We start from the raw sequence: 72,089 nt of genomic DNA, 5'->3' as shown, positions 1-72,089 counted from the left end.
AAGGGAATTAAAAGCAAAAATGAACTACTGGGACCTTATGAAGATAAAAATCTTCTGCACAGCAAAGGAAACAACCAACAAAACTAAAAGGCAACCAACGGAATGGGAAAAGATATTTGCAAATGACGTATCGGACAAAGGGCTGGTATCCAAAATCTATAAAGAGCTCACCAAACTCCACACCTGAAAAACAAATAACCTGGTGAAGAAATGGGCAGAAAACATGAATAGACACTTCTCTAAAGAAGACATCCAGATGGCCAACAGGCACATGAAAAGATGCTCAATGTCGCTCCTCATCAGGGAAATACAAATCAAAACCACACTCAGATATCACCTCATGCCAGTCAGAGTGGCCAAAATGAACAAATCAGGAGACTATAGATGCTGGAGAGGATGTGGAGAAACGGGAACCCTCTTGCACTGTTGGCGGGAATGCAAATTGGTGCAGCCACTCTGGAAAACAGTGTGGAGGTTCCTCAGAAAATTAAAAATAGACCTACCCTATGACCCAGCAATAGCACTGCTAGGAATTTACCCAAGGGATACAGGAGTACTGATGCATAGGGGCACTTGTACCCCAATGTTTATAGCAGCACTCTCAACAATAGCCAAATTATAGAAAGAGCCTAAATGTCCATCAACTGATGAATGGATAAAGAAATTGTGGTTTATATACACAATGGAGTACTACGTGGCAATGAGAAAGAATGAAATATGGCCCTTTGTAGCAACGTGGATGGAACTGGAGAGTGTTATGCTAAGTGAAATAAGCCATACAGAGAAAGAAAGATACCATATGGTTTCACTCTTATGTGGATCCTGAGAAACTTAACAGAAACCCATGGGGGAGGGGAAGGAAAAAAAAAGAGGTTAGAGTGGGAGAGAGCCAAAGCATAAGAGACTCTTAAAAACTGAGAACAAACTGAGGGTTGATGGGGGGTGGGAGGGAGGGGAGGGTGGGTGATGGGTATTGAGGAGGGCACCTTTTGGGATAAGCATTGGGTGTTATATGGAAACCAATTTGACAATAAATTTCATATATTGAAAAAAAGCAAAAATTAACTATTAGTACCTCATCAAAATAAAAAGCTTCTGCACAGCAAAGGAAACAACCAGCAAAACTAAAAGGCAACTCACGGAATAGGAGAAGATATTTGCAAATGACATATCAGATAAAGGGTTAGTATCCAAAATCTATAAAGAACTTATCAAACTCAACACCCAAAAAAACAAATAATCCAGTGAAGAAATGGGCACAAGACATGAATGGACACTTCTCCAAAGAAAACAGATGGACAATTGACACATGAAAAAATGCTCAACATCACTCATCATCAGGGAAATACACATCAAAACCACAATGAGATACCACCTCATACCTGTCAGAATGGCTAACATTAACAACTCAGGCAACAACAGATGTTGGTGAGCATGTGGAGAAAGAGGATCTCTTTTGCATTGTTGGTAGGAATGCAAGCTGGTGCAGCCACTCTGGGAAAGAGTATGGAGGTTTCTCAAAAAACTAAAAATAGAGCTACCCTACAACCCAGCAATTACACTACTAGGTATTTTTCTAAGGGATACAGGTATGCTGTTTCAAAGGGGCACATGCACCCCAATGTTTATAGCAGCACTATCAACAATAGCCAAAGTATGGGAAGAGCCCAAATGTCCATCGACAGATGAATGGATAAAGAAGATGTGGTATATGTATACAATGGAGTATTACTCGGCAATCAAAAAGAATGAAACCTTGCCATTTGCAACTATGTGGATGAAACTAGAGGGTATTATGCTAAGTGAAATTAGAGAAAGACAAATATCATATGACTTCACTCATATGAGGACTTTAAGAGACAAAATAGATGAACATAAGGGAAGGGAAGCAAAAAGAATATAAAAATAGGGAGGGGGGAAAGAACATAAGAGGCTCTTAAATATGAAGAACAAACAGAGAGTTACTGGAAGGGTTGTGCGAAGGGGGATGGGCTAAATGGGTAAGGGGCATTAAGGAATCTACTCCTGAAATCATTGTTGCACTATATGTTAACTAACTTGGATGTAAATTAAAAATTAAGTTAAAAAAAAAAAGGAAATTGAATCAGTAATCAAAAATGTACCAATAAACAAGAGTCCAGGGTCAGAAGGCTTCCTGGGGGATTTCTATCAAACATTTAAAGAAGTTATTACCTATTCTTTTGGAAGTGTTCCTAAAGAATTGAAAATGAAGGAAAACTTCCAAACTCATTCTATGAGCCCAGCATTACCTCAAATCCAAAACCAAAGACCTCACTAAAAAAGAGAACAGACCAATTTCCCTAATGAACGTGGATGCAAAAATTCTGAACAAGATACTAGAAAATCAAATAAGATACTAACAATGATATATTAAAGGAATTATTCACTGCAATCAAGTGGGATTTATTCCTGGGATGCAGGGGTGGTTCAATATCCTCAAATCAATCAACATGATATACCACATTAATAAAAGAAAGGATAAGAACCACATGATCCTCTCAACAAATGCAGAAAAAGAATTTGACAAAATAGAGCATCCATTCTTGATAAAAACCCCCAAGAAAGTAGGGATAGAATGATCATACCTCAACATCATTAAGGCCATATACAAGAGACCCACAACTAATATCATCCTCAATGTAGAAAAACTGAAGGCTTTCCCCCTAAGGTAAGGAACACACAGGGATGTCCATTCTCACCACTGTTGTTCAAGATAGTACTGGAAGCCCTAACCTTAGCAATCAGACAACAAAAAAGAAATAAAAGGCATACAAATTAGCAAGGAAGAAGTCAAACTTTCACTCTCCACAGACGACATGACACTCTACATGGAAAACCTGACAGACTCCACCAAAAAACTGCTAGAATTGATACATGCATTCAGCAAAGATACAGGATATAAAATCAATATACAGAAATCAGTAGCATGTCTATACACCAATAATAAAGCAGCAGAAAGAGAAATCAAGGAATCAATCCCATTTACAGTTGCACCAAAAACATTAAGATATTTAGGAATAAACTAACCAAAGAGGTAAAAGATCTGTATGCTGAAAACTATAGAATGCTTATCAAAGGAATTGAAGAAAACACACGTGGAAAAACATTCCATGTTCTTCCATGGATTGGAAGAACAAATATTGTTAAAATGTCAATACTATCCACCAAAGTAGTATTCAATGCAATCCCTTTCAAAATAACACCAACATTCTTCACAGAGCTAGAACAATTCTAAAATTTGTATGGAAAAAGAAAAGACCCTGAAGAGCCAAAGTAATATTGAAAAAAGAAAACCAAAACTGGAGGCATCCACAATTCCAGACTTCAAACTGTATTACAAAGCTTTAATCATCAAGACAGTATGGTACTGACACAAAAACAGACACATAGATCAATGGAACAGAACAGAAAACCCAGAAATGCATCCACAAACATATGGCCAACTGATCTTTGACAAAGCAGGAAAGAATATCCAAAATCTATAAAGAACTTATCAAACTCAACACCCAAAAAAACAAATAATCCAGCAAAGAAATGGGCAAAAGACATGAATAGACATTTTTCCAAAGAAGACATCCAGATGGCTAACAGACACATGAAAGGATGCTCAATATCACTTGTCATCAGGGAAATACACATCAAAACCACAATGAGAGGGGCGCCTGGGTGGCTCAGTCGGTTGGGCAGCTGACTTCGGCTCAGGTCATGATCTTACGGTTTGTGAGTTTGAGCCCCACATCAGGCTCTGTGCTGACAGCTCAGAGCCTGGAGCCTGCTTTGGATTCTGTGTCTTCCCCTCTCTCTGCCTCTCCCCTGCTCATGCTCAGTCTCTATCTCTCAGTAATGAATAAATGTTAAAAATAGAAATTTTTTAAAAATTTTAAAAAATTAAAAAAAAACACAATGAGATACCATCCCACACCTGTCAGAATGGCTAAAATTAACAACTCAGGAAACAACAAATATTGGTGAGGATGCGAATAAAGGGAAACTTTTTTACACTGTTGCTGGGAATGCAAACTGGTGCATTCAGTATGGAGGTTCCTGAAAAAATTACAAATATAACTACCCTATGGCCCAGCAATTGCACTACTAGGTATTTATCCAAAGGACATAAAAATTCTGATTCCAAAGGGCAATGTTTACAGCAGTGCTATCAACAATAGCCAAATTACGCAAAGAGCCCAAATATCCATTGACTGATGAATGGATAAAGATGTATATATACACAATGGAATATTAAGCAGTGATCAAAAAGAATAAAATCTTGCCCTTTGCAACAATGTGGGTGAAACTAGAGTATATTATGCTAAGTGAAATAAGTCAGAGAAAGACAAATATCATAGGATTTCACTCATAAGTGGAATTTAAGAAACAAAACAGATGAACATAGGGGAAGGGAAGGAAAAATAAAATAACATAAAAACAGAGAGGAAGGCAGATCATAAGAGACTCTTAAATACAGAGAACAAACTGAGGGTTGCTGGAAGGGGAGATGGATGAGGGTGGGCTAAATGTGTGATAGGCATTAAGGAGGGCACTTGTTGGGATGAGCACTGGGTGTTATATGTAAGAGATGAATCACTAAATTCTACTCCTGAGACATAACTACATTATATGTTAACTAACTTGAATTTAAATTTAAAGAAAAGAAAGAGAGAGCATCGGAGAATAAATAAAAATTTTAAAGAAAAGAAAGAGAAAAATATTAGCAAACCAAATCCATCCATATAAAAGAATTATGCACAATGAAGAAGGGAGATTTATCCCAGGAATGCAAAGTTGTTTTAACATTTAAAAATTGTTCATCTTAGTACATGATATTAATAGAGTGAAGGATAAAAACCACAAGATCATGTCAATGGATGTGGGAAAAGTATTTGAAAAAGTCCAACATCCATTTTCTTATAATTTTTTACTGTTTATTTATTTTTGAGAGAGAGAGAGAGAGTGTGTGTGTGTGAGTGTGAGCCGGGGAGGGGCAGAGAGGAAGGGAGACACAGAATCCTAAGCAGGCTCCAGAATCTGAGCTGTCAGCACAGAGCCTGATGCATGGCTCAAACCCATGAACTGTGAGATCATGACCTGAGCTGAAGTTGGATGCTTGACTGACTGAGCCACCTAGGCACCCCTCTAACATCCATTTATGATAAAACTTTCAACAAACTAGGAATAGAAGAGAACCTCCTCAACCTGATGAAGATCCAACAGTTAACATCATACTTAATGGTGAAAGAATGAATAGTTTCTCTATAAGACCTAGAACAAGTCAAAGATGTTGTCACCACTTCTGGTCAACGTGGAGGGTCTAGCCAGTTCAATGAAGAAGGAAAAAGAAATTAAAGGCATCCAGGTTGGAAATAAAGAGTAGAACTGCCTTTATTCACAGATGACATAATCCAGTATGTAGTAAATACCAAAGAATATAAAGAACCCTTTATGTCACTCTCAATCGTTCTCTCCCTCTCCTAACAAATCAGTTTACAAAGATCATAGGATGCAAGGTCAATATTTAAAAATCGCCTGTATTTTTATATATTAGCAATAAGCAATCTAGAATAAAATTAAGAGAATCATTCCAGTCATAATAGCATCAAAAAAAATACTTAGGAAATTAAGAAGTGCAAGTCGTGTATACTGAAAATTACAAAATACTGCTGATAGAAATTAAAGAAGATCTAAGTAAATGGAAAGATGTTCCATATTCATGGATTTGAAAACAATATTGTCAAGGCTGCAATTCTCTCCAAATTATCTATAAATTCAATATTGTATCTATCAAAATCCTTTCAGGCTTTTTTTAATTGACAGACTAATCCTAAAATGTATATGGAAATGCAAAGGACCTAAAATAGCCAGGGGAGCCTGGGTGGCTCATTCGGTTGAGTGCCCAAGTTTGGCTCAGGTCATGATCTTGCAGTTCGTGAGTTCCAGCCCCATGTTGGGCTGTGTGCTGGCAGGTTGGAGCCTAGAGCCTGCTTCAGATTCCATGTCTCCCTCTCTGCCCATTCCCCACTTGTGCTCCCCCCACCTCAAAAATAAATAAACACTTAAAATAGCCACACAAAAAAAGTACATTATCCAATTTCAAAACTTCCTATAAAGCTACAGTGATGAAGACTGTGTGGTTATGTAGATCAATAGAAAATAATTGAGAATTCACAACTAAATCCTTATTTGTATGCCAAATTGATTTTCAACAAAGCTACAAAGATAATTCAGTGGGGGAAAGGATAGTCTTTGAATAAATGATGCTGTGACAAACGAATATCCACATGCCACAAAAAAGTAGACATTTACCTCACACCATACACAGAAATTAACCCAAAATAGATCATAGACCTAAATGTAAGAGCTAAAACTATAAAACTTCTGAAGAAAATATAGCAGAAAACTCTCTGTGGCTGAGGAGAGTTCTTAGATACAATTTAAAACATGATTTATAAAAGAAAAATTGATAAATTATAATTCATTTTTTTAAGTTTTGTCTTTGAAACATACCATTAAGAGAGAAAAAAAGCAACAGACTAAGAGAAAATACTTGCAAATTATATATCTGATAGAAGCATTGGATCCAGAATACATGAAAAATTTTTACAGCTCAATAAGAAGACAAAATGACACAATTGAAAAAGTAGACATGTTTGAATCGACATATTACTACAAAAGATACATGAATGGCTAACACACACATGAAAAGATGCTTAACATTACTGGTCATATGAAAATTAAAACCCCAAAGGAATACCACTTCACACTTACCAAAAACGCTGTAATAAAAAAAGATATTAAGTGTTGGTGAAGATTAGAACCTTTTCTAATAAGACTTTGTCTCTTAAGCACTATGAGATTAAGGGAGATTCCCCTCTTTTAAGTCTTCATTCTAACTCCCCAGGCTCTCATACATAGCCCCAGAACTCAGCAAGTATCATTTAGTATAGTGGACACTGTGGCTGCACCACCCAGGTCCCTCCGCAGGTCTGAAACACTCATTCCCCAAGCTGCCACAAGTATTATCAGCTGAAGGTTCACAGCTGTATTCCCCTTCTGGGGATTGCACTTGACTAAAGAAAGGTTAAGCCTCATCCTCAGGGACAACCTGCATCCAATGACTCGTTAATTTAAATCCAAAGATTCAACTCTTTCACCTCAACTGGGGACATCTTTAAATAGCTATTACAGCTTCAGAGCTCCCTGCAAGATTGGCTAAGGCCAGTTTTGCAACTGTATGTATCACCATTCAACAAGTTCTACCATTCCCTCGTTCTTTTGCTCCCTCAAAGGTGTTGAGACGACTCCCCAATAAATCTCCAAATGCAAACCTCAGATTTAGTATATGTTTTCTGAGGACAACAACTTGCAACATGGGTAGAGACTCACCTCATGGACCACACCTGATTCTTAGACCACGTCCAGAGCCTGTAAATGCTACCATTGGGGAAGGGGGGGGCGGGGGAGGAGATGGCCACTCACCTCAGGAGAGCTCCTCCCTCTCTGGAATTCCTATTCACCTAGTTCTTGTTGCTTTCACAGTTCTCATATGTCTTCAAACATACTACTTTTTAAATTTTTCCATATTTTTCTGGTTGTTGCAGGGTGGGTGGTGGAATGCCACAACCTACCACACCCCATCCAGAAGTAGAAAGCTCTAGACACAGATTCTCAAAACTCCAAATGTATGGATATTGAACTGTAGTCCAAGAAGTTATTTATCTTATTTATATTACTTATATATTGTTAAATTTGCTGAAATTTTTATTGTCAAATGTAATGAAATATTTCATGTACTCTTAAAAATAATACAGATTCTTACTGTTCAATGTAATGCCCCTTATATTGTCATGGGACCAAGCCTGTTAATTGTTTTGTTCAAATCTTTATCCTTACTGATTTTTTTCTACTTGAACTGTTTCTGAAAAATAGTAAAATTTCCCATCACTATCATAAACTTGTCAATTTTCCTTGTAGTTCTCTCCATATTTGCTTTATACATTTTGGACCAATGTTATTTGATGCATTAAGTTTATAATTGTTCTGACTTCCTGGTGAAATGAAACTTGAGACTTTAATGATTTTTGTTATCTCTAGTAATGCCTTTGCTTCTACTTTTACTAATATCAACACAGCTCTACCATCTTGCCTCTTTCTTCTGCAATTCATTATTTATTCAGATGGTTAAGCTCTTCTACTGGCTGGTGAATGGTGAACACTGAAATTATTTCTCCTCCAGAACTATATTCCCAGATGGTATGAATATATGGTTAAACTAGCATTAATACATGTCATCATTTTATCAATCACATAATAGAACAAAGTATCCAGGTATCCAAATACGAATTTACTGAGTTCAAAAAGCATATAAAATATTAGATGCTTGATCACTTCATTATTGGAAACTCACTTCTTTTTTGATTGGAAGACAAGAAAAAATATGCTTCAAAGAAAAATAGTTAATAAACAACTTCCAATAGATATGAATTACAAGATTTCAGAAATATTATAAATAAGAAATATTTTAGCTACAAAGCATCTCAGCCTTAATTTTTAACTAAATAAAAGACCTATTCTATACATCCTGCACAAGACAAAGGCAACACTTTACTGGAGATATTTCATAGCCTCCTCCCACTCTGTCTTCAGGCCCTCTTCCTCTAAGTTGTACCCCAACTGTAAACATAAAGTAACTGTAAGACTTTTTTGTCTGAAGACATTACACACATGTGCTTCTGTACAACGTATATTTTATATGAACTTTTAACCACACATTTGTGATTTTTCAAAATGGAGGCATTCATAACAGCACAAAATGAGCTTTATAGAAAGACATTAAATAATCCCCATAAGCCTTGGTAAGAATCCAATAAAATGAATTTTTGCTAAAACCTGATGTATATCGGTACGCTTGTAGGGTGGCAAACATGAATAACCACATAGGTCCTATTGGCAATATTTGAAATGACTAAAGGAATAAACCACATATGGTTTCCAGTGCTATTCATAATCTAGGATTTTAATTCTGCATGATACTAAAAATACACAAGTATTGTGCTGGATATTTTGGCACCTAATCTCTCAATTTCTTACACATTATTTCTGGCATGGGAATAGTAGTAAGCCAAACATAGAGGCTGCAATTCTGTCAAGCTTGCTCCTTTTTCAATATTCCTATGGAAGCTTCATTAGACTTGTCATTCATTAAGCCTACATGTTGGCTAATATGTACGATAATTAAGTCCTGTCTCAAGTTCCATTTCCAAGGCAACAGCATCAGGCAGCCAAGTTTTATTGAATGTAACAATTGTTTCTATGACCACTGGAGGCTTTGTAGCACAGCCGCATTTTAGAACAGTATTTCTCCAAATACAGAAGTTGCTTAGTGTTAAAAGCTCCATGCCATTTTTGTCTTATAAACTGTACTGCATGTTCATTTTTCATTCCACCTTCAATTAGTGCTAGGGCAACAAGCACTGGAGTTCTCCCAAGACCTGCAACACAGTGAACATCAATACAACAACCAGGTTCTTCATGAAATTTAATGTTGACAAGACTTAACCAGTCCTCAACAATCTGGTTAGATGGTGATGAACCATCATCAAAAGGCTAATCCAGCACCTGGATGCCTTCTTTCTCCACAAGAGCAGTGTTGTAGGTTGCTTCACATACTCTTACTATTGTAGTAACTCCATATTCCTTAAGTTCTTCTATAAATTTGTTGAAGGTTGCACTGGTTGGACTGTGTGTAATAAGAAATTTCATGTTCCTGTATGTGACTTCCACCGGGGCTGGCCGGTTCATTGGAGCCATGTTAATTTAGTTAAAATATTCAATACGGTTACGAAAAAATGTTTTAAAGTTTTGAATACAGAAATTATGTAAAGCAAAGTATCCTCTAATATATTCCACTGGAAATTCTCAATGATTTAAATATGTAATAGAGAGTAACAGGAAATGAAATGAACCTAACAGGAAATAATCCCTCAGTTCGGTATACTGAGTCCATGGAAAGGATGTGCACCCAGGTTTACCCCATCCAGGTCAAAATTCTTGTAAAATGCTCCGATGATGTCAACTGTGCACTTCTGTGCCCAGGATAAGGGCTCTTATGGAGGCTTCTTGGTGCAGTAGTATGAATCTCTCCAGTTCACTTGTCCTCATAAAGGTTGTGCTGTGCCTGGCAGTAATCTCTGGGGCCCTTCAGAAACTCCATAAATGTGTGACCAAGAATACCACAGAAAGGCACCCGTTTACTCATTAAAGACTGTGGCTTAATTATACAACTGTTCCCGTGGAGGCGACACAGGGGGCAGCGGTGGCCTTGACTGCAGGGCAGGAAGCTGCAGTGGTTGTCCTGGGGCAGTAGCGACTGGACACCTGGCTCTACTATGCGCCAGCCTCCAAGAAGCCAATCCGCAGGCATTCAGGTGTTCTTGCATTGCAAGAGCTCACTTTCACAGCTGGTGTGACGTGTGCTCCTCTCCACCAATCACAGGAGTAGGGAGGGGCACAAGAAGCTGCCACAAGAAGCTTTGAGCGTGAGGCCTTCCTCACAGCGGACCTCACTACCAGTGCTGGTTGAGGAAGAGAGGCATGGGGGACCCTGAGCTTCCTTCCTCTCCCTATGAAGGAGGTGGGAGGGACACGGGAGGGTGTGAGGGGATGGGTGGGGGTGGGCGTGAAACAAATCCTGAAAGAAGCTGAAAAGAGACACAGAAGTGGACTATGATGGGCAGGAAAGGGAAGGTACTGGAGGAGAATCCCATCCATTCCATTGACTTTGACTGATAAACCTTTTATCATTTGTTTCATGTTTTAGCTGTCTTTTGGGAACACATTGCTAGATTTTTTCTTTAATCCAGTCTGACAATATTAGTTTTTTAACTGAAGAAAATTAATTTATGTTGTTGTATTATTTTACATTGTTAATTATTGCTATATTTGCTGTTTTTGCTCTCGTTTTGTGCTATTTGACATATTTATCTCTTTTTTATCCTTCTTGATTTCTTTTGGATTAAGGTTTTTCTCTTCTAAATCCATATGCTAATTCCTCTACTGTGTTGGAATGTTGTGATTGTGGTTCAAACTTCTCAGCAATTATTATAGTTTAGACACTCTTCTAAATCTAAATGGCTTTATGTAAATTCAAGTGGTACAACAACCGTATAAATTACATATTCTTTATTTCCATATCTCTGATTTAAAAAACAAATAAAACCTAGGCGCAGAAAAGTTTTTTCCCCTAAGTTACATAGTAGTAAATGTCAGGGCTGATATTTGAATCCTGAAATTCTGGCTCTAGAGTCTAACTCTCTAATATATATGTGTCCTATCATATATTTTATTTTTATTCTTTTATTACTTAAATAGCTTAGAAGAAGTCAAACATTCAAAATCCTTTCTCATGTCTTGAAGGAATTCAACATGATATATATATATATATATATATATATATATACATATATATATATATATATACACACATACATACATACACATACATATATTGGTTTTTTCTTTGGCAGAGAAAGAGTGCACATGCATGTGAGTAGGGGAGGGGTAGAGGGAGGTGGAAAGGGAGAGAATCCTAAGCAGGCTCCAAGCTGTCAGCTCAGAGCCCAATTCAGGGCTCAATCTCATGAGCCATGAGATCATGACCTGGGCCAAAATCAAGAGTTGGATGCTTAACCTAGTGAGCCACCCAGGCACCCCTCAACAGCTTTAAATATTAATATTGTCAAGCATTTTTGTAACCCCACAAATTACAATGTTTACAAAAAGTCTTTGCTTAAATTTGCCCAATATAAGTGATCAGTTTCTACGTTCACTATTCCTTCCTTGCATCTCTACTCTCTCTTATAAGGTTATTTTTTTTATCCAAGAGCATCTTTTATCCAGGAGCATTTCCAAAAGCTTTAATAAGTTTTTTTTTTCTAAAATTCTCTTATTTGGGTTTCATTCTTAATAGTTTTGATAGGTATTTAATTTTACATTGACATGTATTTTCTTAGCCCTTTGAAGACATTCCTTGTTTTCAGTTTTCCTCTGTAATAGCCATAGAATTCTCTAAAATGTCTAGTGTTTGATGGGGTACTTGGGTGGCTCAGTCAGTTAAGCATCTGATGTTTGATTTCAGCTCAGGTCATCATCTCATGAGATCAAGCCCCACATTGGACTCTGTAGGAAATAAGCTTGGGAATTCCCCAGGCTTACACCAATGGGTTAACAAGGCATAAAGAAGTACAAAACCCTAAGATGCTCTCACCCAAGTTTGGGTAAACAAGATTAGCACCCCAGAATAGGGAGGTGCAAAGGCTCTGCACCCCCCAGAATAGAGAGGGAGGAGCAAAGACTCCAGAATAGAGAGGGGCACAAAGGCACCCAATACAAAGGTATATGAGGTAAGCAAGATTAGGCATTCAGGGTGGAAGTGCCCCCCAATTTAGTACTTTAGCAGAAAGCTGCTTTCACAGAAGAGAAAGACCAAGTCAGGCAAACAGATAAATTGGACTATAGACCACTGCACTGCAGGTGAAGTAGCCCAGAATGGAGATGGTTAACAAAAGAAAAGGTGACTTGTTAACCCTGAGATTATTTCCCCTATCTGTCTTATCCCCTCAGCTAGCTAAGATAAACAGACATGGCACCTCCTATCTGCTGTTAACAACCATCTGCCCATCTGCTCGGCGCCAGGATTTTGTTTTATATTGACCCAAACCCAAACCCCTTATATCTTCAAAACCCCCTTTTCCCTCACATCCGCAAGTTAATGTTCCCAGTTTCTTTGTCTCTTTGTACATGCCCATCACGTTTGTAATCCTTCTGATCTTAATAAACAGGGCAAGGACCCTTATTCGGGGCTCTTGTCTTTTCCTGGACATTAGCCATCTCTTGTTTTTCATCCTCTATCCCACTCTTTTGCTGGCCCAAAGAGAACTTTAGAGTTAGAGTTCTACAACAGGGCTCTAAGCTGACAGCGCAGAGCCTGCTTGGGATTTTCTCTCTCTCTCTCTCTCTCTCTCTCTCTGCCCCTCCACCATTCATGCTCTGTCTCTCAAAAATAAACATTTAAAAATAAACAAACAAATAAATAAATATCTACTTTTTGAGCATAACATGATACCAAAAACAGACAGTACAAAAAAGAAAACTATAGGCCAATATCCCTGATGAACATATATGTAAAAATCTTCAACAAAGTAATTAGCAAACCACTTTCAATAATACATTAAAAAGCTCGTTCACTATGATAAAGTAGAATTTATTCAGGGGATGCAAGAATGGTTCAATACTTGCAAATCAATCAACACGATACACTACATTAATAAAGATAAAGGATAAAAATCATATGATCATCTCAATATATGCAGAAAGAGCACTTGTCAAAATTCAACATCTGTTCATGATAAAAACTCTTAAAGTGGATTTAGAGGGAATATACTCAACATAATAAAGACCATTTATGGCAAATCCACAGGTAACATCATCCTTAATGCTGAAAAATGGAGAACTTTTCCTTTAAGATCAGGAATAAGACAAGAATGTCCACTCTCACCACTTTTATTCAACATAGTACTGGAAGTCTTAGCCACAGTAATAAGACAAGAAAAAGAAAGAAAAGACATTCAGACTAGTAAGGAAGAAGTTAATCTGTCACTTTTTGCCAATGACATATCATACATGGAAAATCCCGAAGATTCCACCAAAATCTGTTAGAATAAGTGAACTTAGTAAAGTTGTAGGATACAAAATTAACACAGAAATCTGTTGCATTTCTATATACCAATAAAAGAATAGCAGAAAGTGAAATTCAGAAAACAATTCCATTTAAAATTGCACCAAATAGAAGGAAATACCTGGGAATAAATTTGACCAAAGAGGCAAAAGATCTATACTCTGAAAACCCTAAGACACTGAAAAAGAAAACTGAAGATGATACAAACAAATGGAAAGACATTCCATACTCATGGATTGGAAGAACAAACATTGTTAAAATATCCATACTACTGAAAGCAATTACATTCAATGTAATTCTTATCAATATCAACAGCATTTTTCACTAAACCAGAACAAATACTAAAATTTGTATGGAACAACAGAAGACCACAAATAGCCAAAGCAATCTTGAGAAAGAACAAAAAAACTACAGATATCAAAATCCCACATTTCAAGGTATACTACAGACCTGTTACAATCAAAATAGACACCTAGATCAATGGAACAAAACAGAGTCCAGAAATAACACCACACATATATGGTCATGTAATTTATGACAAAAGAGGCAAGAACACACAATGGGGAAAAGATAGTCTCTTCAATAAATGGTGCTGGGAAAACTGGACTGCTACATGCAAAAGAATGAAACTAGACCACTTTCTTACACTTTACACAAATATTAACTCAAAATAGATTAAATGCCTAAATGTGAGGCCTGAAACCTATAAGTACTAGAAGAAAACATAGGTAAGTAGTCTCTTTGACATCAATCTTAGAAACATGTTTCTAGATATGTCTTCTTAAGCAAGGGAAACAAAAGCAGAAATAAACTATTGGGAGAATACAGAAATAAAATGCTTTTGGGTGCCTGGGTTGCTCAGTTGGTTAAGCATCCAACTCTTGATTTCGGTTCAAGTAATGATCACACAGTTCATGAGATCAAGCCCCACATCAGGCTCTATTCTGATAGCACAGGGCCTGCTTGGGATGTTCACTCTCTCTCTCTCTCTCTCAAAATAAATAAACATTTTTTTAAAACAGCTTTTGCACAGTGAAGAAAACCATCAACAGAATTAAAAGACAACCTACTGAATGGGAGAAGATATTTGCAAATGATATATCCTATAAGGAGTTAATATCCAAAATATATATTAAAAAAAAGTTCTACAACACACACACACACACACACACACACACACACACACAACACACACACACCAAATAATCCAATTTTAAAATGGGCAGAGGACCTGAACAGGTGTTTTTCCAAAAAAGACATACAGATGGCCAACAGACACCTGAAAGCATGCTCAAATCACTAATCATCAGGGAAATGCAAATCAAACCCACAATGAGATATCACCTTACACCTGTCAGAATGGCTAGTATCAAAAAGACAAAACATAACAAGTCTGGCAAGAATGTGGAGGAAAATAAACCCTCGAACACTGTTGGTGGGGATGTAAACTGGTGCAGCCACTATGGAAAACATTATGGACATTCCTCAAAAAATTAAAAATAAGAATATCATATGATCTAATAATTCTTCCTTTGGGTATTTATCCAAAGAAAATGCAAACATTAATTCAAAAACATATATGTGGTCCTATGCTTATTGCAGCATTATGTACAAGAGCCAAGATATGGAAGCAATCTAAGTGTCCAATGATAGATGAATGGATAAAGAAGAAGTGGTATATATATGCAATGGAATATTACTCAGCCATAAAAAAGAATGAGATCTTGCCATTTGTAACAACATGGATGGACCTAGAGGGTATTATACTAAGTGAAATAAGTCAGACGGAGAAAGGCAACTACCATGTAATTTCACTTACGTGTGGAATCTAAAAAACAAAACAAACAAAGAAAGACTTAAATACAAAGAACAAACCAGTGGTTTCTAGAGAGGATATGGGAAAGGAATGGGTAAAACAAATAAAGGGGATTAAGAGGTACAAATTTCCAGTTATGGAATAAATTAAGTCATGAAGATGCAAAGTACAGCATAGGGAATATAGTCAATAATATCATAATAACATTGTATGGTAACAGATAGTGCCAACACTGTTTTGTGAGTCATGTATAGAAATGTTGAATCAATATGTTGTACATCTGAAGCTAATATAACAATGTATGCAACAATATAACAATATATGTTAATTAAACTCAAAAATTTTTAAAGCAGAAACAGACCCATAAATACAGAGAACAAACTGGTGGTTTTCAGAGGGGAAGGGAGTGGGGGCATGGGCAAAATGGGTGAAGGGGATTGAGAGGTATAGACTCCCATTCATTCCAATTATCGAATGAGTACATCATGGGGATGAAATGTTCGGCAGAGGGAATATAGTGAATGGTATTGTAATAGCATTGTATACTGACAGATGGTAGCTACAATTTGTGGTGAACTATATAACATACAGTTGTCAAATCACTATGTTGTACACCTGAAACCAATATAGCATTGTGTGTCAACCAAACTTCAAGAAAAATAAAATGTCTAGGATTTGTTTCCTGGCCTATTGCATGGCCTACAATAATAAAGCTCAATTTCTTCCTTCTTTCCTCTTCCTTCCCTCTTCTCTCTTTTCTTCCTTTTTCCTTTCTTAATTTCTTCTATAATAACTCAGTTCACTAGATGGAGTGGAGCAAGGCAGTTGTCTGTACAGGGGTGCAGAGGATACTAGAGTCTGGGGTTGGGGGAGAAGGGTTTTCAAGCAACAGTAGGGGTGGTAGTAGCAGCCTCATACAAAGCCCAAGCAGAGTGGAGAGGACATATACATAAGTATTTATCCAATAATAATACATTGGGGATAATGGGGATCAATTCTCACTGTCAGATAGGAGTTACAAATACAGAAAGGGAGAAAAGTAGAAATAACTCTAGGATTTTGAATTGGAATTGGTTGTATCTGTGTGAACTCTTAACACAGAGGAAAGAGTTATGGTGATACAGATGTGTGTGTGTGTGTGTGTGTGTGTGTGTGTGTGTGTGTGAATTCCCCAGCTTCATCCACAGAGAGCAAAGAGAGCCTGAAACAATGACATCCCACTAGCAATGAGAACAACTAGCACTCATATCATGGTTTCTTAATACCATTCTCCATTAAAAGGAACCAAGTCTCCTTAAAGAAATGGCTGGTTTCAGAGCTAAGGCAGGAAAAAATACAAGAGCTGCCTGGAACATACCTTGTTATGACAGCAAGAAAGTTTTCAAAGAATGATAGGAATATGCCAAAAGGACAGAGAAAACAAACCAAGGGAGTTTAAAGAGACCTAAATGTTACATGGATGGGATCACAACTAAATGTAATGTGGATGGGATCTTGGAAGAGAAAAAGGACGTTAGGGTTAAACCAGTGCAATGTGAGTAAAGTATGAAGTTTAGTTAATGGTAAAGTACCAATGTTGGTTCCTTAGTTATGACTAAAGTATCATAGAAATAGAAGATGTTAACAATGGGGGAACTAGGTTAGGAATATGCAAGGAACTCTATAGAACCATTCTAAGATCTGTAAAAGCATAGAAGCCAGTTTTAAGGGCTCCCATTGGTCATGATTTTTTTATCAATGCACTGAATAAAATAGATACCCTTAAGTCTATGCTGATACACTAAATAGAAGCAAACACTTTGCCTTACAGTAGAATGCCAACTAATAATGTAACAGGAATGGTAGAATTTAAAAAGCCCTGTATTTAGCAATCATTATCATAATTATTCATTTAGCAAAGAAATATCAATAGATGCTAGAACTAGTGGGTGAAAGTTGATAAGGAATGGGATACTTATTTACATTCCAAATTACCTACCACAAAAAAACCAATTTGTTAAAAAAGAGAGTGCTAAACTTGGCAGGCATCCCTTAATCAAATGAACAAAATTAACATGACTAGTAATGGAACAAATTGAATTGTGTACCACCTGATAGGAGGATTGCAAGGAACATAGCATCCCACCTGTGATATTCCTGACAAAAAATATGTTAATGGAATTTTATGATGAGGAAAAATCTGACAAATCCAAATGGAAGGACTGAAATCAAGGGTGTCAGCCATGGAAATCAAGTAAATGCTGAAGACTGTTCCAGGTTGAAGGATATTAAAGGGATAATGGCAACTAAATGTAACACATTATTATAGATTTGGATCCTTTTGTTTAGAAGGACATCATTGGGACAACTGGAAAAATCTGAATTGAGTCTTTTAATTATATAATAACAATGAATCAATATTAATTTTCTGATTTTGGTGATTATATTGTGGTTTTATGGGAGAATATCCTTATTCATAAGGTATCATATCCTAAAATATTCAGAATTGATAAGGCATATGTCCGCAACTTGCTTCCTTTTAGTTCTGGCTGGGGGTAAGGAGGACAGGAGGATATATATTTTTTAATTTTTTAATGTTTATTTATTTTTGAGAGAGAGAGAGTGAGAGTGCAAGCAGGGGAGGGGAAGAGAGAGAGGGAGACACAAAATCTGAAACACGTTCCAGGCTATGACCTGTTAGCACACAGCCAGACATGGGGCTCAAACTCACAAACTGTGAGATGACCTGAGCTAAAATCAGACACGTAACCAATTGAGCCACCCAGACACCCCAGGATATTTTTTAACATTCTTGAATCTTCTCTGCAAGTTTGAAATAATTTCACATAAAAAAAATATCTTAAGTATTATTTTAAAAGACTCAGATCACAGATCCTTGCTGCTTAGATTCTTGCTCTTTGTGTTTGCCTCTGGGGACTTATTTTACAGCTTTACATTTTTATTTTTTTATTTTTTTTATTTTTTTACCATTAATACTTTAATATGCTTGCTTTGTTATGTATCTACCCCTCTATCCATTCACAGCTTTACATTTTTAAAAGGTTTTTAAAATATTTTTGCTAGCGTTGTCATTTATTTTGTAGCTCCCTCCCCCCAAAATTTCAGGTTATGGCAGACTGGCAGTGTCCCCTGTGTTCCATTTTCCCCATATTTAGTACTAGCATTCCCTTAGTATTTCACTAGACATCACCACCAAGTTAGAGACTTCATTTCCCAAGTTCCCTTACAGCACAGTGGGGCCATGTGATTAAATTCTGGTCAATGGACCATGGACAGAAATAATGGTGCCACTTCCAATTTATACTCCTTTAAAAAATGCACACTTGTTCCCCTGCCCCTTTCTTCCTACTTGCTAATTGGGAAATGTTAAGAAATGGAGCAGTTGCCTTGACCCAGTGGTGGAAACCACAGGAGAACCTAGTAGAGACACCTACTATCTTAAGACTACTTATCTCTAGACTGTTCCTTGAGAGAAAAATACACTTCTGTCTTGGTTAAGCCACTGTTATTTGATCTCTGCTAAAGCACTATCCTAACAAAATTTAAGTACAACCTGACTTGGTGGAAAGGCAAAAGAAGGAAGAATAAAGACTCAAAATCACAATAAAACACCTTCTGATGCTGGCCAAGATAGAGTAAGCTCACCACAGGATTTCTCTCTGATCCTAGCTGAAGAGAATACCAATATCAACTATCTGAAGACACTGAAAAGTAAGCAATAGCAGAGAGATTGTGTAAGGAAGCCAAAACTTGAAGAATGACTGGCATAGTGATGAATTTACTGGTGAATTTATTCCTCCTCTTGCTTTGACCTAAGGGCAAATCTTTCTATCCAGAGAACCAGGAAAAAGGTCCCTTGTGAGCTGGACAATATGAAGAGAATCCCCTTTGTTCCTTTTTTTGTGCCTCCCTGGCGTGCCCCAAGGCCAGCAGTCATGAAGCTGTGCAGGGGTGGCAGCAGCAGCAGTAGTGGTGGTGACATTGTAAACACCTAAGACCTGGAGAGACCCTGTCCTCGTGGCCAGAGAAACCAGGAAAACAGACCCCTGTGGTCAGAAGAATGGGAATAATATGTTATTTTATTCTGTCTTGTCCCTCACTGCTTTGCTCCAAGTTCAGCCCAACATGTGGAACTTTGGGACATCACAATGAGCCAAAACTCTGGAAAAAAAAAAATCATGGCTTTATAGCTAGAGGACTGGGAATAGGGGACTAAAGAATGAGGGAGAAATTCTAGTAAGAGAGCTGGAGAAAGTAATCTAATTCTATGTATGAGTCAATACAAATCTCAAGTTTACTCCCCAATTGCACATGTGAAAACACAACCTTTGAGAATTGAATTGATATCATAGCTATTATCTACAGAAAGAAAGAACTTATATTCTTGGGACACCTGGGTGGTTCAGTCAGTTAAATGTCCAACTCTTTATTTCAGCTCAGGTCATGATCTCACAGTTTATGAGATCAAGCTCTTCATTGGGCTCTGTGGTGACAGCATAGAGTCTGCTTGCAAACTCTCTCTCCTTCTTTCTGCCCCTCCCCTGCTCATGCTTGCTCTCTTTCTCAAAATAAATAAACTTAAAAAAAATTTTTTAATGTTTATTTATTTTGAGAGAGAGAGAGAGAGACAGAGCATGAGCAGGGGAGGGGCAGAGAGAGAAGGAGACACAGAATCGAAGCTGGCTCCAGGCTCTAAGCTGTCACTACAGAGCCTGACGCGGGTCTCAAACTCACAGACCAGGAGATCATGACCTGAGCCGAAGTCAGATGCTCAACCAACTGAGCCACCCAGGCACCCCTAAATAAACTAACTTAAAAACAAAAAAGGAACTTGTATTCTGAACATCAAGATCTAGCTTGCTTTAAAAAAAAAAAAATCAACATTTTCCAGATGATTTTAACAGGACCCAGAGTTTCACAATATTCAAAATGCCCAAGGGAGAGGGGCCAACTTGGCGGAGAAGTAAGGGGATCCATACTTCCCGTGTCTCTCAAAGAAGGGCTGAAGCCAAAGGACTTTGAACCCCAAGAGTCTGGGAGGAAAAGAGACTGAGTCTACCAGGGAGAAACTGGGACAACCTGATGGGCTATAGGTGGGTGAATGCAAAGTGGGGGAGATAAAACGGGAAGTATAGGCACAGAGGGGAGGGATCCACTTCTGTGCAGAGACAAAGAAGAGAAAGCGCCGCTGGGGAAGCATAGGACTGTATCTGGACTAGAGAAAAAACCTCAGACCGGAACGGAGAGAGATCCCATCTCTAACTCCAGGTTAGAGGATCTCTAACTGCAGATCCCATCTTCCGACTGGGGCTGGCTGCCCAGTTGGTGCATCCAGGGAGGAGGGGAGCCACCTTCAGTTCGGTGGTAGATCAGGGGCACAGTCTGAAGCAGCAGAAACAGGTCCCCTCCCCTGAAGTCCTGCAGCACAGGGCACAACCAGCCAGGACCGCATATTGGGAGGTGCTTCCCCAGTACCGGGGAGCATGAAGTGGGAGTTTAATTCCCAGCCACGCACCGGGGCAAAGGAGTTGTCTGACCAAGACAGATAGCCTCCTCTGCATCCACGGCACAGTGAGGATGGCTCCAAAGGAGTGATTTGGGACACCCGGTTGTGGAGGAAAGAGTGGGGTGTCACATTTTTCTTGCCGCCACCACCAAGGCAGGGCCTTAGGGATTGGTAAACAAGGCCCACAGTGGAGGCTGGACCAGCCTACACCCCTCTGCACTGGGTAACTGCATAATCTACTGGAGCGGGATAGACACTATGGACCCAGACGCCCCCCCCCCGGCCGGACCCCCCCCCCCGCCCCCCCCCCCCCCCCCCCCCCCCCCGCACCAGACCAGTGCTGCTGCATTGCCTGGATTAATTCTAGGACAATTCTTGCTATATAGATATATTCTCCCTTCCATTTCTCTTTCCTATCTCTTCCCTCCTGTAGGCTGGTTACTCTGGTTATTGGTTTGTTTAAACAGACATATTTAATCCATTCTCTTGATACATGTTCTACACCTCCTTCTTTACATTCCTTTCTCTCTCTCTGGAATAATCAAGCCGTATAGTTTCACTGTCTGGGCAACTTTATCTTCATTTCCTTTTCCCCTTTCTCTCTCTCTGGATTAAGCCTTTTAGCCTCTCTGCCTGGTCAATGTTTATTTTTTCTTTTTCCCCACCCCTGTCATTTCTCTGTTTATATGTGCTCTTCCATCAGCACTGCCTCCACCCTGTTCTTTACTTGTAGCTGGTGTTTCTGGGTTTTTTGCTTTTGGATTGTTTTTAGTTTTTCTGTTTTTGTCTGTTTGTTTGTTTTATTTGTTTGTGTGTTGGCATGTTTTTATTTCCTATTTGTCTGTCTGCTTCTTTTCTTTTCCAGGGCTACTTCAAGGAACAAATCAAAGCAAACCTGGTGGAGTGTCCAAAAAATTACTATGAGTAGGGAAATAAAATAACCAAAGTCACAACAACAGAGAGCAAGTAACACTCTCCAAAACACACCTCCTGAAGGGCCAGGCCCTGGACAGTGTATTTTTTAATTTTTTTAAAATGTTTTTATTTATTTTTGAGACAGAGAGAGACAGAGGATGAGCAGAGGAGGGGCAGAGAGAGAGGGAGACACAGAATCTGAAGGAGGCTCCAGGCTCTGAGCTGTCAGCACAGAGCCTGACACAGGGCTCGAACTCACAGACCATGAGATCATAACCTGAGCCAAAGTCAGAAGCTCAACCGACTGAGCCACCCAGGCACCTTGACCCCTGTTTAATATAGCAATGCTCGCAGGTGCAGAGCACATAACAAGCTTTTAAAACTCATAAGGGACAGAAAACTAGCCAAAATGATGAAACAGCAGAATTCTCCTAATAGAATTCCAGGAAAAAGTCACAACCAAAGAATTGATAAAAACAGATATAAGCAACATAAATGAACAAGAATTTAGAATAATAGTCATAAAATTAATTATTTGGCTTGAAAAAAGCATAGAAGACAGCAGAGAATCTACTGCTACAGAGATCAAGGGACTAAAAAATAGTCATGATGAATTAAAAAAATGCTATAAATGAGGTACAAAATAAAATAGAGGTGGCCATAGTGCGGATGGGAGAGGCAGAGGGAAGAATAGGTGAATTAGAGGATAAAATTATGGAAAAAGAGGAAGTTGAGAAAAAGAGATTTTAAAAAATCCAAGATCATGAGGGGAGAATTAGAGAACTAAGTGATTCAATCAAATGGAACAATATCCATATCACAGGAATTCCAGAAGAAGAAAAGAGAGAGAAAGGGGCTGAAGATGTACTTGAACTAATCATGGCTGAGAACTTCCCTGATCTGGGAAACAGGCATTGAAATCCAAGAGGCACAGAGAACTCCCTTCAGACATAACTTGAATCGATCTTCTGCATGAGATATCATAGTGAAACTGGCAAACTACAAGGATAAAAAGAGAATTCTGAAAGCAGCTAGGGATAAACGGGACTTAACATGCAAAGGTAGACACATAAGGGTAGTAGCAGGCCTATCTACTGAAACTTGGCAGGCCAGAAAGGAATGGCAGGAAATCTTCAATGTGATTAACAGGAAAAATATGCAGCAAAGAATCCTTTATCCAGCAAGTCTGTCATTCAGAATAGAAGGAGAGATAAAGCTTTTCCCAAACAAAAACTGAAGGAATTCATCACCACTAAACCAGGCTTACAAGAGATCCTAAGGGGGACTCTGTGAATGAAATGTTGCAAGGACCACAAAGTACCAGAGACATCACTACAAGCATGAGACCTGCAGACATCACAATGACTCTAAACCCAGATTTTTCAATAATAACACTGAATGTAAATGAACTAAATGCTCCAATTAAAAGACATAGGGTATCAGAATGCATAAAAAAAGACCCATCTATTTTCTGTCTATAGGAGACTCATTTTAGACCTGAGGACACCTTCAGATTGAAAGTGAGGGGACAGAGAACTATCTATCATGCTACTGGAAGTCAAAAGAAAGCTGAAGTAGCCATACTTATATCAAACAAACTAGACTTTAAATTAAAGGTTGTAACAAGAGATGAAGAAAGGCATTATATAATAATTACAGGGTCTATCCATCAGGAAGAACTAACAATTATAAATGTCTATGCACCGAATTCAGATGCACTCAAATATATAAAACAATTAATCACAAACATAAACAATTTTATTGATAAGAATGTGTTAGATGCAGGGGATTTTAATACTCCACTTACAACAATAGACAGATCATCTAGACAGAGAATCAGTAATGAAACAATGGCCCTCAACAATACATTGGACCAGATGGACTTGACAGATATATTTAGAACTCTACATCCCAAAGCAGCAGAATATACTTTCTTCTTGAGTGCACATGGAACATTCTTCAAGATAGATCACATACTGGGCCACAAAACAACCCTCAATAAACACAAAAGACTTGAGATCATACCATGCACACTTTCAGATCACAATGCTATGAAACTTGAAATCAACCACAGGAAAAAATATGGAAAACCTCGAAAAGCATGGAGGTCAAAGAACATCCTACTAAAGAATGAATGGGTCAACCAGACAATTAGAGAAGAAATTTAAAAATATGTGGAAACAAATGAAAATGAAAATACAACAATCCAAACCCTTTGGAATGCAGAAAAGACAGTCCTAAGAGGAAAATACATTGCAATCCAGGCATATCTCAAGAAACAAGAAAAATCCCAAATATAAAATCTAACAGCACACCTAAAGGAATCAGAAGCAGAACAGCAAAGAAACCCCAAACCAGCCAAAGAGGAGAAATAATAAAGATCAGAGCAGAAATAAACAATATAAAATCCAAAAAAATAAATAAAATTTTGATAAACCTCTAGCCAGGCTTCTCAAAAAGACAGAGGACCCAAATTGATAAAATCATGAATACAAATGGATTTATTACAGTCAATCCCTCAGAAATACAAGCAATCATTAGGGAATACTATGAAAAATTATATGCCAACAAACTGAACAACCTGGAAGAAATGGACAAATTCCTAAATACCCACAAACTTCCAAAACTCAAATGGGAAGAAATATAAAATTTGAACAGACCCATAACTAGTGAAGAAATTGAATCAGTTATCAAAAATCTCCCAGCAAATGAGTCCTGGACCAGATGGCTTCCCTGGGGAATTCTACCAGACCTTTAAAGCAGAGTTAATACCTATTCTTCTCAAGCTGTTCCAAAAAATAGAAATGGAAGGAAAACGTCTGGACTCATTCTATGAAGCCAGCATTACTTTGATTCCCAAACCAGACAGAGACCCAGCAAAAAAAGAGAACTACAAACCAATATCCCTGATGAATATGGATGCAAAAATTCTCAACAAGATACTAGCAAATAGAATTCAACAGCATATAAAAAGAATTATTCACCATGATCAAGTGGGATTCATTCCTGGGATGCAGGGCTGGTTCAATATTCACAAATCAATCAATGTGATGCATCACATTCATAAAAAAAAAAGGACCATATGATCATGTCAATAGATGCGGAAAAAGCATATGACAAAATACAGTATCCTTTCTTTATTTTTTTTTAACGTTTATTTATTTTTGAGACAGAGAGAGCGTGAACGGTGGAGGGTCAGAGAGAGGGAGACACAGAATCTGAAACAGGCTCCAGGCTCTGAGCTGTCAGCACAGAGCCCGACGCGGGGATTGAACTCACGGACCGTGAGATCATGACCTGAGCCGAAGTAGGACGCTTAACCGACTGAGCCACCCAGGGGCCCCCAGTATCCTTTCTTAACAAAAACCCTCAAGAAAGTCAGGACAGAAGGAACATACTTAAACATCATAAAAGCCATTTATGAAAAGCCCACAGCTAATATCATCCTCAGTGGGGAAAAACTGAGAGCTTTCCCCCTGAGATCAGGAACATGACAGGGATGTCCACTCTCCAGCTATTGTTTAGCAGTGTTGGAAATCGTAGCATCGGTAATCAGACAAATAAAATGAAACAAAAGACATCCAAATTGGCAAAGATGAAGTCAAACTTTCACTTTTTGCAGATGACATGATACTATACATGGAAAACCCAACAGACTCCACCAAAAGTCTGCTAGAACTGATACATGAAATCAGCAAAGTTGCAGGGTACAAAATCAATGTACAGAAATCGGTTGCATTTTTATACACCAATAATGAAGCAACAGAAAGATAAATAAAGAAACTGATCCCATTCACAATTGCACCAAGAACCATAAAATAGCTAGGAATAAACCTAACCAAAGATGTAAAAGATCTATATGCTGAAAACTATAGAAAGCTTCTGAAAGAAATTGAAGAAGACACAAAAAAATGGAAAAACATCCCATGCTCATGGATTGGAAGAATATTGTTAAAATGTCAATACTACCCAAAGCAATCTACACTTTCAATGCAATCCCAATCAAAATTGCACCGGCATTCTTCTCCAAGCTAGAACAAACAATCCTAAAATTTGTATGGAACCTCAAAAGATCCTGAATAGCCAAAGTAGTATTGAAAAAGAAAACCAAAGCATGAGGTATCACAATTCCAGACTTTATCTTTACTACAAAACTATAATCATCAAGACAGGATGGTATTGGCACAAAAACAGACACATAGACCAATAGAATAGAATAGAGAACCCAGAATTGGACCCACAAATGTATGGCCAACTAATCTTTGACAAAGCAGGAAAGAGTATCCAATGGAAAAGACTGTCTCTTTAGCAAATGGTGCTGGGAGAACTGGACAGCAACATGCAGAAGAATGAAACTAGACCACTTTCTTACGACATACACAAAAATGAAATCAAAATGGATAAAGGACCTGAATGTGAGACAGATAATGTGTGAAGATAAAAAGCTTCTGCACTGCAATGGAAACAATCAACAAAACTAAAAGGCAACTGACTGAATGGGAAAAGATATTTGCAAATGACATGTAGGATAAAGGGCTAGTAACCAAAACCTATAAAGAACTCATCAAACTCAACACCTGAAAACCAAATAATCCAGTGAAGAAATGGGCAGAAGACATGAGTAGACACTTTTCTAAAGAAGACATCCAGATGGCCAACAGACACATGAAAAGATGCTCAACATCACTCCTCATCAGGGAAATACAAATCAAACTGCAATGAGATACCACCTCATGCCAGTCAGAGTGGCTAAAATGAACAAATCAGGAGACTACAGATGCTGGCGAGGATGTGGAGAAACAGGAAGCCTCTTGCACTGTTGGTGGGAATGCAAACTGGTGCAGCCGCTCTGGAAAGCAGTGTGGAGTTTCCTCAAAAAATTAAAAATAGAACTACCATATGACTCAGCAATAGCACTGCTAGGAATTTACCCAAGGGATACAGGAGTTATGATGCATAGGGGAACATGTACCCCAATGTTTATAGCAAGGCTTTCAACAATTGCCAAATTATGGAAAGAGCCTAAATGTCCATCAACTGACGAATGGATAAAGAAGATGTGGTTTATATATATAATGGAATACTACTTGGCAATGAGAAAGAATGAAATCTGGCCATTTGCAGCAACATGGATGGAACTGGAGGGTATGATCCTAAGTGAAATAAGTCAGTCAGAGAAAGACAGATACCATATGTTTTCACTCATGTGGATCTTGAGAAACTTAAAAGAAGACCATGGTGGAGGGAAAGGAGAAAAAGAAAAAGTTACAGAGAGGAAGGGAGGCAAACCATAAGAGACTCTTAGATACTGAGAACAAGCTGAGGGTTGATGGGGGGTGGGGGAAAGGGTAAAGTGGGTGATGGGCATTGAGGAGGGCACTTGTTGGGATGAGCACTGGGTATTGTATGGAGACCAGTTTGAAAATAAATTATATTTTTAAAAATGTCCAAGATACAATACAAAACTATTCAACATACCAAGAAAATGTAACTTATTTTCAAGGAAAAAGACAACAAATGCCAACCCAAGATCACCTCAATATTGAAATCCTCAGATAAAGTCCTTAAAACAGATATTATAACCATAATCCATGAGGTAAAAGTAAAGCTTATGAAACAAATGAAAAGATAGAAGTTCTCAGGAGAAACAGAAAATATTTTTTAAAAAAGGAAATTTTAGAACTGAAAAAAATATAATGCAAAATTCACTGTGGATTCAACAACACAACATCGATGATGAAGAAGAGAATCTGAATTTGAAGACAAATTAACAGAAATTATCCCATCTGAAAAATAGAGAAAAAAATGGTAAAAATAATAATTAATAAAGCCTTCAAGACCTGTGGGGATATATCAAAGGTTTAAAATACATTTCATTGGACTCCCAAAGGAGAGGAGATAGGTACAGAACAAAAATGTGAATAATGGACAAACCCTTCCCAAATTTGTTAAAAGACAAACACTTAAAGATTTGAGAAATTTAGGGGCGCCTGGGTGGCGCAGTCGGTTGAGCGTCCGACTTCAGCCAGGTCACGATCTCGCGGTCCGTGAGTTCGAGCCCCGCGTCAGGCTCTGGGCTGATGGCTCGGAGCCTGGAGCCTGTTTCCGATTCTGTGTCTCCCTCTCTCTCTGCCCCTCCCCCGTTCATGCTCTGTCTCTCTCTGTCCCAAAAATAAATAAAAAACGTTGAAAAAAAAATTAAAAAAAAAAAAAAAGATTTGAGAAATTCAGTAAACGAAGCATAATAAACTCAAACACACCAAAGATATATTATAATAAAATTCTAAAAATCAAAAATAAAGAAAAAATCTTGAAAGCAGCCAGATAAAGACTCATTACATAAAGGGAGAACAATGATTCAGAAGGCTGAATTTTTCATCAGAAATCATGGAACCAGAAACAATAGAATGAAGTCCATTCAAAATGCTATTTCCAGCAAAAATGCCCTTCAGGTACAATGGCAAAATAAAGACACTCTAGGATGAATGAAAAACAAAATATACACTGTTATACACTGAATTGTTACCCCTCCAAATTCATGTGTTCAAGTCCTAACATCCAGTGCTTCAGAATGTGACTAGACATAGGATCTTTAAAGAGGTTAAGTTAAATTAAGTTAAAATGAGGACAGTAGAGTGGGCCCTAATCCAGTGGAACTGATGTCCTTAATAAAGGAGGAAATTAGGACACAGACACAAACTCAAAGCAAGCAAAAGATAGAAAATAACAAAGAGTAGAAATCAATCACATTGAAAAAACACAAATTGAGAGAAACTAATGGAATCAAAAGCTGGTTCTTTGAAAGACCAATATATTTTTTAAAACTTCTAGCCAGACTGACCAAGAAAAAAAAGAAGACAAAAATTACTTATATTGAGAATCAAAGAGGGAATTTCACTACAAATACCACAGACATGAATAGGGAAAACTAACAACCGTATGCCCATAAATTCAACAATAGCTGAAAGTCCTTGATATGTCTTCCCAAAATTAAATTCATCATTTTAACCCTCCCAGCAAAGAAGACTCCAGGCCTGGATGGTTTCATTACTCAATTCTCCAAGTATGTAAGAAAGGACACCAATTATATACAATATCTTCCAGAAAATAGAAGAAAAGGGAACACTTCTCAACTCATTTTATAAGGTCATCATTGCCCTGATATCAAAACTTAAGGAAAACTCTACAAAAAATAATGTTACAAAATATGATCAGAACATTACAAGAAACCCATAACAAGCCTTTAACACATGACTTGTGAAACATCCTTCCTTCTCCACATCCTATCCCGCTATAATCCTGCAAAACCAAACCTAACTAAACCCCCAAGAAAGCCTTCAGGTACATGTATGCAGCTAAGACCCAAGGGAAAAATGCCAGGAACTTCAAGTATCTTATTGTATATCCCCTGATGCAGGGCTTGATGCGTGGAGTGGAGCTTGGGCTGAATTTTAGATCCCAGTCACCCTGTTGTAAGCTAAACAATGGTCCCCTCAAACACCCATATCCTAATTCCTGGAACATGTGCATGTTATCTTCTATGACAGTTAGGATTCTGCAAATGTAATTAAGGATCTTGAGATGGGGAAGTTATTCTGTAGTATCAGGTGAGCCCTGAAAGTAATCACAACTGTGTTTTTTAGAGAGTCAGAGGGAGATTTGACTGGTGGAGAAGTGAAGGCAGTGTAACAGAAGCAGAAAGACATTTGCGGATGCTACACTGCTAGCTTGGAGGATGGAGGAAAGGCCATGAGTCAAGGAATGTAAAGATGGGCTCTAGAAGCTAGAAAGGGCAAGGAAAAGGATTGTTCTCTCAGAGCCTTCAAAGGAACCAGCTCTCCCAACACTTTGACTTTAGCCCAGTGAGACTGATTTCACGCTTCTGACCTCCAGAGCTGTAAAAGAATACATTTATATTGTTGTGAGCAACTAGGTTTGTGATAATCCATCACAGCAGCAATAGAAAACTGGGAACTGGGAACCTTTGTACACAGCCCAATCTGCAGACCAAGATGGCCTGTGTGTAGTCCACTTCTTCCCCTTCTACACACAAACTAGTAATTAAGACACAGGCTGCAACTGGTTAGCATTTCTTCTTTCTTTATAGTTCTAAGGCCTCCCCCAGCCTGCAGCCTAGGCAGTGGGGCATATATTTTCATTTGTTCTATCTCTGGCTTCTTTCTCTCTGATCCTCACATGTATTGGAAGTAAAGTTCTTTTGGCGGGGAGGAGGCATGAGGCAAACAGCTACCTGCTTTTCTTGGGATACCTCAGAAGAAGGACATCTGGTTATGACAAGATAGGACCTAAGGATTCCTCAGTCTCCTGGCTGAATGCTATTTTAACACCATCTTAACCACTAATGAATTCTAGCAAACTACACATTACTATAAGAGCACAGTAGAGAGAATTATATTAAAAGTGTGTTTGTCATATAGAAAACGATTTACATTAGTGGATTTTTAAATCACTTTTGTGTAATCAGAATTTTTACTGAAATAAAAAAGAAATTATCAGAATGCATTGCAGATGGATGGGGTAAGCAGAGCTCTATAAGACTTTTGTCTCAATTATATGTGTGAGCACAGGTTCTGTGTTGCAATATGAAATATATATTTCTTTTAGTGAGTCTTGGAAGGGTTTGAAAAATAATGGAGCATGTGCTTTCTGATAGCTATCCCAACTTTCACCTCACTGTTCTTGTGAAAATCCAAAGAGAAAGACAAAAATAGACATAGTTCTCTAAAACTGAAAGGGCCTTTTCAAGAAGCAAAGTCCTTCACTTTACTCACTTCTGATAGCTTGAGCTCGTAGTGATACTGAAGGAAAGCTATCCAGAGCAGGAGTGCTTAACTTGTGGTCCAGGTGGTCTAGGAAACCTCTGATTGCAAGCAAAATGTTGTATATGAAAAGGGACATATTTTTAGGAAAGGGTCCATATTTATCAAGGATACCCAAGAGAGTCTACAATTGTCCAAGACATTAAAAACCATTGAAACTGGGAAACTTTTGATAGGTTAAACCTTTTTTTTTTAATTTTTTTTTAATGTTTATTCATTCTCGAGAGACAGAGCACAAGCAGGAGAGGAGCAGAGAGAGAGGGAGTCACAGAATCTGAAGCAGGCTCCAGGCTCTGAGCTGTCAGCACAGAGCCCGATATGGGGTTCGAACCCATGAATCACAAGATCATGACTTGAGCTGAAGTCGGACGCTTAACTGACTGAGCCACCCAGGCGACCCATTGATTTAACAAGGTTAAATCTTGTCTGGCAGTGCCATAATTCTGGGAATGACAGAACTTGATGATAGTAATTCAAATTGATTTAGGAAAAGACATTCTTACTGAGTGTGGCCTAATAACAGGGTTGGACTCATATAAGAATAGCAGTTTAGGTCAATTAAGAAGATATAAAATTATGAAGAATTTTTCTTAAAAAAAAACTACATTCTTTATCATATGAAGTCATCTGTGTTAATTACTGGCTGTAATAAAGTTTGAGTCTTAAAATGGCCGATACAGAAACATATTTGGTTTCATAACCTAACTCATATAACCACGTCTCCACCTTAGCCTTGATAGAACAGAAACACAGGGCCTTGACCTCTGTTGCCATGACCCCTTGTCACTCCTCACCTAGATATTTCCTATTTATCCTTACAAACTCATTTCAGGCCTCATCTTCTCCAAAAGCTTTCCCTCTCTGTGCCAGGCTAAACTGACTACAGGGGCTCCACCTTATTCTTCCATAGCCTCCAATGCACAACACTAGTAGGTATTTACCCTGTTACAGGGAAATTCTCTAGTCAAATCTCACCTCTGCACTGCATAGTAAGTGCTCTGAAGGAAGACGGGGACTGATGAGTCTTAATCTCCAGGTCATCAAAAATTAGCTGGGTGTTTGGCACACAGTAAGAGTCAGTATCACTACCAACGGCAACAAACTATAAGTTCAGATCCTACAGTAAAAAAAAAACTGTCTATGAGGTTAAATCTTCTCACCTAAACCTACAAAATTGCCTGAAGTCTGTAACAAGGCAGTATATATATATATATTTTTAAAAGTATTAATACAGCGGCACCTGGGTAGCTCAATGAGTTAAATGTCCAACTTTGGCTCAGGTCATGACCTCATGGTTCCTGAGTTCAAGCCGCGCATTAGGCTTTCTGCTGTCAGCACAGAGCTGGTTTCAGATCCTCTGTCCACCTCTCTCTCTGCCCCTCCCCTGCTTGTGCATGCATGTGCTAAGATAATAAAATAAAAAGAAAAAAAATATATATACATATATATATAAATATATAATACAACACTATTATAGTAATTTGTTACATACTAGAGACAAAAAAGTACTCCAAGGGTGTTGCAGGTATGGACTTCAGGTGAGTTAGACTGTACTTTGGGCAAGCCTATCATTTTAAATATTGATTGGTGATGATTGGACGTGCATGGAGTGATCTTTTGAGAAAACGCAAGTGGCAGTGTAGGAAGCTTTGGGGGAGAGGTTCCAGACAATTCCAGTCCCTAGGAAGCATACTGGCTTCCACAGAAAAAGATAACATTAGGGCCACCTGGGTGGTTCAGTCAGTTAAGCATCCGAATCTTGGTTTCAGTTCAGGTCATAATCTCGGTTGATGAGTTCAAGCCCTGCATTGGGTTCTGTGCCGACAACACAGAGCATGCTTAAAATTCTCTCCCTCTCTCTCTTCCCCTCCCTGCTTGAGTGCTCCCTCTCTCTCAAAAATAAATTAAAAGAAAAGATAAAGATAAAATTAGCAACAAAATTTTCCTGATATTAATTTAAAAGGTACTTTCCCTTTAACCATTCAGGGCTCAAAACATTCTTATTTTGTATCTGTGGTGAAAACAATGTGTTGGATGTCTCCCCACATATACTTTTCCCCATTTTCTAAGAAAGATGAGGCAGACAGAAAGCAAATAGTCTAAGGGACTGTATTCCCAGCTTTTGTTTTTCAGATATATAGACCCCACTCTGCTTTGTTCATTGGTTTGCCTGAGGTAGTTGGACAGGGGAGGGGAAGCAAGGGTAAAGGATGAAAGTGCATGAACAAAGTTTTTGGTTTAAAAAAAAATTTTTAATGTTTATTCATTTTTTTGATAGAGAGAGACAGAATGTGAGTGGGGGAGAGGGGCAGAGAGAGAGGGAGACACAGAATCTGAAGCGGGCTCCAGGCTCTGGACGGACAGCACAGAGCCCGATGTGGGGCTCGAACTCACGAACCGTGAGATCATGACCTGAGCCAAAGTCGGACGCTTAACCGACTGAGCCACCCAGGCGCCCCCAAAGTTTTTGGTTTAAAACACACATACCTTAACTGGAAATCAGTCCTTTAGCAGAAAGATATTCCTCTTCCACAGCACATGCAGCTCAAGCACGGATGCAAGGGAAGCAAGGAGAGAAGGCGGCGGCACCTGGCAGGCCAGCCAGGCTCCTCCCACAGCACCCAAGTAGCCCAACAATAAACCTCTAACGGAATGCTTGACCAGAAGGGCACCAAGGCAATGATATCCCCGGAGGTCCCAACAAAGCTCCAGGTGTGTCTTCAGCTGGAAAGCTCAGAAAGCGTTGCTCTGATCACCTGTGGCAAATAACCTAATCTACCTCTAGAACGTTCGCGTATGCAGTTCTCCGGGGAGGGAGGTAAGATTTACCATTATGCACAGCCAGTCGCATAGAAAATATTTATTAGGACACTATTCATTATACATGGAAAAAAAGATAAAGTTTTCCTGTCTTATCTATGCTGCTGGGTCAGCAGCAACCCTGCGGCCAGAATGAGGCTGGGTCCCGGTCCCAGCCCCCATGGCGGCAGGGTTCTGTGGGGCGGGGGAGGAAGGTGGGAGAGGGAGCCCCTGCCTATGTGAATTCAACAAGGGGTTAAAAAGCAGTCTACTCCTGAAAGGACCAAAACAACACAATAACTTTTTGCCTCCAAATTAAAAATCAGTAGTTTCGCCATCATGTCTCCAACATTTAAAAGATAAAAATTTTCCAGAGGAAAACATAGATCCAAGCGGTGGGTTTTATGAAAAGAACTGCGAGCCAGGCAGGTACTTGTTGAGCGGCCGCACGTTGCTCCTGCCCTTATTGTTGGTGCTCCTCTGGCACTGCTTGCAGCGCAAATATCTCTCGCACTGGTCCAGGATAAAGAGCTTGTTTGAAGACCTGAGGAGAGGCAAGGACAGGCGGTCATTATTAGGGGCTCCCTGAGTCCGTGCTGGGGCCTAGCTTAGAAGCCGGTGCCGGAGAAGTGATGCAGCAGAGAAGGCACATACCTACCATCTAGGAGCTTAATGCCTGCCTGTGAGGGCCCACCTGCCATCTCTCCCGTCCACACGGCTTCCTGCAGCTCACCCCAGCTTGGCATGTTCTGCTGTTGGCATGTCTGCTATTTCCAGTAAATATAAGACTTGGTGCCTTCACAACCGTCTGACCCCAGCGCTTCTCCCCAGCCCCACCCACCTAAACCCTCAGAAAAAACATAACTTGCCCAAGACCACACAGCCAGCAAACAGGTGTCTTCAAAGCTTTGCCATGTGGATACACTTTTATCTGTCAGGCTCTCCGGGGAAAGACAGCATTGAGAGGGAGAGCAGGCCATTAAGCTGCTGGTTAAGTTAAGCCCCAGCAGACAGTTAAGAGTAGACTTATAAGGTAAGTCTAGGAGTCCAGAGCCCTCTGGATGGTTAAGGGTAGGAGAGGGGGTGGAGACAAAGAGTAGGAGGACAAAAGGGGCTCAAAGCAGAGATGAAGGGATGGCAGTAATTGATTTTGCATGTCAACAATTTTTCTTGATTATGCAGGACAGTCCCTGGTGTGTTCCCCTACCCTACCAACATTTCTACATGATTGGAATTCTGTAAAAAGGAGCATCAAGGACAGCCTTACAAGGTAAAAGAACAAATAATGTTAGCAGTGTTCAGGGGGGACCTACCTGGCTTGCTTTGGTGTTGGGATGGAGTATCATGTGCTAACTGCATTCATGGGAAGTTTGTTTTTGCTTCTGCTTTGTTTTCTTTTTAACAGCAACCAATTCCTTCTTCCTAACCTGCTCCTGCTTGAGGCCCTGCCCACAACTTGGCTTCGGTCTTCAGGTAACAGGATTGCTCTGCCATGTCCCTGCTATGTCCCTGCCATATCCTGACACTCAAGGTTGTTTCCTATGTCTCCTCTATCCTTTATCACCACGTTGGCCAAGCAGTCTTCCGAAATCCAGCAAAATCTCCCCAGCATTAATGTCACTGCCTTTTACCTGCTTTTCCCCAACATTAAGAAAATGCCTTGAGGGGCGCCTGAGTGGCTCAGTCAGGTAAGCATTCAACTTCATTCAGCTCAGGCCATGATCTCATGGTTCATGAGTTTAAGCCCCACATTAGGCTCTGCACTGGCAGTGGGTTCTCTCTTCCTCCCTCTCTGCCGCTCCCCCAGTCATGCTCTCTCACTCTCTCAAAGTAAACAAATAAGCTTTAAAAAAAAAAAAAAGGAAAATGCCTTGAAACCCCAGTGCCCCTTCGTCTTCTCTAAGCCAAACAACCCCACTTCTACTTTGGAACTTCATTGCTACATCATCCCTCTTAGTCCCATTGTAACAAAATATGGGTTCTACCCATTAGAAAGACAGGTAAGAGATGCCTTAAAAGAATATCTTAGAACAGAGTTACAGACCAAGATTTATTATGACAAATTTTAACTATGGTAAAAATTAGTTGATGTGTGGGAATTTAAAATATTATTTTGCTTTATTCAGGATTTAATAACATGTGACTACATAGGCTTGGTCTGTTCAAGTTTTAACATACTATGAAATCATACCTTACATTTGTAAAATTTTTTTTTAAGTGTAATGTTTTTCCATCTCTTTATTTGATCACAAAATTCCTGTGTTAGCTATGTCAGGCTGGTGTTTACTTTCTTCATCTTACAAATAAAAGACAAAAAGATTAGCTGACTTTCCAAATTTAGTATTAATTCTCAAAGCCATGACTAGAGTCTTTGATTCTAGATTGTCAATCGGTAGCTGGGAAGAGGGGATATGGATATAATACATTTCAGGAACATGGTCTTGGGTTGGTTCTGTAACAGGCATTTCATTTTCCCAGTTGCCAATCTTACAACCCCTTGACTCTGCTCTTAGATGACCATTCTGTCAGACTTGGATGTGTCCAGATAGAAACTCCCTCTCCCTGTTTCCAGCTAGTTATTTCCAGGGAGAATTCCTACCCTCCCCCACCCCATGCTTCCCTACCCTCCACAATACGAAAATAAACTACCCTAAACAGAGGCAAAAATTAGGGCAAATATGGCAAGCATATAACACACATCACAGCATTCTCCAATCCCATATCCATAGCAGACATTTCGAATACATCACCACAGCATTTCCTACTGAACCCAGAATTCTTTTCTCCACCAGGTTCACTAGGTAGCCACTGCTAATCAATGGGAGTTGGCACTGGAAACCTGTGTGCCATCCCAGGATTCCAGGAAAGTAAACAAGGAGTGGAGGGGGTTTCTCTGCAAAAAACTTCTGGTTCCAATTGGGTATTACCTCTGGAAAGCCTTCTCCTCCATGTCCCGCTGTTTCTTCATTGCGGCACTCCTTTCCCAGTCCTTCAGCAAGCTCTGGTTCATTCTCTTCACCCGCTCCATCTCAGCCTTTCTGTCTGCCAGGTGTCTGGAGACAACAGCAGAGTCTGGTTTTGTTCACAATCACAATACCAGGGAGGGCATGCACCCACCCTGGAAGCCCCATTCCTTTATGGTAGATTACCCAGAAGACATTCTGGTTTTGTTCACTACTCCTTGAAATACACTGAAAGGAATGAACATTGAGAAAAACACTAAAAATATTATAGGTCTCAAATAGTTTACTGGTCTGGGACCTTTCATCTTCAATTCTGGTTTAAATTAGCAGGATTGAAACCTTTTTCCAATGAACAAATTCAGCCTTTAAAGCCATTAATTTCCTTTGAAGCTAATTTTAACTAATCTGAAGAATCATCTCAAATGGATTTCCTCTACTTTAGGTTTCTTTCCTTTTATTCCAGTCACTCAGCTGTCAGTAATCAGCCCGAATTGCTACAGGCATGTTACAAGGCAAAGTAGACAGGAATACAAATGAATGGCTAGAAACAGGGAAAGAAACAGAAGTGACTAGGCAAAACAAAATGAAATCAAGAAAGTATGTAACATTGTGAAGAAGGTTCAGAAAAAAAAAAAAAAGAGGAATGTCTGGTGAAAGTAAAGACATCAAAGAAGTAATTACGGTGTATCTCTCTTCAAGTACCATTTCCCAGAATTCCCAATGAAAAGTGTCTCTATTACTAGTCTCCAGACACGTAGCCACTGCTGTTGTGAATCATCTTAAACCTGGTTCAAATTATTTATATGTGTCTATTTGCCAGACTGAAACTCTTACCTTCAGTTCTCATTAAAGTCTAGAAAGGACTTCACTAAATGTGCAGGTTGATTTAGCCTGCTCTGCCAGGCTTTGTGTTACAGGCAGCCACTGCCACTAGGTGTCAGGACCCTCTGATAAAAATCAGTAATGGACTGTGTGCTGGTTTGCTTTTCCTAAAATAAACATGGCCACGTTTTCCTCCAAGGAGCATTGAGCAATTCAGCTATTGTGTGGTCATTATAAAGATTAAATGAGATAATATACAGAAAGTACCAATGCCTATAACACAATGAGAGCTCAATGACTAAATGGTACCTATTATATATTTCTTTCATAACCTTTTTCTCCTTTTCATAGTGTTTTTTAATTGTAACAAAAACCACATAAAGTTGACCATCTTAAAAAATTTTAAGAGTACAGATACATAGCATTAAGTACATTTACATTGTTGTGCAACCAATATCCAGAACTCTTTTTTTTTTTTTTAATTTATTGTCAAGTTAGCTAACATACAATGTAAACAGTGTGCTCTTGGTTTTGGGGGTAGATTCCCATGATTCATCGCTTACATACAACATCCAGTGCTTATCCTAACAAATGCCCTCCTCAATGTCCATCACCCATCCCCCCCATCCCGGTTCCCCCAACAACCCTCAGTTTGTTCTCCACATTCAAGAGTCTCTTATGGTTAGCCTCCCTCTCTGTTTGAAACTATTTTTTAAATAGTTCTATACTATTTTAAATAGTATAGAAACTCTATACTCATTAAACAACTTCTCATTTCTCCCTCCCCCTAGTGCCTAGAAAGCACTGTTCTACTTTTTCCATGAATTTGGCCACTCTGATAACCTTATAGAAGTGGAATCATACAATATTTTGTATTGTATTATAATGACTGGCTTATTTTACTTAGCATAATGTCATCAACGTTCATCTGTGTTGTAGCATGTGTCATAATTTCCTTCCTTCTGAAGGCTGAGTAATATTCCATTGTATGCGCGTTAACACATTTTGTTTATTCATTCCTCTGTGGCCAGACATTTGGGTTGCTTCCCTTTCGTGGTTACTGAAGGCTGTTATGAACATGGGAGCGCAAATATCTCCTCAAGATCCTATTTTCAACTCCAGCAAAAAAACTACTAGAACCGATAAACGAATTCAGTAAGGTCACAGGATACAAAATCAATGTACAGAAATGTGTTGCATTTCTATACACTAATGACGAAGCACCAGAAAGAGCAATTAAGAAAATAAACCCATCTATAATTGCACCAAACTTAACCAAGGAGGTAGAAGATCTGTACTCTGAAAACTATAAAACACTGATAAATGAAATTGAAAATGATACAAACAGGGGCTCCTGGGTGGCTCAGTAGGTTGAGCATCTGACTTTGGCTTGGGTCATGATCTTGCGGTTTGTGAGTTCGAGCCCCGCATCGGGCTCTGTGCTGACAGCTCAGAGCCTGGAGCCTACTTTGGATTCTGTGTCCCCCTGTCTCTCTGCCCACCCCTGCTCGTGCTCTCTCTCTTTCAAAAATTAATAAACAAAAAAAAAATTTTTTTAAAGAAAATGATACAAACAAATGGAAAGACAGTCCATGCTCATGGACTGGAAGAACAAATATTGTTAAAATGTTCATATACCCAAATCAGTCTATAGATTTAATGAAGTCCCTATCAAAATATCAAAAGCATTTTTCACAGAACTAGAACAAATAATACTAAAATTTGTATGGAAACACAAAAGGCCTCAAATAGCCAAAGCAATCTTGAAAGAAAAAAAAATCCCAAACCTGGAGGCATCACAATTCCAGACTTCAAGTCATATTACAAAGCTGTAGTGATCAAAACAGTATTGTACTGGCACAAAAAATAGACACAGAGATAGATTAATGGAATAGAATAGAATGACCAGAAATAAACCCACAAGTGTGTGGTCAATTAAACTTCAACAAAGCAGGAAAGAATATTCAATGGGAAAAAGTCTCTTTGACAAATGGTATTGGGAAAACTGGACAGCGACATACAGAAGAATGAACCTGGACCACTTTCTTACATCATACACAAAAATAAACTCAAAATGGATTAAAGACCTAAACGTGAGACTTGAAACCATAAAAATCCCTTAAGAGAGCACAGGCAGTAATGCTCTGACATCGGCCATGACATCTTTTTAGATATGTCTCCTGGGAAAAGGGAAACAAAAGCAAAAATAAACTATTGGGACCATATCAAAATAAAAAATATATAAAGAACTTCTACAACTCAACACCAAAAAAACAAATAATCCAAGTAAAAACTGGGCAGAGGATCTGAACAGATATTTCTCCAAAGAAGACATAAAGATGGCCAACAGATAGATAAAAAGATGCTCAACATCATTCATCAGCAGGGAAATGCAAATCAAAACCACAATGAGCCATCACCTCACACCTGTCAGAATGGCTAAAATCAAAAACACAAGAAACAAGTGTTGGTGACAATGTGGAGGAAAAGGAACCCTCATGCACAGTTGGTGGGAATGCAAATTGGTGCAGCCACTGTGGAAGACAATATGAAGGTTCCTCAAAAAATTAAAAATAAAACTACCCTACAATCCAGTAATTGCATTACTGGGTATTTACCCAAAGAATATAAAAACACTACTTTGAAGGGATATATGCACCTCTATGTTTACTGTAGTGTTATTTACAATAGCCAAATTATGGAAACAGCCCAGGCATCCATCAATAGGTGAATGGATAAAGAAGATGTGATATATGTGTGTGTGTGTGTGTGTGTGTGTGTGTGTGTGTATACACATATACACATACAATGGATGTTATTCAGCCATAAAAAAGAATGAGACCTTGCCATTTGCAACAACACAGATGCGTCTAGAGGTTATAATGCTAAGCAAAATAAGCCAGTCAGAGAAAGACAAATACCAGATGACTTCTCTCATGTGTGGAATTTAAGAACCAAAACAAACAAAAAAAGGGGGGAAAAAGAGAAAACAAAAAACAGACTCTTAACTATAGAGAACAAACAGGTGGTTACCAGAGGGAGGTGGATGGGGTATGGGTGAAATAGGTAAAAGGGATTAAGAGTACACTTACCTTGATAAGCAATGAGTAATGCATGGAATTATTGAATCACTATACCATACATCTAAAACGTACGATGTTATATTACACTATATGTTATGTATAACATTTCATGTTAACTATACTGGAGTGAAAATAAAATAATTTTTTAATTTTCTAAAAAGGATCCTGCTTTCAATTCTTTTACGCAGAAGTGGAATTGTTGAATCATATGGTAATTCTATTTTTAATTTTTTGAGTAACTGCCATGCTGTTTTCCATAGCGGCTGCACCATTTTACATTCTCATCAATTGTGCCCGGGGTTTCTATTTCTCCACATCCTTACCAACACCCACTATTTTCTGGGTTTTGATAGGAGCCATCCTAACGAATGTGACCCTAGTATCTTTCTCTTTTTTCTTTAGTTTTAGTTTTTGCGTTTGTTTTTGCTTGCCTTAGTTTTCTTTATCTTTCCTTTTTACATCATAATTGCGCCTTAATGGTTTTGTCTACCACTGAATTGACAGTTTTCTTCCTTTCTAATCTTTTGCATAGTCTAAAAGAAGTACTTGTTAAATGTTTCATGGTGCATGTGGTATAAGAAAAACCTATAATTATTCTTGATTTGGACATTTCACAAGACAATCAAAGCACAGATTTTATAATACAAAATACATGATAGCACATTTTATCTTTGAATTTGTGAAACCTTAAGATGTTATTCTGCAAACATATGTTTTCTTTGCATAAAGCCCTAGGGGGAAGAAAAGATAGCCATCTCACCTGTATACATTACAGTGATATACAGATCTTAAACAGTGTAAGATTTTTTCTTCCATCTACATAAATGAGTTGCAAGGAGAAAAATGAACAATTTGCTAACTGCTTACTTCATTCAGACTGTCCATAGACTTGGCCTCCAGGATGGATATGTGATTGGAATTAAATTATTAAATTGTGTAATACAAAACACAGCTACATTTGCAATCTCACCATCCTACTTTGCTACCTTTATTCACTGGAGTTGATTTTGCTACCTTTATTCACTGGAGTAGAGAATCCCTGTCTCTCAGGTCTAGATAAGTAAATATTCAGTAAAACATGAAACACTTCTTAGCTTGGAGGCACACATTTAGTTAAAAGCTAAATGACATCTATTCCAAACAGTACAAACAATGACAGCTGACAGCTGAATAAGGCTGACCTGCCCACAGCTCAGAAAGTGGAAACAATGTGTTAGTAAGCAGCTATCTCACTGTGGCTTTGATTTGCATTTCCCTAATGATTAGTGATGTCCAGCAGCTTTTCAAAAGCTTTTTGGCTATAATTGTATTCTTTTTAAAAGGATAGTTTAAAAATTCAGTTTAATTTAGATGCTAAGAAAGTGAGAAAATGAAGTGGGGCTACAGGGGAGGCAAACTAGGATTCCCACAAGACTGCTGTTGGAAGCAAATTGCCATACCTTTTTAGAAAGCAAACTGTCAGTATCTGGTGATATTTAAAATGTGCCATACGCTGGCATCCAGCAATTCCACTTTTAGGATTTTATCCAATGGAAACAAAAGAACCAGTATGAAGATATATATTAAAAATGTTTAATGCAAAATTGTTGTAATAGCAAACCATCTGGAAACAGAGTGAATGTTCATCAATAATGCAAAAGTTAAATTATAGCAATCCATATTATAGATATCATGCTGTTTTTGAAGAAGAATGAATTTCGTTTCTATGTACTGATCTGAACATGAACTAATGATGTATTATTAGGTTAAAGAAAGATTGGGCTGCAGAGTAATGTATAAGATCTCACAGCTCTTATTTTCATTTACAAAAATGGAAGGAAAAAAATATGCATATTATTTGAATATATTTGTAAAGAATAGAAAAAAATATAGAAGGCTGGGGGGAGATTATTAACCTTTTTTTAATCTCTCCACCAATTGACTTTTTTTTTAAAGTTTATTTATTTTGAGAGAGACCAAGAGAGAGCATGCGGGAAAGGGCAGAGAGAAAGGGAGATAAAGAGAATCCCAAGCAGGCTCCCTACCATCAGTACAGAGCCCAACATGCGGCTCAAACTCAGACACCACGAGATCATGACCTGAGGCAAAATCAAGAGTCAGACACGTAACTGACTGAGTCACGCAGGCGCCCCACCAATTGACTTATTTTAATAAGCATAATTTGTTATATTTTTATAAACAAAAGCAGAAAAGTTTAAAGAAAAAGAAGTAAAAATACTTTAGCAGGCCTGTTTGTTTCATAGTGACTAAATGACCCCCTCTGAAAGAAAGTGACCCTCTACTTGCCTCAGATGACATCCTGAGATGGACCAGAGACAGGGAAGTTCGAAAAGAAAAGTGAGAGAATATGGAATAACTAGTAAAGGATATAGAAACAGGAGACAAGGACCTGACCCCTACAGAAAAGGGGGTCTGTGACCAGAGCTTCAACAAGAGAGATAACCAAGTAAAGACCTCAGTTCATATTTGTTCAGAGCTTTGGCGGTTACCAAAAATGTTCTCAAATACATACTCATATAATTCTCACAGTAAGGAGAGGTAGGGCAGGTATATTATCCTTATGTTTCATGTGAGGAAAAGAGGGCCCAAAGAACCCTGTGTGTGTGCGATTTGGCCCAGGTCATGGAGCTTGGAAGTGGACAGAGTTTAACATCACTCATCATCAGAGAAATGCAAATCAAAACCACAATGAGCTATCACTCTATACCAGTTAGAATGGCTAAAATCAAAATGACAACAAACAACAGGTGCTGGTGAGGATGTGGAGACAAAGGAACCCTTGTGCAGTACACTGTTGGTGGGAATACAAACTGGTGCAGCCACTATGGAAAACAGTATGGAGCTTCCTCAAAGAGTTAAAAATAGAACTACCACAGGATCCAGTAATTCCACCTTTGGGTATTCACCCAAAGAAAATGAAAACGCTATTCAAAAATATATATGCACCCCTAAATTTATTGCAGCATCATTTATAATAACCAATATGTGGATGCATCCAAGCATCCACCAATAGATGAATGCATAAGAAAAATGTGGTGTACACACACACACACACACACACACACACACACCGTGAAATATTACACTGCCATAAAAAAGGATGAGATTGTGTCATTTGAGATGACATGAATGGACCCAAGGAGTTTTATGCTAAGTGAAATAACAAGTCAGACTGAGAAAGACAAATACCATATGATTCTACTCATGAGTGGAATCTAAAAAAAAAAAAAAATGAATAAACAAACAAAAAAGCAGAATCAGCTCTATAAATACAGAGAACAAACTGAAGGTTGCCAGAGGGAAGGGGTGGGGGGATGATCAGGCAAAATGGGTGAAAGTGAGTGGGAGACACAGCCTTCCAGTTATGGAATGGTAAGTCATGGGAATAAAAGGCAGAGCATAAGGAATACAGTCAGTGATATTGTACTAGCAATGTAACGGGACAAATGGTAGCTACACCTGTGGTCAGCATAATGTATAAACTCATCAAATCAAAAAAGAAAAGAAGGAAAGAAGGGAAAGGGAAGGAAAAGAAAAGGAAAAGAAAGAAACTGGGTGTTTGATACTTGAATTTAAAGGTATTTGCATTGATAAGGCATAAAGTCCTCCTCTGCCTACGTTGCCACCTTCACCATCCCTCACCAGCCGTCATCAGTGCAGCTTACTACATGAACAGTTCTTAGGAGGAAGAGGGTTTATTGGAGAAACGACCCAAGTTTCATGTCTGTGTCTAGTTGAGAAAAATAGCTGCTTTGTGGCTCACATTGTATTTCCAATAACTGGACAACTCTTTTAAGAAGTTGTACTGTAAAGGGAAGGAAAAATATGGAAAGGTAACTGGTGAGAGGGGTGGATCAAGACTGGTTGGTTGGGTTGTTGTTTTTTTTAATCAATAACCTTTCTTCATTGAGTGAATTGTGAGGACGAAACAAGATGAAGTTTGAAGGATAATATTTGTACATAGTAACTCCTCAATGTGTTCACTATTATTATTGTTTCTGTGCTGTTGTAGGAGAAGGAGAGAAAGAGAAGGGGAATGTGGAGAGGGGAGCAGGAGAGGAGGAGGAGGAAGAAAGACCTGGGGTCCCTTACTCTTTTTGTGTCCTCTGAAGCATCTGCAAATCCTGCTTTTGGCCCACCAGGTGCTGCAGGATGGTTCTCCTTTGCTGGCTAGCAGCCATCTCCATCTGGTGCTTCATGTATTTCTGGTCTCGCTTTCGCTTTTGCACCATCATTTCACTCTCATCCTTAGCAAAGATGGGTTCACAAGACTCTGGCTCAAACGTGGACATGTACATGGATTTGTTCTTTATCTGAAACAGGGACACATATAATACAGATCAGAATGATACCAGGCAATAAACCTTACGCACAACAGTGTAGCATAGTAAAATACCAGTCCCTTAGAGGCAGGAACAAGGGCTGCAAAAACCACCAAATGGGTAACACACAAGGCTACAGTTTTTATACGTATTTTTAGAATGCTACTGCAGAACTGCATAACTTTGAAATAACAGTTGTCCCCTTACCTGTGCATCCAAAGCTCTCTTATAACACTGGGCGTCTTCCATCTTATCTCTGATGTATTTGTCTCTCTGTGCAGCAAGTCTAGCAATTAAAGATAAGAGGAGGCGGGGGCGACGTTCGTTATTGTCTTTAGTAATACAGATTAACATCACTAAAATGTATTTAATAAGTATCAATAGGAGTGAGAACCTGGTAAATAAAAAGTGGCATTTCTTTCTAGGAGCTTCCATTTTTAAGAAAGAAAGGAGTAATTCAAATGCATAGGCTAGTGGACAATGTGTTGAATAGAGGACAGACAGGACAAGTGTAAGCAGAGGAATGACCATTTTGTCCAAATTCACTACCACTAAGACAGGTCCTCCTTCACCCTCCCACCACCCCCCCACCCCCCCCAACCCCTGTGCTTTAAAAAACTGTGACAGGAAAGCAGGAAGTGTCTATTTCTTCTACAAAACGATTCACCATAAGACTCCTTTTTAAGAAAGTGATATTTCCTATTATAAATTATGATTCTGTTATATGCAACCTAGAGGGAACCCATATGATCTATAAAGCGAGTATAATGGAACATAAACATTTTGTAGAAAAATAATTTTTCAGTCCCAAAAGCTAGCTTATTATTTGTTTTAGGAGTCTCTCTCACACTACAGTAGCCTCTTTAATTTCTCTCCTGACCTCAGTAGTAGAAGTGTGACTCGCCCTTAGGCAGGTTTGAACTCTGACCCTATCCCAGACCTCAGATGATCTGAACAATACCAATCAGATTCTCTTTCCTGAATATTCAGAATTGAGACTAACATTCATCCAGGTTTGAGCTGGAATAAAGATGATGTCTACCAAGGAGCTATGGGGGTGAGCAGAGGGAAGGATTCTTTACATGACTTTTTAGTCCTTGATTCTAGTCCTCTTAGATCCCCTCTCCCCCACATTCCTGTCCCCGGGTTCCCCTGTGAGATACCGGTACTGACATTAAACCCCAGCTTTGACTTGAGATTGACTGGGAATAGCTGGGAATAGTGCTTGTTCAAGACAAGTCCCCTCTTTCATCTACCAGTATTAGTGATCACAAAACAATACAAAATGATTCTCTATAATCAGTTATAGATTGGTATCACTATAATGATAATTATAATAATGACAGCTTTTTTCATTTTTCTAATGAAATGTTATGCTGTGGTACTGGCTGCCAGCTGGGTTGGTTGGCTCAGTTGGTTATAGTTGCGCTAATGAAACTACCAATGCTGATTGAATCCCACATGGAAATAAGCTTCACGTGAAAATTCTGAACCCGTTTTTAGAGCCTGTCAACCAGACTCACTCCTCTGTGAGATGCTTTTGTTCTAGGCGGTCCATCAGCTCTCTGTTTTGTCTTTGTTTTATTTGCTTTTCCCGTCTGTTATCCATTTGTTTCAGGAGACTTTGGGAATATTCTTCTTGTTTAAAAGCATTAATCTCAGAACTGAGTGGCCGTTTATCAAATAGGAAAGATTTCTGGAATGAAGGAGAAGCAGTCATTTACTTTAAAATACCAAAAAGCAACAAAGAATAAAGGTAGTAATTGAGAAAACTAAAATCCATGATTAACTTATAGTATTTGCAGGTATTAGCAACAGAAATTTTGAAAAGACTCACACAAAATTCAGGTTTCTCCTTCTTGTGGATTCTTATAGCTTCAGCAACTCCAAGATTATAGGCAGCATTTTTTTGATTCTGTACTCTATTAGCCAGATTTCTCATCTTTGAAAACAAACAAACAAAAAATTACGTACTGAAAATACAGCCCTTAAAAATTTAATTCTAGGGGCGCCTGGGTGGCTCTGTTGATTGAGCGTCCGACTCCGGCTCAGGTCGTGATCTCGCGGTCTGTGAGTTCAAACCCCACATTGGGCTCTGTGCCGACAGCTCAGAGACTGGAGTCTGTTTCAGATTCTGTGTCTCCCTCTCTCTCTGACCCTCCCCTCTTCATGCTCTGTCTCTCTCTGTCTCAAAAAAATAAATAAACGTTAAAAAAAATTAATTCTATTACATTATAATAATCCAACCGAGGTAGAAACTCGCCTTTTGGAGGCAATGGTACTTTCTATAAAGCTTCATAGGTTTATAAAAGTGGGTTGGGGAAGGTTTTTTTTCTTTTTTCCTGTTTTGTGGCTTTAGGCAGCACCTCTGTGGGGATCGTAAGAGGGAATGGAAGATTTCTTAAGTGGTTACCTGGTATCACAAATGCAGGAAAGAGCAGTATGGTCAACTATGGGAGACCACAGAAATCTGGACAGTGCAAATATGTAGGTACCATCCTCTCTTTGCTTGCTTGAGATAGGCCATAGATTTGAAGGGGAAAGCCTTGGTTATGTTGTATTAGAAATCACAAATAAAACCATATAAATCCAGGAGTTCCACCTTTAAAACTAAGTCCTTGGGGGTTGGGGAGAGGGAGAAATCAGTGGCAGGTACAAACATTCAGCTGCTTGGACATTCATCCCAGTGTTGCTCACTATTATGAAAACTTGGACACAACCCAAGTTTTAGTCCAACAATAAGGAAATGATTAAATACGTTACAGTACAGACATATGACGGGGCATTTAACGTGGCCCTTTAAAATCATGTTCCTACGGTCCCATTCTTCAGTCGGAGTGTTGAACTACCTGGTGTTTCTGGAGCTCCTCTTGATCCTTCATCATTTGATACTGCCGAATGTGTTGCTCATTTTCTCTCTCCCACCTCTTCCTCTCGCTGCTGTGGTGCCGTGGCAAATTGTGCAGCGCTCGTTGCAGACACACATAACACAATTCCTACGATACCGAGTTTGAAGACAAACTGAGTTTTTTGCCTTTTACTTGTTTTCCTTCACATTCCCTTCACAAGCTTTCCAGAGACTGAGTATGTCAAGCAACATACTCTATAAACGAATGTATTGATGGCAATTAGAAACATGAGTCTTGCAAAGTGGGCTCCACAAATATCCAAGAGGATTTACTGAACTCTCATTTGATCAAAAGTATTTATAGCAGGTGGGCCTGGGTGGTTCAGTCAGTTAAGTATCTGACTTTGGCTCAGGTCATGATCTCTCATGGTTTGCAAGTTCGAGTCCTGCGTTGGGTGAGCCCCACTTCTCTCTCTCTCCCCCCCTCCCGCCCTTGCTCACTGCACCCTCTCTTTACCTCAAAAAAGAAATGTATTTGTAGCAAGTGAAAATTAGAAAGAGATATACCAACCCTACTTGTGTTAACCCTAGTAGATTTTAACTAATAGATATGTTTATTGGAGTCTAATTAGGGGTCCTGAGTATTTGAACCATATCCATACATTGAAAAAAAAAAAAAGCAATTCCCATAACTCTTACTGAGAAACAGAAGTCAGAAACAGAAAGAGAACTTTGTTTGAAGGCACTGTACCTGTCCTGCTTTAGTATGATCCTGGCAACCAGTGGCTGGAGAAATTTTATGCTTCATTTTATTGTAATCTTTCAAATAATGTGGAGATGATAAGCTATAAAAACAGTGCAACATGAATTAATGTTTAAAAGTCTGACTTTTAAATGAGCTATGATAATTTGGGAAGCAAGCACAAATATAAGGGAAAGAAAAATAATCTTAGCGATCTTTCTAGAGGATCTATATGTATTGAGGTTAAGAATCCATGGTTTGTGTCAAATAAACTGGGGTTTGAATCCCAGCTTTTTTGCTTACAAGTTGACTGGCATTAGGGAACCTGGGTCATCTTGCAAAAAATCTCAGTTACCAATGCTATGAAATGGGTATAAAATGTATTCATTCTACAAAATGTATTGTGCTTATTATATGCACTGTTTTAGGCATGGGAGATGCAGTAAAGAACAAAATATACAAAAAAAAATAAGAAAAAGAAATCCTTGTCCTTATGGAATTAACATTCTGATAAAAACTGACAGCCAGCTGATAAACAAGTAAGTCAATTCAATAGTATATGTGATTGGGTGGCTCAGTCAGTTGAGCATCTGACTCTTGATTTCGGCTCAAGTTATAGTCTCAGGGTTGTGGGATTGAGCCCCACATCAGGCTCTGCTCTGAGTATTGGAGTCTGCTTATGATTCTCTCCCTATCTCTCTGCCTCTCCCCCGCTCACACACACACTCTCTCTCTCAAAATAATAAACTTATTTAAAAAATAGAATGTGTGAAGGTGATAAATGCCCTACAATGCTGGAGGGATGGAGTATTGAACCATAAAACAGAACGCCCATGTAAGATGTACCAAGAAGGTGATATTTCAGTAAATAGCTGAAAGAAGGAGGGGTTAATAATAATCAAATATCTGATGCAAAAAGCATTCCAGGCAGAGTGAATGAGTACAAAGTCCTTGAGGTGGGAGTGTACCTGTGCTCAAAGTAGCCAGAGAAAGATGAGATAGCAGACAGAAAGTAGGAGAGAGATCAGAGACCAAACAGGCTCTTGGAGGCCATGGCAAGGGCTCTGGCTTTTACCCTGGGTAAGAATGGAATCCATTGGAGGGTACAATGTCCAGTATTAACAAAACTATGGAGAAGACAGCAGTCCCTCATATTTCTGCTACTGGGAAGATAATTTGATATAACCTTCCTGAGAATAATTGGTAGCATGTATCAAAGGCATGAAAAATGGGCTCATCTCTTACCTCTAAAATTTTACCTTAAAGTTTTTATTCTATAGAATATTCAGGTGCATGCAGAGAATTATGTGTAGCTATATTGTCACAGTATGGTTTATAATATTAAAAAACTAAAAATAATCTAAATATCCAAAAGGAGATGAGTTAAACAAAAGGTTTAATTAATGAAGTGATGTGCAATTATTTGTTCATGTTCTGGACATTCAAAGCCATGGGAAAATGTTAACCACTTATTGTTGAGTATAACAAAGTTTCATATGATATGATCTCAGTTGTACTTAAAATGTGTGTATATGTTTCAAATATAAATATATGTATAATGGGTGATTTTTTTGTATCTATTCCTTTCCCATTTTTCAAAATTTCTGTGATACACATTACACACACACACACACACACACACACACACACACACACAAAACCAACCATTTTTTGGTCAACATCTATAGGAAGCCTCCACCAATAAGCCCTAACAATTAATTACTCCCTCCTCCTTGCAGCTCCTCTACTTTCTTTTGTTGTCTTTACCATGTGTACTACTTCTTTAGTGTCAGTCTCCCTAAGTGACTGTTTATATGTCTTTTATATGTCTTACAGCTCTGTATCTTTGGTGTCTAAAGTAATGCCCAGCATACTGTGGTGCTCAGTGTCTGTTGGATTGAACCAAATTCCAAAGTACAAGACACTTAATTCACAATTATCTTTCATAACCATGAGATTATTCAAAACAAGCATGCCCAGGGTTTTGAACATGACTTTAGTACCACAGAGTGCATAAATCACACATATGATAGCTGATACATTGTGACACATTAACAAATTCAAATTTGCTAGCCCAGTGCAGTGTAAATAATCAATGCTCAATAGATAACTTGAGTATGGTTGACTAATTTGAGGTTTTAAAAAGTGTCCTACTTGGGGTGCCTGGGTGGCTCAGTCTGAGCATCTGACTCTTGATTTCAGCTCAGGTCATGATCTCACAGTTCCTGAGATCAAGCCCTGCTTGGGATTCTGTCTCCCTCTCTCTCTGCCCCTACCCCACTTGCTCTCTATCTCTCAAAAATTAGTAAAAGATAAACTTTAAAAAAAAGTGTGTTAATAAAAAAGAAAAAAAAGAAAATAGAAATCTTTTGAGGTGCCTGGGTGGCTCAGTCAGTTAAGCATCTGACTCTTGATCTTGGCTCAGGTTATGATCTCATGGTTTGTGAGTTCAAGCCCCACATCAGGCTCTGCACTGACAGTGTGGAGCCTGCTTGGAATTCTCTCTCTCCTCTCTCTGACTCTCCTTTGCTTGCTCTCTCTCTCTCTCTCTCTCTCTCTCTCTCTCTCAAAATAAACAAGTAAACTTAAAAAAAATGAAAATAGAAATCTTTTGACATAACATTGTTAGAAGACATGACCATAATGAATTGTAATACATTCATTCATTCAAAGAATGTTTATTGAATGCCAGCCATGTTTAGCAAAACTGCTTTCCAATTTGATCCAAATAATGAAACTATGTTATATCATAATATCAAAGCACTCAGAAAACAAGGGAAATTTTCCCAAATCCACAAGAGAGTTAGATGTTCTCTCCCTTGTGCTATTTTGTTTCCACCTCTGTCATAGTGTTTATCCTACTGAGTCATAATTTATCACTCTATGTATGCCTGGCTTTCCCACTAGATTATGAGCCCTGACTGAATCTATTATCCCAATCACCTAACAGGTAGAATGTACTCAAGGATACAGAATGAAGGAATGAATAAACACTCATTTAAATTCCCTGCATCAAGATATAACTCAAAAATATATTTAGTAACAGACACCAGATAAAATACCAATGCATTACCTTTCGCGGTTCACACTCTTACCACCACTAACATTCTGCTCCACCATGTTTGGAAAGCTGATGTTTGTCACTTTGAAAGGAGAGAGAGCATGTTTTTCTCGAAGTTTCTTGTGTGTTATGATCTCTGTAAAATGAATGAAACCAATTTTCCTTTCAACTTTAAATAGGTGGTTTTGTACTTAACTAATTTTTAAAACTCGTTATTTTACCCGGGAAAATTTATATATAAGATACATTTCTTATCTTAAATTATTGTCCCTTGCCCTAGTGTGATTCAAACAAATATTTTTTTGTATATTTATTACGTGCAAGACACTGGCTAGTCACTTTAGAAAATACAAGAGGCAAGTCTTTGCCCTTCAAGATCTTTCAAAAGATATACAGAAAGTTCTCAACTTAATAATGGTTTGACTTATGATTTGTGACTTTGGCTTTTGATGGTGTAAAGTGATGTGCATGCAGTACAAACTGCACTTTGAATTTTGAATTGTGATCTTTCCCTGGACTAGTGATATGTGACACAACATTCCCTTGGGGATGCTGGGCGGCCCAGCAAGCTGCAGCAGGCAGCCAGCCACAGTTAGGAGAGTAAACAAGCGATACACTTCCAGCTATTCTGTACCCATGCAACCAGTCTGTTTTTCACTTCCAGGAGTCAATAAGTTACATAAGATATTCAATACTTTATTATAAAATAGGCTTTGTGTTAGGTGATTTTGTCCAACTATAGGCTAATGTAGGCTAGATGACACATTTCAGACGGGCTAGCTATAATGTTCAGTAGGTTAGATGTATTAAACACATTGTCAGCTTATGATAGTTTCAACTTATAATGGGTTAACCTGAACATAACCCCATCGTTAAATTGGGGAAGATCTATAGTTGTAGAGAAAAATAAGATATAGACAAAAACCCCAAGAGCTCTCATCGTGGAGGTCTTATTACGTGCCTACAATGCTAAATCGCTTTGCATACATTGCATAAATAGCAACTCAGGACAATGATGAAAAACGTCTACATTCCAATTGATGGTGCTATCTTTAAGGGTCTGCCATGTTTAGAGATGAAAGAAGACACTTCAGAATCCAGTGATGAGAGAAGTGTTCATGGAGTAAGTGCGATGTAAAAATGATGCTAAGAGGTAAGTAGGATTGGGCTAGACTGTAAGAAAAGGAAGGACATTCTAGGCAAGAGAAAAAGAATGAACAAAAACATGAAGTCAGGGAAGGACAAGATGTGTTAAAAGGACATAAATAGACAATTTTGCTCAGAGAAGGAATCTACAGGAAACAGTGACAGATGAGGTTACAGACACAAAAGCATGTGAATATTAGGCTAACAGTTTACATGTAATCCTGTAGGCCACATGTTGCAAAAACAATATCCACAAGCCAATGTTTACCCACTGACATGGGTTTTTTTTTTTTTGGCTCTATCAGCATTTTTTGCTTCAACGTCAATTAGTGTGTTGCCTACAAAGCAATAATCTCCTAAAGGAAGTTTCCAAAGGGTGGCATGGCAACCCCTAAGGATCCCTAGGATCCTTTCTAAAAGTCTTTGAAGTCCTGGGATTTTCTTCATATGCTTCAACCAACACAAACATATCATAACAGATTAAATGAAGACACAGATATGAAAATCCAGCCACCTTATATTAAGCCAAGTATCAAAGATGCAAAACTTCCATTCTCCATTTTTCATAAAAATTATTATTTATGCTAACATGTCACCCTATCATGTTAAATGCAACCCACTTCATGCATTTACATTATCTGACTGGACCCTGTAGGCATATGAATTTTGACCTCTTTAAGTAATGGGGAACCAGCAAAGAGATCATAGTCTAAAAGCCTGAGAGTCAAAAAGTGGTTAAGATGAGATACAAGATTCCAGGAATAGAAGATATATGTTAGAAAGAAGAATACAGTAATTATTCATGATTCTAACTTTATTTATTTTGAGCATAGAAGTCACTAAGCAATATGGCTGGGCTACCATCAATATGGTAGCAATATTGGCCTACCTCTGACACCTTCTTTGCTTGGATGGTCTTTTAATTTGCACTCCTCTTGTCCATTCATTTCATTTTCATCTTCCTCTACAATGGTCTCCATAGGTGGTTTTTTGTCCAACTTCTTGATCTCAATCCTAGAAACAAGCCACGATGTTTACTGCACTGGGCCTGAATAGGTGAATGTGTGAACTCTCAATCCTTAGAAGCAACCCAGCTAGCTATCTGGTTCTGAAATACACCCACTTCTCTCAAGGGGGCAAGTGCTTTGATTTACTGAGGCTCTCTTTCAGGCTAAGTTTGGGAGCCAACCAAGACCTTCCCTCTCAGTACTGAGGCCTCAAAAGCAGCTCTTATCAAGATAAATTGAGGGATTTAAGCTTTGGGTTTGGTCTCAGTTTGAACCCGGCTGTCTTTTCTAGTTCTGTAACCAGATGCATAGAGGTGACAGTGAAAGGTGGCTGTTGGATGACTTAAAGGCAAAGATTCACAGCCTGGTAGGCAGAGACCGAAATATGCCCAGAAATAACCGCTCCTCCCCTCCCTCTTTCTCCTCCCACAGCTCCATCCTTTCCCCAGGCAAAAGTGAGGGACTTGCAAAAGCACAATGGGGGAATGGATGTGTTCAGCTGGTGTATGTAGTTGTAGGTTTTCTGTGGTCTCAAGTATGGAGTGCTGCATTAGAGGTGTAAGCAGGAGAGAGGGCAGTGGGGGAGGGGTGGTACTTCCAGTAAATTCAGGGACCAAACTTCACATGAATAAAACATCTACAACTATTTTGAGTATTTGAGTTCTCCGGTCCATCTCTAGGCTCTCTAGTTAACAGGAGCTTCCATCTCTGTTCTTGACCCATTGCAATTATTTCCCTCCTGGAATGCTTCAGCCAAAATATGTCCAAGGGGGCAGCCAAATTTGCCTTCCAAAATACAATCACAATAAAATTATTTTGAATCCATTGATTTATTTTTAATGAGTAAGGCAACATGGTACAATGGAAAGAATAGTGGAACAGTCAGGAGCCGTGGTTTTATTTCTAGCTTGGCCACTCAGTTGTTTGTCCATTTCATCCACAATATTAAGGGTCCAGACTAACTAATCTCTAATGTTTATTCTGACCCTCACACTGATTTTGAGGTATGTCATACAGTCCTTCCTAGAGGGGGTTGTTCCAAACCAACTAACACAGGAGGATGTCACAGATTTAAAAACCATGAGAAAATAATACTCTGGGAAGCTGGTTGTTATTCCCCAAACTTCCTCCACCTGAAAAGCGTAATAGTTAATGGCATAGCAATTAAGATTAAGAACATGATTAAGGGTACACAATGAGTGAGTGACAGCTAAACTGGGGGAAAAAAAACCAAGTCTCCTGACTCCTATTCCAGTGCTCTTTTTTAAAAAATTTTTTAAATGTTTATTTATTTTTGAGAGAGAGAGAGACAGACCATGAGTAGGGCAAGGGCAGAGAGAGAGGGAGACACAGAATCCAAAGCAGGCTCCAGGTTCCATGCTGTCAGCACAAAGCCCGATGCAGGGCTCAAACCCACAAACCACGAGATCATGACCTGAGCCAAAGTTGGACACTCAACTGACTGAGCCACCCAGGCGCCCCCTATTCCAGTGTTCTTAATACTGCACCATGTTGTTTCACTTATTAAAAGAAAAAAAAATTAAAATTACAGTTTTGCACCTCTATAAAATGGATAAAATTAAATACACATCTAAAATAGCTAAAGTGAAAATTAAGTGCAATAATATTGAGAAAGTGCTTAATAGCATCTGACATCTACAGTAGTAAATATTCCATAGATGACAATTATTATTATTATTATTATTATCATCAGTATCATTATTATAATCATTGTCAGCAGCCACCAGTAAAACCCACTGCACTCTTGGGATAAAGTTGTTCCTTTATTCTACCTTATCTCTCTAACCACTTGAGTGGTAAGAATCAGAGCTCAACAGGTGAGCTAGACTGCAGAAAGAGAAAGCTAGTTCAGAGGAAATGATGGAAGGTAGAGGAAAGCCCAGAAGATGAGAAGAATTGCACTAATATTGCAGGGACTAAAATTGATGGGAGGTAGTATCAGAGTTTCTAGGGAGCTAAGAGTAGTTTTAAAAATGAATAGTCTAGATGGACCTAGAGGGTATAATGTTAAATTAAATAAGCCAGACAGACAAAGATAAACACCATATCATTTCACTCATATGTGGAACTTAAGAAACAAGACAAATAACAAAAGAAAAGAAGAGTCAAACAAAAAAGCAGATTCTTAAATACAGAGAACAAACTGGTGGTTTCCAGAGGGGAGGTGGGTGAAGGGTGGGTGAAATAAAGGGGATTAAGAGTACATTTATCATGATAAGTATCAAGTAATGTATAGAGTTGTTGAATTATCAAAAATAAAAATAGTCTAACTGGCCATTGCTTTCTAACTTAACTACGGAAAGTGTATGCAACAAATCCTTCTTTGCTGGAACACTGAAAGAGAGAGAACACTAAAAGGAGCATGAGCCAGAAAAGATGAGAAACACTACCCAATCACATTAATAAATCAACAAGGATTGCTGTGCCTGGAGGAACCTGTGGAACAAAACATTGACCTTGGAAATGCACACCCACACTTGGATTGCTTCTCTGAACTCTCTCTGCTGGACAACACGGAGTCCACAGTGCCAGGCCTCTGGAGGACAGAGAAAGAGAAAGGTTATGCTTGGGGCAGTGGTCTAGGACACATACAAATCAAAGCTATAGGCAGTCTCAGAGGCAAGGCTACCATGATACTCTCTATTGTTATTTCTTATTTATTTATTTATTTATTTATTTATTTATATTTTTTTTAGTGCTTAAAGTCTAGAGCTTAAAATCCAAAGAGGAATTATCTCATTTATCACCCTGGATAGTCCCATACCAATTCCACTGATGCTGCCTTTTCTCAAAACATTTCCTCTTTGGAAATTACCTTCAGAGTTGATGGCTTCTTTTATACATCTTTAAGAGGAGAGCTGACTTATTTGAAACTATGAGGAAAATGAGCAAGGAAGCCAATTCCACTCTTGACCCAAATAATTCTAAGAGAAGGGTAAGAGAAGGGTAAGAGAAGGGCTTTGAAGTCACGTGGATTCATGTTCACATCCCCACACTGTTAAGTTATGTAACCTTAAACCCTGAGTATGTGGGGATAACAGGATCTAATTCATAGAATTTTTATGAGGTACTGTATGTAAGTGGCTGGCACATAATAAACACTCAACAAATAGCAGCTATTATAACTATTATCACATTTTACAGTAATGACATTATTACATTATACTAGTATAGAAATCCAAAATTATTTTTGGAATGATATGGTTTACAAAAGGCTTTGAAGGGAATTTGCAAAAAGAAGTTTTAAATATGGTTCCAGCAAAAGCAGCATCATTGAAATAAACCTACAGCTTCCCAAGAGAACTACTCTGCAGAACAACACTCAGGTTTAAGTTATGGGACATTTGGGGGGAAAGAATCACTCTCACCACTTTATAGCAATTTCCCAAAATGTGATTTTTAAAAAAATTTTTTTTTTACATTTTATTTATTTTTGATAGAGAGAGACAGAGCACAAGTGGGGGAGGGACAGAGAGAGAGGGAGACACAGAATCCGAAGCAGGCTCCAGGATCTCAGCTGTCAGCACAGAGCACGACGAGGGGCTCGAACTCACAAACCGCAAAATCATGACCTGAGCCCAAGTCGGACACGTAACCAACTGAGCCACCCAGGCATCCCCCCAAAATGTGATTTTTGCTGTTAACAAGCCTTGGATTAACCAAAAGTTCCACGATTCATGATTCAGGCAGTTAAAGCAGACTTCTCAGATCCTTTAACATGCCAGTGTGTTTTGTGCTTCTGTCCAGGAGGGTGATATATGCAGCAGCCCTCCATCTGCTTTGGTCTCCAGATCCTTTTTTCATAGAATATCTCTCGGGATGACTACTTCTGGAAAATGCTCCTTCAAAGTTATGTCTTAGAGTGCAGCAGGCTGTCCTCTCTTATGACCATGTTATTAAAGCTACAAAGTTCTGTAGAATCCCTGAAGATTAGAGATGGGCCAGCACTTTGGCCTTGCTTCTGCTGTATTTTCATGGAAACGGGAGGGTGATAGCTGCGTGTTTCCACTTTACATACACAGGGTTAGTGCCTATCTTTAAAATCCTACATGAAGCCAGATTGTGCAGAAAACACCAAGAGCTTCATTATGCACAACTCTTAAATCCCCATCCCAGAGCTCCATGAAAGAGGAAATTAGAGAGTAGAGAGTAGAATTAGACCGTATTTATAGACTTTCATTTTATAGCCTTTCACTTAAAAATCAGGCTTTTGCTCTATAGGACCCAGGATTTTATAACATTCTATGATAATATAATTCATTTGTACCAATTTTCTTCATTCTTAAGGCACACTAAGCATTCAGTTAGTCCTGGTGATTAACTGTTTCACTACCTCCTTAAACTCTGCTATGTCCAACTTAGCATGAAGGTCATACCAGCTACTGAATAGTTAATAATGATGGGGTCAATTGTGAAATTTCTTCCACAGTATGGCAAATTAAAAGCTAAAGATACATTTCCATGACTCGATTTATTGTAGTCATTAAAATAAAATACCATAAGGACACCTAGGTGGCTCAGTCGGTTAAGCATCTAACTCTTGATCTTGTCTCACAGTTAATGAGATCAAACCCTACCCCGGGCTCCATGCTGAGCATGGAGTCTGCTTGGGATTCTCTCTCTCATGGTCTCTGCCCCTCCGTTGTTTGTGCACTCTAAATAAATAAATAAATAAATAAATAAATGCTACAACCAGCCAAAAAAAAAAAAAAGAGCCATTAGGAAGTCTGGTTCTACCACTTATTAGCACTCTGATTTCAGGCTTCCCACATAATCTCTCTGAACCTCCATTTTTCTCATTTGTAAAATCAGGATGATAATAATGCCAGTTTTATGATGTTTTCCAACTCAAATGAAATAATAGATATGGAAGAATTTTTAAACACTATATGGTACTATAAAGTATTCAGAATTATGAACGCTTTTATTACTATTTATATTTTTCAGTTGGCATTGACTCGAAACTTAAAGTTTCTTTGCCCTTCTAACCTTTTTGTTAAAGAGTTAACCATCTATAAAAAAGCATTTTTTTTGCACTTGGGGTAAGTGCCATTTAAAATACATCAACCCAGGGCGCCTGAGTGGCTCAGTTGGTTAAGTGTCTGACTCTTGATTTCAACTCAGGTTACGATCGCATAGTTCCTGAGATTGAGCCCCACATCAGGCTGCATGCTGACAGTGTGGAGCCTACTTGGGATTTTCTCTCGCCCTCTCTCTCTGTCCCCCCAACTTGCTTGCCCCCGCTCTCTCTCTCAAAATAAATAAACATTTAAAAATAATAATAAATAAAATGTCAACCTGAATTTTTCTTAATAATGACACACAGGTAATTCAAAGTTTTGATTGGGAGAGGGGTGTGGAGAAGGAAAACATTAACTTACATTTGTGAGGGCTTCAGCCAAAGCCCCAGTTCCATCCATTTTACAAAGGAAATCCTTATAAAATCTCATCTTCACTTTGCCGCCTTTAATCATGAGGATCCCGATTCCTTTGAAAGTAAACTCCACATTTGGTTTGATGGAAATGGATCGTGATAAAAAAAGCAAAGTTTCTTTCACACAGCTTTCCACTGTATCCCTGCTAAATGGACCCTGCAGGGATATCGTGACAAAATTAAGTGGAATAACTGGAATATCACCTAGAGGAGAAAGACAGGGTGGGAGAAAGGAAGTGTATATGACATGACCTTGTTGTAATTTACACAATTTAAGAATAATTATCTGATTCTTAATACTCAAAAATAGAATTGTCCATGTTAAGTCCTTAGTTGTACCCTAACAGTAGACAGTAATCAGTACAATTTTCCTTAAAAGTATATATTTTGCTCACAATAAGAACAATTAGGTTTCTAAGCAAATTCCAGACAAGCTTTTGATTTTCCCTTGGAGACAATGTAATAACTAACTGCATTTCTTCATCAGAGGGTTTTCTGAAGTTTTCAGCCCTCTTATCTCTCAGGACATACTGTAGCAATACACTTGTCTGTCTCCTCCAATTATCACATCATTTTTAAATGTTTATAAATATCCATAAATGTCAAGTGTTTTGAAAAGATAGTTCAGTAGATGTTACCTTCAAATGAAAGTGTCTTATCGGAGGGTATCAGACTGGATAACTTGCTTTTTCTCCCTAATGAATCCCTAAATGACATTGCAAAGGAATATGGTATATCTAGCATAAAAATAAGATAGGGTCTATTCCACAAGAACAGATCACCAGTCAAAAAAGGGGATAAATAACAAAGGCGATCAAGATAATAAATCCGAAAAGAGGCAGCAACAAGATCCACTAATAGAGGAACAGGATAGAAAGAAGAACATTCTAAACATTCATTGAGCAAGCATTAATTTATAGCTTTCCAAGTGCCCAATGGTGCTGGATGATGAAGATTAATATCTGCAAAACACAAGCTTCCCTATATCAGCCATGGTCTTCTGTACAATTTGATGGTGATTCTATACCACCTCCCTCCATTTTTTTAATGAAGTTCTTAAAAGAAAATGCTATATTGCCTGCCTATGGATTGTTCCCTCCCATTTATCCAATGTCTCTCTTCAATCTGTCTTCTAGCCCATTTACTTCAGTAGGGACACTATCATCTCATAATGGACAAGCCAATGGATACAATGCAAATCTTAATCTCATGACCTCTCTGTAACCTCCATTGACCGTGCCCTCTCTATGCTCTTGTATCCATGGCACCACTCTTGGTTCTCCAATTTCCTCTTTTTTGGTCTCCTTTGCTGATTTCCTTCCTCATCTACTTCTGATAAGATGGTGTTTTGTTGTGCTGTTTTCTGTTGTTGTTGTTTTTAAACAAGACTTTGTCCTTGTCTGTCTCCTTCTCTTACTTTATATCTTCTCCTAGGTAAATTTTTCCAAATCCTGACCTCTAGTCTCCATCCCTCACCTGAGCTCTGGAACTACCTCCACCTACGTATCCCTACAGGAATTTCAAATTTAACATGTCCAAAAGCTAACTCATTACTTTATCTACCACCCCAACCTGCCTTCCCCCTTGCTTCCCTAAGGTGTTAATGACAAAAACGTACATCTATTTTCCAATAAATCGGAGTCATGCTACGTACCTTCCTTCTTCTTGCTACCCACCAGTCTCAACTGGCAGCCAAATCCCATCAGTTCTCCATAGGAAATATCTCACAAATAGATTCCTTCATCTTCCTCCTGATTGCCACTGCAATCAGGCTCCTACCATATTTCATCAAACTGCTATAATAAAAAGAACTATCCTCCTAAATTAAAAACTGGACTAGTACATACAGTTCCTTGCTCAAAAACTTTCAATGGCTCCCCACTGCCTATAGGATGAATCCCAAAGTCCTTATCATACTGCCTATAGCCCCTTACAACTTAGTTGCTTCCAACCACTTTTGTCTTAATTCCCTCCAATTGCCTCCACAATCATATGCCTTGGCCACAGAGAAATACCTTATTCTTATTCTTGAATTATTCTCATTGTTCCTGAAATATCTCCCACAGCTTCTATGCCAGCAAAGCCCTATCATTCTTTAAGACCTCCTGGTATATGTCATCTTCCTAAGCCTCCCTGAGCAAAGTTAAGCATGCTCTCCTCTGGGCTCCCCTACATTCAATCTAGTTCTGACCAATGCTGCTTTCACAGCATTTAATCAGGTTGCAATATTTGCTTATATATTTATCTCCCATGCTAAATTTTGAGCTCTTCAAAGCAAGGACCATGTCTTGATAATCTTTAAGAACGAATGTATAATGTTTAATTAATTACCTACTTAATTAATGATGAAGACCCATAACCCCAAAGCTAAACTAGAGACAGAATTGTTCTTGTGAATTAATTCAATCATATATATTTAATTCTGAAATTTCTTCAGCCTTGTAAAAAAATTAATTATAGATCTAAGCTACTTTTTTTGGACTATACTATGAGATCCAAGATGTTTTTGTTAAAAAAAAAACAAGTTGGCTTTATTTTCACTTTAATTGGTAGGTTTTTGATGAATTGGGGTATTCTATGCCTTCTGTCATAAAATTCTAGGTAAAGATGGCTGAAAAGTCCATCAAATCTACCATAAAGATCATATGCATAATGAATTCTAAGTATAACTTGTTGGTATTTGGTTTCCCAATATTTCATTTTTTGGTGGTAAGTTACGCTGAAAATTAACTTTCAGGGAAGTTACCATAAAGGCCAGTTTTAGCCTTTTCACCTGCTGACATTTGGGGTGGACTGCTTCTATCCACGTAGGAGTGCAATGCAAGAGGGGATGATAAGGAAGGTTAAAATGAATACAGCCCAGAAATCAGGAAGGACGTCCCCAAAGGCCTCTAAGTAACCAGGGGAGGTGTCACCAAGTCTACACACCAAAGCTGGAAGGTAAGTAAGCATCCTCTGTCAGGCACCATGTCCCTTTAGCTTATCACTATATCTCAAGTGCCTGGAACAAGGCCTAACACATAGTTGGCTCTCAGTAAATATTTGTGGAAAGAGGGAAGAAAGGAAGGGAGGCAGAAGGAAGGGAAGGGGAAGGAGGAAGGGAGAAAACAAGGGAGGAAGATTTTAGGGTGTGAGAGGTATATAAGGTATTCATTAAGTCTTTATGGAATCATTAGCCTCACTTCTAAGTTTTAATAATGTACATTATATATGATAGAACACAGTTAGTGATCTTTTTCATAGCTAATATGGACTGTAATTCTAATTACAGTCCCTAATTAACTTTTTCTCTATAACCACTTTTAATTTCTGAGGGTCTAAAAAAATGAACAAAGGCTGTATAACTCTGTAATGTGGCATGTAAATGTGCCTTGATATCACATCAAGTCTTCCCATGCCTGCCTCTTAAGCTACTGAGGTTTAAAATGTCCTGCAGGAAGACTGTCTATCATTTCCCACCTTGGCCCTTCCCTCTTCCAAAGGTACCAGGTGAAAAGTGAGCTGAAATCACAAACTGATAAAGCAGCAACTGAACAAACTTTGCCCTTCCATTTTCATTCCCAGGCCAGTAACTTTCTGAGAATGTCTTAAATATTGAAAAGATTTACCAGGAATGTATGTTTTGTTTTGTTTGAGTTCATGGATCCGTACTAACTTCTCTGCCATGATAAATATGGGTCTCTGAATCAGAATAAACTTGTTGTTTCCCACGTCAATTTTTTGTCTCGTGAAAGTAAAAGTTCCAAGCCCTGGAATCTGAACACCCTGAAAGAAAAAGGAAGGGGGAAAAAAAAGAGCAACAATCAGAAATCACTGAAGAGGTAAGGAAAAATAACCCTTAGTACCGCTATTCAAAAAAACCCATGAAAACAATTAAGCCTTAAATATTCAATGATTTCTAAACTCTCTTCCAGCTATAGTATGTCATGATTCTAAGTTCTCATGTAAGTATAAAATGTAATATATTGATCTACAATGCTTCTGACATCAGATCCTGCATCTCGATTACCATTCAAAGGCTGTGAGGACTAAGATAACTTGTATGGATGCCATTGCTACTTTTAATCTATATTTAAGATTCCTCTTATCCTAAATCGTGGGAAATTCTGAATTTTAATCATTTACCATTAGAAAGAAGGAATTTAAAAAGCTGTAAGAATCTCTGCTTTCTCATTCCTTCTTTTAGGTTTTGTCTCTCACTTAAAACCAGACAATCCAGCATCCAAGGCATCTGCTGCAGTGTAGTGATCTTGGCTGAGGGGTAGAAGCCAATGCTTTTGGCTCTCAAACTAGGCCTCTGTCTCCCTGGAAATATCACACCTCAAGGGTTACAAACTCAAATGCCTACAGGCACCACCCACAAAAGAACGCAAGGGAATGAAGGTAGCCAGCCAGAGAGTGCAGTGGCTAGAAAGTACAAACCCCATCCAAAGGGAAGAGCTCATTGTTGGCTCCAGCCAAGTGTCATCATGCAGGAATGGAAAACTGGTGTTGTTAAATCTGCTGATTTTTCAAGAAAAGAGAAACAAGTCCAAAACTTTATATAAACTCTCCAAATTTTAGGTTGGTGATGACTACTTCAAATTATCAGACCAAACAAGATAAGTTTGAAGGACGAATTCAGCCCATGGGTTGTCATAATGGGACCTGTGAGTAGGATATAAAAATTTCACAATTTCCCAGCTCCCTCCCAACTCCCCAAATCTCTGTCCAGTTCCATGGCATCCAAACTGAAGTCTGGGCAAAGTTTCTCATTTTTGGCAAGATGAGTTCAATCCCAGATTGTCTTCTTGTATTTCACTTAAAACCCATTCCCTGCAAAGAGGCATGGCAGGAAGCATTACATCCTTCTATAGCAATGCCAGAAACTATCAGGTCACAGATCAACAGAATTCATCTAGTTCCTCTACATACATCCAGACTAGTCAGTGATCTGCTTGGTATCACTAGAGAGAACTTTTACAAATTCATTACCTAAGAATAAAATCCATGTTTGTTAAATCTACTATCTGTAAGTCATAGTGTGAGCATCATAAAATCACAGGACTGAAAGTCAAATTGAATAGCTCTAAAATCTGTTATCTTGCTCCCAGCAAAATTATACAAGACCAAGGAAGAAAGATCCTTTGGACTCTTGCATTAAACTTAAAGTATAAATCTTGCCTTTTGTAGGGATAGCTGTTGTTGCACAAATTCTGACACATTCCCCCAGATAGCAGAGACTTCTGAAATTCAAAGGAAATAAAAAATAATTGATGTAAGCACTCATGTGATAGTATCTAGTGCTAATAAATAAAAAAGTAAATGTGAACTGCAGAATCAAACAATAGTAATTCCTAATTAATTTAGAATTAAGAAAATAAGTTCATTCCCAAAAGTTAATTTTCCTAGTAACTAAAGCTTACCATTTTACATTCCAAAAATGTGCTTAAAAATAACAATAACAATAAATTTTTAAATACAGTCTTTCTAGGATAAAGAGAACTCTGTCGCACATTTCCTTTTATTCTTTATAGAAGTGGGACAGAGTTCCTTTTATCCTATAAATAGAGTTAATCAAGTATAATCTAGTCTTTTTTTTTTAGTTCTTTAGATTCTAGTTAGTTAACATAAAGTGTAATATTAGTCTCTGTTGTATAATTTAGTGACTCAACACTTCCATACAACACCTGATGCTCATTACAACTGAGCTCCTTAATCTCTATCACCTATTTAACCCTACCCCTTTTTTCTTAATGACCAATTCAAAAAGTATTTATTGAGTGTCTACTCTGTGCCCTCTGAAACATAAAACTTTATTCTTTTTTATTTTATTTTATTTAATGTTTATATATTTTTGAGAGACAGAGAGAGAGAGAGACAGAGCATGAGCAGGGGAGGGGCAGAGAGAGGGGGAGACACAGAATCCAAAGCAGGCTCCAGGCTCTGAGCTGTCAGCACAGAGTCTAACATGGCACTTAAACTCTGGAACCAAACTATGAGATCATGACCTGAGCCAAAGTCAGACACTCAATCAACTGAGTGACCCAGGCCCCATATTTTATTTTAAATGTTTATTTATTTTGAGAGAGAGCACACATGTGAGTGGGGGAGGGGCAGATGAGGGGCAGTGGAGGGGGGGAGAGAGAGAGAGAGAGAGAGAGAGAGCGAGAATCCCAAGCAGGCTCCATATTCAGCATGTAGCCTTACACAGGGCTCAATCCCACAACCAGTCACAGACCGACCTGAAACCAAGAGTGGGTTGCCCAACCAACTGAGCCACCCAGACACCCCTAAACCTTCATTCTTATGACATTCTTTAACACAAAAGTAAAGCCGAGCACCATTAAGGCATAAAAGGCTGCTGTCTGGGCATTAAGTGTCTCTGTACTTCTTTTATTGCTTAATTCTTTGTTGGGGGCGGTGGGGGGGTGGTCTTTATAGAGATTGTGTGTGTGTGTGTGTGTGTGTGTATCATCTTTCTCCACAACTCTGCCCAGATGATAACTCCATGACAGCAGAGACCTAAGTTGCTTTGTGCACTGAATCTTTGTGTACTATCAACCTTGAGTAGCATGTAGTAGTCTTTGATATTCTTTAAATGCCTTAGCCCATATAACATTATTACTAAACCCATAAAACAATATATTCTTTTTAAATTGAGATTCAGTTTGGCACATAATAATAGTGTCAGGTATACAACATAATGATTTTATATTTGTATATATTGCAAAATGATCACCATATTTTTGCTTAAATCTTGACTTGCTTTTCATTCTCATTTGTTACTGTTAGACTACCAGCTGTCACGTCTCTCTACTGCTAGTGCTCTGCAGACCTGATCCTAATTTACTGCTTCTGATCTGCTTTGTTTTTGCTTTCAACAAATATACTAATATTATATCTAAAGTAATATTTTTAAAGTTTATTTATTTTGAAAGAGAGAGAGGCAGAGAGAGAGAATCCCAAGCAGGCTCCACACTGTCAGTGCAGAGCCCAACACAGGGCTTGATCTCACAAACTGTGAGATCATGACCTGAGCTGAGATCAAGAGTTGGTCACTTAACCAAGTGAGCCACCCAGGCGGCCCTAAAATAATAATTCTTGACAACAGACCTTTGGGTAGGGACCCAAGGGGCTTAATTTGAATCAGTGCATAGACTTCTTACTATCTGTTTTGAATGATCAGAGAGGGGTCTTCTATGTTTTTCTTGTTCTGAGCTGTTTTCCAAAAAGGAACTGTGGTAGAAAAATAAGTAGTTGCCAATAACTAGGGTTAAATACATGATATGAAGGGATACTCTAGGTATAACTAATATTTAGAAGTACTGAAAATTAAGTCTGTGTTGACATCTCCACTCCAAACCTAATTATGTGTATTAAAGATACTTTCCAATGAATTCTGTGCAAATCCAGAGTGTTATGTTTTAGTTTTCAGAATAAAAGATCAATAACAGGGTGCTTAGGTGGCTCAGTCAGTTAAGCATTCGACTCTTGATCTCAGCTCAGGTCTTGATCTCAGGGTCATGAGTTCAAGCCTCACCTTGGGCTTCCAGTGTGGAGCCTACTTTAAAAAAGAAAAAATCAAGAACAGTGACATTTACCAGGTTGCCACTTTGGGATATGGATGCCGTTGGTGGCAAAAGACTAGTTCTTTCCCCACTTTGGAAATTGCTTGATTTATTGGTATAACTTTTATTTCTAATGGTTTAAACTACTACCTAAAGCAGGGAAATTGTACTTTTAATTACAGCATGTCACGGTTATAAATATTTTTATTACTATGCCAGGGGAGGAGTAGTTTGAGCAATGAGAAGCAGCAGTGAATGATTCTCATGGGTATCTGGGAACAAGTTGGGTGATGGAAATTCACTCACCCACCAAGGAAACTAGGGCTACATGCTACAGTGAGCCAGGTGAAAAGATCCTACCCTTCACTCTAAATCACAGATACACAGTTTATTATAACCAAGTCTTTCCTCTACTCTGGTCCATCCTACTGTATTCCCCATTCCTCTCCACCACCATAGACAAAAGAATTCTACTTCTGGCTGCTAAGAACTAAGAAGGTCTTTCAACCAATACCAATTATATACTGAATTAAATTTTTCATCATGAACAAAAATGTCATTAATTTGCTAATAATACAGAATCTCCATATCCAGATTTACATGGAGACCTTTCAAAACTATGAAGTCAAAACTGTTAAGTCTTTTACCCAGGCTCACAATATGCAGCTCAAATTTCAGGAAAACAATCTATACCAAGTGGAAATGATTTAATTAGAGCCAGGAGAAACTATATAGCTTGCAACCAAACCCTAATGAAAAGACTTGACTGAGCCTAGCTGGAAATTTGAGGATCATCTTTCTTCATTTGAATGATATATTCAAGACTGCCATGTTGTTTTATTCTATAGAATCTAATGGGCAAAATTATATAAAAGCAGGGTTTATTATTCTAAACTGAGATTTGCTATTTTTTTAATGTTTATTTTTGAGAGAGACAGAGCAAAAGCAGGGGAGGAGCAGAGAGAGAGGAAGACACAGGATCCAAAGCAAGTTCCAAGCTCTGAGCTGTCAGCACAGAACTGATGTGGGGCTCGAACCTATGAACTGCAAGATCATGACCTGAGCTGAAGTTGGACGCTTAACCAACTGAGCCACCCAGGCACCCTGAGAGATTTGCTGTTTCTTACTGAAGAAAAAAGAAAATATGCACATCATTCCCTTTGGGAAGTTGTAGGTTCCTGCATTTCAATTGGAATAGATTTGAAAATTTTACAAACAATGATTTTTAACTTTGATTTTTTCTGACATCCCAAAGTCAGAGAGGATATCACTGAATTGTAAAACAAAAAGAATTTTAATCCAGTCTAAAAAGCGAATTAAAGATATGCTACTTTTATGTTTTAGAGAAAACTGGAGTTATTATTTATTTTAATCAAATATTGAAATACCTAGAATCATTATTATAAAGAAATAATCCCCAGACATACCTTCTATACTCAGTTCAACCATCATTTGACTTCAAATTCTAAACATTTTATGCATTCAAACCATATTTTCAAACACAGTGCCAGGTAGCAAGAATGCTACATTTTATATATGATTATTAGAAAGAAGTGTCCATTATGTAAATTGTAGAATAATATATGCTTGAAATAAATACTAATACCAAATATAAGAGATAAGCTCCCTTCACTTTATTAGACATCTTCTTTTTAAAAACAACACACACACATTTTTTAAAATGTTTATTTATTTTTGAGAGAGAGCATGAGTAGGGAGGGGCAGAGAGAAAGGGAGGCAGAGAATCCCAAGTAGGCTCCCCGCTGCCAGCACAGAGCCCAGTGTGGGCTCAAACTCATGAACCATGAGATCATGACCTGAGCCAAAATCAAAAGTCGGACGCTTAGCCAACTGAGCAACCCAGGTGCCCCATAAGACATCTTTCAAAATTAAAATACTGGCATACAAAACAAAAAATTCAAGAGTGATTTGAACAAAGAAACATATTCCCAGAGCATAGGAGCATAGTTCAGTGGAAAGATCAGTGTGTTGCACTGAAGACATGCAGACTTCCTGCCTCTGCAGATTGCTAGCTATGTGGTCTTCAATAGTTTTGCCCGGTCACATCCACAAAACGATGACGGGACCTTCTAAGTACTATAACTACATAATACTAAACTTTGGAGAAACATATGAAAGCCACAGGACTTAATACATACAATGATGAAAAGTTAATTTATGGGCTTTACTGAGATTAGAAGTTTATCCTCATCTCCTTTACAAGGGATCATTTGTGAACATTAATAAGTAGTCACTTATTAGTTAATAGTGATTTTAATAATGACTTTAATAATGATAACATTAATAATGACTTCTGTTTCTGTCATTCAACCAGTAAAGCTCTTGCTGAGGTCACCAAAAATCTCATCAGTAAACTCAATAGATATGTTTAGCTTTCACCTCGCTGACCCTTTAGTCATATCTAACAGTGGTGACCACTCTCTCCTCCTTTAAGCACCTCTCTTATGGGCTTTTGTGACACTCCTCTCTCCTGGATTTTCTTCCTACCTCTCTAGCCACTTCTTCTCATTTTCCTCAACTCAGCCATTAAATGTTGGGATTTCCAAAGATATAGCCCTAGGCCTTCATTTTTTACTCCATATTCTGCTGCAGCCGTTACATCTGTGCCCAGGACTTTAATGACCACCAATATGCTGATGACTTCCACGTGTTTGTTTAGATCCCAGAAACCCTCCCCATTTTAAGGTTCTTGACCTGTGTATCCAACTGCCTATTTGGATATCTCACAGAGACACTTCACTTGCTCAAAATCAGGATCTTCTTTCCCTTAAATCTTGCCCTGTATCCAGGGATTCGATCTCAATGACTGCCACCTTCATCTATTCAGTTATATAAGCCAGGAACTCAGAACTCATCCTTGCGACTTCCTTTCTCTCTCACCCTCCATGCCCAGCCCACCACCACAATCTCTAAATAGCCTTTCAGTCTGTCTACATCTCTCCATTTTTACTGCTACCAATTTAGACCAAGCTACCATTCAGTCTCATTTAAGTTACTGTTATAGGTGTTCTTGACCCTCTAATTCATTCCCCACTTTGCAACCAGAGCAATCTTTTCAAAACACAAACGTGATCATGTCATTCAACTCCTCCTTTATCTCCATGCTAGAACACTTAATGGCTTTCCACAGGCTTAAAATCAAGGCCACTATCCTTAATATGATTTACAAAGCCCTGATCACCCGACTCCTCCCTTTCTGTCCAGTCTCCTTCAGAACACTCCGGCTTCTGCACTTACAGAGCAGCCGTATTGACTCTCTTTCAATTCCTCGGTCACACCATGCTGTCTCTCATCAATGTGCTCTTGTTATTCCCTCTGCCAAGAACTCTGTCACCTCCCCTCCACTCCCTATTCCACTGATCCATTTCACCTATTTAACTGCAACTCATTCTTCACATCTCAGCTCACGTCTTCTTTTCTTCAACAAATCTTGACACACATTCCCATCCTCAACCACAGTAAAAGTTCCCAGTGTACCATGCACCTCCTCCTCGGTAGCACTTACTAATTGAAATTATTATTTATTTCTGTGATTATTTGGTTAATGTATATCTCTTCCCCACTAGACTATGTAAATTCCAAGGTTTTTGCTCATCGTCAGTTCTCTAGTGTCTAACACAGTAGGTTCTCAAAATTACTTGAATGAATAAATTATATGTAAATTTGTAAATAAGGCAAATATTTTTAATCCATAAAACCATTATACTTAATGCTTCTTTTATAATTATTTTAACAGGAAAAAGTAAGAGTGATGCAGGGGAAAGAAACGAGGCATCTACTCCTATTTATTTTGTCTTCTTAAGTCATTTGGTTAAAGTGTAGGCAACGTCCCTAGGTCACAATGACTTGATAGTAATAATAGTTTCCATTTCTGGAGCACCTTTCTTCCCAAGGGTTCCCAATGCTTACAAACAGATCTTGGTGTCACTCTAGAGTGACTCTTCTAAGAAACTACGCTTTTGATCAAGCCTAGTAAGTTTCTATGAGAAGCTGTCAGGTCTTCTTGCAAACACCCAGTTCCTTTTATGACCATCTCACTTTCTTAACACAACCCCAAAATATCAGGGGCAACAAAAGTAGCCATGTCGTTGCATGAAGTCTGAGAAGGACCCATTTGGAGTGGTTGTTTTTAGCTAACATTTAATGAGCACTTATTTTGTGCTAGTCCCCAGGCTAACACATTATCACTTTTAATCAAAATCCTCAGCTGGCCCCTTTCCCTCATTAACACGATCAATAAAGGAACTCTATGGGCATCCAATGGGAGCCTGCTGTGATTACTAGCTGGTTGCCAAGATAACCTGGCCACTCAGGGGATGGGGAAGGAGGTTTTCTGCCTGCCCCCAAGCAGGTGAAGATTCAGCCCCCAGAGCCCTCGCCTCACTTCACTTACCCTCCTGGCTCAGCGACCGAAGAGTACGAAGAGTACGCAGCACCGGCTTGCTCTGGTCCCGCAAGGAAGGGACGATGGTGTCCAATATGTTGGTATTCATTTGGTTCGGTGCTGAGTCCTTGACCGGTCTCTTTTCTTTCTTCATTTGAAATCTGTACAAAAGTGACTTTCCTACCCTCAAAGCCCCTCTCTTCAGAGCTTTGGATGTACCTTAAAAATAAAAACTACCAAATATCGATTTGCGTTTTTCTAACACCTCCTTTCTCGCCGTCCCTTCCCACCCCGTGCTGGCTCTCTCTGAGTGGCTCCCACCCCAGGAACCCCAAGAGCTGGATTGCACCAGTATGCAAAAATCCAAGCGCTCAGGGCCACCGAGTGAGAGCGTGCGCGGAGCCAAGAGCAAGAAAACGGGACTGAGGAAAGGTAGGCCAGCCTCAGGGAGGCCGTGGTGCGTTGCTAGGACGCAACAAAGGCTTGCTGCTTCGCTAGGGTGTCAAAGCAAGGCCTTGGCCCCGCCTCCTATGTTGGGTAGAGCCCTACGTGGACAATGGGATTCTGGAGGGGCAAACAGCGAGGCTGGGGAGTAACTTTTTTAACTTTGTCTTTTCCTTCCCCTCTTACCCTGGGCAGCGAAGAGAATTGATCGCTTTTGTAACCACCTTGGACCAATTGGAGAAAACCTTTTAACCCTAGAAACGGACATTTGAGTCTCCGGATAAGTTTGACTTTGAGTCGGAATTTCTTTCTCGTCTTTGGTTTCTCCTGGACGCCCCTCCTAGAAAATGGAGAGCCGGAGGACTAGGGAGAGAAAAGAACTAGCAAGAGCTGATGTTTTGTAATTACAGTGATTTTTTATTCCCTATACACGGCATGAGTGTCATCCTGCAGAATTGTTTTAATACCCTCCCCTCTGCTAATAATTACCCCAAAGCGAACACACATGTAAACTCCACCCAGGTCAAGAAATAGAATCTTGTATCCATCACTTACTACTCACTTAATATTAGGCAAGTTACCCTACCCGCCCTGAGATTCTCTGTGGAAACTGAG

General features: G+C 38.7%; 1 protein-coding gene and 1 pseudogene across 1 annotated transcript; both read right to left on the bottom strand.

The window, feature by feature from the left end:
- Positions 1-9,303: 9,303 nt before the first annotated feature.
- Positions 9,304-9,847, bottom strand: LOC125938062 (protein tyrosine phosphatase type IVA 1-like; annotated as a pseudogene).
- Positions 9,848-33,672: 23,825 nt separating this feature from the next.
- Positions 33,673-71,475, bottom strand: CCDC81 (coiled-coil domain containing 81). The gene is made up of 15 exons (XM_049653095.1): positions 71,040-71,475; positions 64,239-64,300; positions 62,684-62,840; positions 59,023-59,279; positions 56,098-56,177; positions 53,503-53,627; positions 51,480-51,603; positions 48,416-48,509; positions 47,666-47,812; positions 46,654-46,758; positions 46,340-46,512; positions 45,024-45,102; positions 44,587-44,807; positions 36,554-36,679; positions 33,673-34,170 (listed from the first exon to the last, which is right to left on the bottom strand). The coding sequence occupies exons 1-15, from the start codon at positions 71,182-71,184 to the stop codon at positions 34,029-34,031; spliced, it is 2,037 nt and encodes a 678-aa protein (XP_049509052.1). The 5' UTR covers positions 71,185-71,475; the 3' UTR covers positions 33,673-34,028.
- Between the last annotated feature and the right edge of the window lie 614 nt (positions 71,476-72,089).

The sequence above is a fragment of the Panthera uncia genome, chromosome D1 (assembly GCF_023721935.1).
Source record: "Panthera uncia isolate 11264 chromosome D1, Puncia_PCG_1.0, whole genome shotgun sequence".
In the NCBI taxonomy this organism is placed as follows: domain Eukaryota; kingdom Metazoa; phylum Chordata; class Mammalia; order Carnivora; family Felidae; genus Panthera; species Panthera uncia.
The sequence above is the reverse complement of the archived record's forward strand: the minus strand, read 5'-3'. Positions and strand labels throughout refer to the sequence as shown.

Bases quoted from the DNA above. Each gene is read 5' to 3' on its own strand.
- CCDC81 (XM_049653095.1), bottom strand. From the start codon at position 71,184: ATGAAGAAAGAAAAGAGACCGGTCAAGGACTCAGCACCGAACCAAATG. The intron at 64,301-71,039 runs GTAAGTGAAGTG...TTTGAATTTCAG, and splicing joins TCGGTCGCTGAGCCAGGAGG to AAGTCTCTGCTATCTGGGGG. The intron at 44,808-45,023 runs GTAAGGGGACAA...TCCCTGTTTCAG, and splicing joins AGAGAGCTTTGGATGCACAG to ATAAAGAACAAATCCATGTA.